Genomic DNA, 60,948 nt, shown 5'->3' with positions numbered 1-60,948 from the left:
CTGACTGGTGTACGATGAACTCATTGCAACGACCCGCCCTTTCCTGCGCACTGTATGTGCCGTAAATATTGCTTGGGTCACACCATTTTGGACAAAGTAAATAATCTAGATATCAAGAAGCTGAAGTAAAGCCAGTTTACGTAGGAACACCATTATAACTTATAAGTAGAAAATGTCTTGTTTCTAATTCAAGGTCGTCTATGAACATTGCGGAGATTGAACCTTTAACCTTTTATGCGGTGGCGGGATCGGTCGTATGGAAGAGCAACCGGAGGGAAATCTTTCCGGTTTGCCAAAGAGAGAGGATGTTGTTGTAGTAGTTCTAGATGATCGTGAGAGTATAATACAGGCAGCCAGGGAACGATTTCTTGCTCGTAAAGGAAGAAACGAGCTTATTCAGTAGTTGTGGGGGTTACTGAGTTTTAACACTGAACGAAAGAAATCCGATCTGAGATGTAACTGGTAACTACGTACGGAAACCAAACTAAGGCCGCCACACTCCCGAATTTCCAAATCAACATCATTTCATTGTCAGCCTCATCCATACTCTACCATAGTTGCAATCAACGACCGCCGGAAGACAAGAGTCCAGCACACACGCCTGTTGTATTTCTATTTTTCCAATTTGTTCTGGTCCGGCGGGCAACTTACATCCCGATGTGGTATGTTTGAGCATACTGGCTGCTTGTTGATACGTACACTTGTATAGATAACAATACCAAAATTCCTCAATTGAGGATCAAAGAGTGAGAAAAAAGAAAAGAAAATAGATTGTGTGTTACTAGTCTCATGAATTTACCGTATCTTTTACTTTTAATTTGGGGAGTAGTATTGTGGTTGTGGCATGGAGAAGGGGAGAATACTTTGTATTCTCAATTGAGCTTGCACTTACTCTTTGCTATATAGGTAAGGATGGTACGGGCTAGCTATCTAGTATCTATACACCTTTTTGCCTTCCACAGACTTTTGTTAATTTCTTTCCTTTGATATTCTATAATTCATTCCGATGACTAAAAATTGAGAGTAGTGTGTGAGAGGTGATAACAAAAAAAAAATTCTTCCCCCTTTGATCTCCACCGTCTTCAAGACCAGCAAATGGGAACTTCTTTGTTTTCTACAGTACGGCCAACAGATGAAGGATTTCCTTCACAGATAACACAAAAAAAAAAAAAAAAAAAAAAAAAAAAAAACACTAATAAGTATACACAATCACAAATCGGAGCATTCAAGTCAGCCATATAGCATTTGGTGTATATGTAAAAGGTTTCAACTTTCACGTCATATTTCTTTATTCCCAACCACAATATAAAGCGTCCCAACACTATATTTTTTATTGAATCTTCCCAACACAATATTTTGTTGTATATGTAAGGTGTGATTTGTTTAATTTTTTTTAAGGGGGTGTTGATGGTAGATTTTGTTGTGAGTGCCCAACACAATATAAAGCGTCCAAAACATTTGATTTATGAAAAATGTTAAGAAGATCATTTATGAAAAAAGATGGTTTATCCCTTGCATAAAATGACAGCTTCAAAAGGTGTATTCTTCTTAGATAAAATCTCAATTTGATTAATTGCTTAAATTAAATATCAACCTTATTGTTTATCAGTAATTTAAAGTCATAATAGTTAAGAAATAATTCATGCAATTCAATATCATATTTAATGCATACTCATAATTAAATACAATGAAAATGCAGTGAAATATGAGTTCGAAAAACCTAAATGAGTTCCTAATTAGAGTTTAAAGAGGATTAAAAAAAAATAAACTCCAATCATGCTCCTGTTAAAGAACGAGAATATCCGAGATAAAGTAATAGTGACTGCAATTGAAGATAAGATGAGAGAAAATCGGTTAAGGTGGTTTAATTGAACATGTAAACCGAAGACCTACAAATGCTCCTGTTAGAAAATGCGACTATGAGACGGAGGCTTACGGAAAAAGGGGTAGAGGAAGTTTAAAAAGAGAAATGCTAAGGAAACTCTCTCAAGGTGGGACTCTTCATGGACTCTATGCCACCTCATATTTTTGAAATAATGTTTTATAATATTGGTATAGGAATTGTGAATTGCTTTCTTGATGGAACAATTACGTACAAAACGGAACTTAGTGCATTTTGTAGCATTGAACCCTCAAGACTGTGCAGCAACTATAAATAAGTTGGTGTTATTTATTATTTATTCAAATAGTCCTCACATTTGTAACCTGTGTGGTTTAATAGGACCGCACAAATAGTTTATATGATGTGAGAATTAAAAACTTTTGATTCCGGAGTTTCCTTATGCTCTTCCGAGTATGGAGATGGGCTGCAGACGTTAGTTTCACCACTTCCTTGGGACAAACACAGAGACCAGCCGTGCTGTATTTACATTTGGCGGGGTTATCGCAATCTTTAGGTGTTGTGCAGAGATCAGGTTGCCAAAGATTCACTGCTTCGACTCCAAGTTGCACACCTACCACAAATATTTCCTTAATTATTAATTAGAAATATCATATGCATAATACAATATATGTGACAAGTTGCACAATTTTAAAGAGAAAAGTCGACCAGGGAAATATGATAAAAAAGTTAATGAGTGAAAAAAAATTATTCGAGCAAAGTATTTTACTAACAGATGCGACCAATAAAGCAACAAGGAAAACCAGCTTGATACTAGAGAAAAATGATTATAATTGTTGTGCGCTTGTGTAGTGCGGTGCAAAAGTTAATTTATGAATTGCTATGCTTCTCTAAATCTACGAGTATATATAGTTGAAATTGAGAATTGTTTTCAATAACTATAGGTCTTGGTAAGGTTGGATGAAGCTGAAAATATTTTTGTAATAATTGCATATCTGTATAAGGTTGGTTCAACGAATCGTCTCATGCATGAGTTTTGCAAGTTTTACAATTTGTCGAACATTAATAGTAAATTAGTTGGCCCGAATCAGATTCCAAACTATATTAGTTCTATTTCATGCCTTAAATAATATGGGGTCTAAAATTAGTTAGATCTTGAGTCAAGCTATAAATTTAATTTCTATGCCAATTGTGTTATAGGAGATCAAATCTTTTGCAATTAATATGGGTGTAGCCTCTCTGTAGTCCCAGTCATTGATTGATATGTGTCTAAAAAAATCTTAACTTTATTGTATAAATTTAATATGTCAAACAATAATTGGTGCCACCCAAATGCCACACACATTTTGGTGCAGAAGATTTGATCTCGCATTATACGCTATCCAAACTTATAACTATATGCAGTGTTTGAAATTTCTTTCCTGTCTATACACAGATAATATTTGTTTTGTGTCGTTGACAGAAAAGGCTTTAGATGGTTTATGGTGATTATATTTTTCAAGGTGCAAATCACTTCACAGTCTATGCAATTGGGTCGATTTGGCTTTCTGGAAAAGGGAGTCTAGGGTTTTTTCGGAAAGACCCTTTTCTCTAACTTTCTAATGTGCCGCTTCAGCTTTGTTTTCATGAATTTGTTCATACTATCATGTCAAGGTTAGGTTCATGCTACTTGGAAAGTCTAGTTTGTATCAGATGGGAATGATGAGTGGGTTCTTCTGATTGCTCCAGTGATCACCCTTAACATAGAATTGCAATTGAAATACATGTTTCGTCTTCTTTTTTGTGCTCTTCAAGGTTATTGATGAATGCAATATATTTTTATTTTACAGGTCTAAACATAGATACATCTTTTTGTTGCGTTAGTTTTTACCTCTCTCATGTTCTTTTTTTTTTTTTTTAATAGATCAATTCAAAACCTTTTAGCATCAAAATTTTGACGTTACAATTTTAAGAAATGAATAATTATTTGTAAATAGAGGCAACAAATTATGGCGTTACAATGCCTGCCTCCTAGCACACATCTAATGAGAGGCAACAGTCCAGAACACTGAGTTTCTTGCACTTGTGGATTGCTTTCTTGATGGAACAATAACAAAACGGAACTTAGTGCATTTTGTAGCATTGAACCCTCAAGACTCTGCATCGTCGACCATTTAGCGATTACTTGAGCATTATGTCAATATCACGGGGATTCTTTTTGTTTTGCGCCACAGTCATGGTTCCGATAATTGACTCTCCTTGACATACTGTTAGCACATCTTCCAGGTACAGGACTGTTTGCTTCCAGTGAGTAGACCGTGATCTTGGCCCTGTGGAGAAGCCCATCAATTTATTGACACTTCGTAAACGACAGACCAAAATAGGCTACAAGAGCCTGAATGAAATCATCACGTTCAGCGACAAGCTTGAAAGGGACTGTGAAGGAAGCATCTCCTGGAGTCATCTTAAGATATATCCATTGTCTTGAGTAGCTGACTGTTTGTAAAAATTTGGTTTTGGTCAACGGTGTCCGCAAGGGGCTCCATCATGGCTTGCTTCTTGATGCAGCTCATGTCAAAGCCATAAACATTGTTCCAAAGTTCTATCGTGTCCTCTCTGTAGTCTGCGTCTCTCTTTTCTCATGTTCTTTTGTTAACCTGCTCATTACTCTAATGATTTGTGTAATGGGTTTTTTTTCTTTCTCTAACTCGATAGGTTCAATATTAAGGAAATGATTTCAAACACGGAAGGGGCGAATTAAGATGACTTGGAAGAATGAACTGAAACAGAAAATTATAAGACAAGTACATGCTAAAGAAGAAGGCAATAGCAGCACTACTAAGTTGGGCCACAGGTGCCTGTGTATAATGCTTCAATTTTTGTATTTGAGTAATTTCAGTTTCACTTTCATTATGCTAATTTGCTATCTCGAAGAGGAGGATAGAAATCAAATCCCAAAGATTTCTATCTCAGTGCACATAACATAGAAGCTTGAATGCTGAAAGTTGTATAAATCACATATACAGATTGAACAAATGCATCAAGAGGAGCACAATCCCAGTTTTTAGCAGCTTGATTAGTGTGTCTCCTGATGAGCCACTGCTTCCACTTCGGTGTGCTGGATGAAAAGCCGTAGAGAAATTCACCGGAGATGCGCCTGAAAAGAAATATGACATTAGTGAGTGTTTAACCATAAACTCAACAAACAACTAAGTGTGTATGGGAAGGAAATTAGAAAAAAGAAAAGAGTAGTTTAATTAGACTTACAGTTGTAATTAGCCCATCCGAGTTGTTGACGGGCTAAATCATATACCACAATCTTATCCCTCAGAACAAGATCTGCAATACAAGTTACAAAACAACTACTTTAAGTATAGTAATTGTAAAATAATAATAGCATTAAATACTGTAATATTTTTCTGAAATTTTCACGGTAGTGTTAGAGGCCTAACCTCCTAACACTGTGAAGCCCTGGCTTGCTCCATGAGCTTTCTTGAAACCTAAGCACCACATGGCAGCACCAACCTGTAACCAATAGAATAGAACGAACCATTCAGTTTACACATTCCATACAATCATTAGTACGATAATATTCATTTGCTTTGAACAAATAGCTTTTTTTTTCTTTTGGTTAGTTAGGAAGCCTCACATGAGATACTGAATATAGCAGGTAGTCTTGTGGTTTCAAAGTCATTGACGCACCAGCTGCAAAGTTGAGTGTGACCGAAGGAAATGACTTTCCCAAACTGAAAGGTTAATGGAAATACATTATGTCTTGGTTTTTCTTTTAGAATGAGTGACTCTGTGTGAAAAAGAGAGAACTAACCTGGTGTAGATCATATAACATTGGGACTCTTCTGAAATGATCAGAGACACAAAATTGGAAGCCGAAGTTATCTGTACAAGCAACAAAAACAAAATCAGCTCCGAACAAAGAATAGAGATATTGCACAATCACACACTCAAGAACGGAAATGATTTAAAAGTTAAAAAAGAATAGCAATTGACAATGGCAATCAAACAAAGTAAACGAACATACTGCATGGACAAGAGGTTCATATGCCTCTTCTACAAAAAATGCCAACGTGGTTCCCGTGTCGACAAAAGTTGCACGCTCATCTGATGTTCTGAAAGTTGATGGATCAATGGGCAAAATTTGTCCATTGACTGCAATGCTTTCAAGGTTGATTGCATAATAAGACTTTCTGAAATAGTAGTCAAAACTAGTTATATTAACGCAAAAGATAAAATACTCATCAAATTTTCAATTAAACAAAAAAGTTCAAGGATATAGTGCTTACTTGGGGACAAGGGGAGTATACACAATACTCGGCTCCAAAATCTCTCCGAGTACGAGTATACCTCCACCATTTCCATCTCCCTTTAAACAGTGAGAGAAGACACTCGGAGTTATCCCTCGAGAAGATAACTGTGATATGACAGACAATGGGCCTTGGCTCAATCCCAATACCCCATTGAGTGAAACCTCAGTCCTAGCCAAAAGACTGGACACCGTGGTAGCACACCTGTTTCCAAAAATATCAAGGAAATAATGTACTCAGCATCATCATCTTTTGCCACTAGCTATGTGGCAACACTACCAGGCAAAGTACACTAAATATATATATATATATATATATATATATATATATATATATATATATATATCTCAATTTAGCATTAATTCCAACAATTAAGCTCTAATAAAGAGATGTTGAGAATTTTCAATTTGAACCAATTAATAATAAACAGATGCTTGAAATTTTACCATTTAGTTTACGCACCCAAAAATAATGGGTGTTGAAGATCCATGTGCAACTTGAGAGTGCACTGGAATCATATCAAAAGAAAACTCATTTGATACGAAATAACCGGTGGTTTCTGCTCCGCCCGTATACGGAATATTATACTCGCACTGGTTGCTATCGTCAGAGCAATGTTTGCACCTTCGGTCCGAACAAGGGAGCAGTCCCGCAGTCGAGGAATTGTCATAGTCATAGAGACTGTTGAATGTTTGATGTATTTTTCATATCTGAAACCATTACACGATGCAACATATATGGGAGAAGAAAAACGTGAAGAAGAAAGGAGGACCATGGCAGCTAAGCCAACATAATGATGACCTCCAATCCCACTAATCTTAATCTATTATCTAACTTTAGCTTTACAGTGAAGAAGGGTCGAAAGCAATGGATAAACAATAGATGATGGAGGACCGAAAGCAACAGCTAAACACCAACAGCAGCTGAGCTGTTATCCACCCTACTTTTAATAATGACACATCCAATACTCCCCCTCAAGCTGGATCCAAAAGGTTGATAGATCCAAGCTTGCCAAGAAGAAGCTGAAACTGATGAGAGGCCAATGATTTTGTGAATAGGTCCGCAAGTTGATCCGAGCTCCTTACAAAATGCGTTTGGATAACCTGAGATTGAACTTGTGTACGAACATAGTGACAATCGACTTCAATGTGCTTGGTTCTCTCATGAAAAACTGGGTTGGAAGCAATGTGCATTGCAGCCTGATTGTCACAGAAAAGGGACATGGATTGATGATTGAAAACACCTAAGTCACACAGTAAACCTTTGAGCCAGATTAGTTCACACGCAGTAGATGCCATTGCCCGATATTCTGCCTCAGCACTGGATCTTGCAACGACAGTTTGTTTTTTGCTTTTCCATGAGACAAGGTTGCCTCCCACAAACGTGCAAAATCCCGTTGTAGACTTACGATCAATGGAATTGCCAGCCCAATCTGCATCACAATAACCTGTAATCTGAGTGCTTGCATTTTTCTTCATGATTATACCACGTCCCACAGAACCTTTTAGATACCGAAGTATCCTTTTGACTAGGTTAAAGTGCTCCATCGTGGGAGAGTGCATAAATTGGCTAACAATACTGACAGCATAGGTAATGTCGGGCCTTATGATGGTCAGGTATATCAACTTACCAACCAACCGCTGATAATAACTTATGTTTGGAAGAGATTGACCCTCTAAGCTGACCTTAAGTTTAATGTCAAGAGGTGTAGGGACCGGTTTAGCATCACTCATGTTTGCTTCCTTAAGGAGATCCAGAACATATTTGCGCTGGTTAAGGAAGAAGCCCTTGTGAGATGTAGCCATTTCGATGCCAAGGAAGTATCTCAGAACACCAAGATCTTTTATTGCAAAGCGTTGCTGAAGGGAGTGCTTGAGTTCTTTGATTTCTTCAGGGTTATCTCCGGTGATGATCAAGTCATCAACATACACAAGAACAACCAATGTACCAGCGGTGCCTGAGCGTACAAATAAAGAGGAGTCCGCATTGCTTCTTCCAAAACCAACACTGATAAGGACTGAACTGAGCTTAGCATACCAGGCTCTCGGTGATTGTTTAAGACCATAAATTGATTTGTGCAGTTTACACACAACATCCTGTTTATGACTTTGAGAGTGACCCGGTGGTAATCTCATGTAGACGTCTTCTTCAAGCTCACCATGTAAGAAGGCGTTTTTTACATCCATTTGATACATAGGCGATCCTTTGTTGACAGCCACAGACAAGAGTACGCGCACTGTGTTCATCTTTGCAACGGGGGCAAAGGTTTCCTTGTAATCCACATCAAATGTTTGAGTGAAGCCACGGGCTACTAATCGTGCCTTGTGTCTTTCAATAGACCCATCCGAGTTGAATTTAATCTTGTATATCCACCTGCAGCCTACTATCTTCTTTCCTTTGGGCAGTGGCACAATGCTCCAGGTTTTATGTTGATCGAGTGCATGCAGTTCATCCTGCATTGCTTGCTGCCACACTTGGGATTGGTTAGCTTCTTGAAATGATTGAGGTTCTTCATGCGCAGATATATTACTCAAATAGGCAGTGTAATTAGGTGACAACTTTTGATAAGAACAGTAGTTGGATAAGGGGTGCTTGAGCTTGTACGTAACAAAGTCTTGCAGTCTTGCTGGTGGGTGCCTCTCACGAGTTGGATTTCGTCGAGGTATGGTAGGAAGAGACTCTTCTGAAGGTTCTTCAGGACCAATACTACGTAGAGTTTCATCTTCTACAGGCATGTTGCTGTCGTCATATGAATACGGTTGATTTGGAGCCACAAGATCCATTGTGTGAGTTTGATCACCCGCATTGTTAAGTATCTCAGTCCTTGGCAGTGGAAACATGTCCAAGATAATCTCCCCCTGACTTGTACTATCCAGAGACTTACTGTAATAAGAGTTAGTTTCATGAAATTGAACATCCTTTGAAACAATTAATCTCTTAAGTTGTGGATTATAACACTTATACCCTTTTTGTGTGGACGAGTAGCCAAGGAAAATGCATTTAGTTGCCCTAGGATCAAGTTTGTCTCGATGTAATGACTGAACATGAACAAAACAGATGCATCCAAAGACTTTAAGGTGAGACAAGTCCACCTTTCTGTTCTTGACTATCTCCATTGGGGATTTGAACCCCAAAACCCTACTAGTTAATCTGTTGATCAGGTAAGCTGCTGTCATGACGCTTTGAGACCAAAAACGTTTTGGTACATTCATTTGTAACATCAATGCCCTAGTTTTTTCAAGGAGATCTCGGTTTTTTCTCTCGGCAACACCATTTTGTTGGGGTGTGCCAACACAGCTAGTTTGATGTATGATGCCATTGTTGCTCAAATATTGAGTCATGACTTGGGACATGTATTCTGTGCCATTATCAGACCTTAGGGTTTTGATTTGAGAAGAAAAATGATTTTTGACAAGGTTGTGAAAGTCCTTAAACACTTCCATCACCTCACTTTTTGATTTTAACAAATATAACCAGGTGGCTCTTGAGTAATCATCAACAAAAGTTATGAAATATTTATAACCATCAAAAGATTCATTTGTTGGTCCCCATATATCAGAGTGTACAAGCTCAAAAAGATGAGAAACTCTAGACATCGAAGACCCTAGAGGTAGTCTTGTTGCCTTTGACAAATGACAAGTTTCACAGTGGGTTGATTCTTTGCCTAAGTCAGGAAATAAGGTGGATAAGATAGGTTGAGATGGATGAGCTAGTCGTTGGTGCCACAAGGTGGAAGCTTGAATGGAGGTATGGATGGATTTTGACTTGGCATGGAACCCACAGGAAGAGCTTTTTGATATGTAATAGAGACCATCAAGGTAAAACCCCTCACCAATCGTCCTCTTGGTTATACAATCCTGAAAAATGACAGTTTTTGGTGAAAAAATGGCCAAACAATTTAAGGAATTTGTGATTCTTCCCACTGAGAGAAGTTGAAATGGAAATGATGGGACATATAGGGCCATAGACTCTATTTGATCAGATATCAGGTGGATTTTTCCCTTTCCTACAATCCTAGCACCTTCACCATTAGCAACAGATACATGTGAAGGATTATGTAGTTTCTCAAATCTATGTAACTTTGACATTTGATTAGTCATATGGTCTGTGGCACCAGAATCTACAACCCAAAAATCATGTAACTCATTTATTTTAAGAGCAGTTTGGAAAGCAGTTACGATACCTTTCAAGTCTGTCTGAGGTACATAATCAGCATCAGCTAAAAAACCTGCAAATTTGCCCATTAATGCAGTAGTACTTCCATCTTCATGATCAACCGATCCATCCTCTTTTCCCTTCTTTTGTTGGAGATACGCTGCGAACTCATTTAAAAGGATGGCAGGATTTGCAGTGAACTGTTGATAGGTATCAACATTGTTGATAGATGAAGATGTTGCAGTGTTGGCACGAGGGTGTGCTCGACTTGTCTTTGGTGCGGATTTATCCTTCATGAAGTCAGGTTTGAGTTCTGGATGTAGGATCCAGCACTTGTCTCTCACATGCCCAATGTTGTCACAATGTAGGCACTTTAAATGAGGGTTTTTTCCTTTATATCTTTTTTCATTTGTCAGGTAAGCCCTAGCTTCTGTCACGTTGGTTTTTATACCATTGTTCATGACTTTTCTCCTTACTTCCTCACGTTGGATAGTTGCACAGATACTAGTGAAGGATGGTAGCTCCGAGTTCATGAGAATGTGACTTCTCAAATCCTCATATTCTGAGCTCAAGCTAGACAATAATTGAAAAATTTTATCTTCTTCAGTTCTTTTAAGGAGCACAGAGAGATCAGTTGTGTGAGGTCTGTACACATCTAACTCATTCCACATGCTTCTCAAAGAACCAAGATGTTGAACAAAGCTTTTACCTTCTTGCTGTATGTTGGAGATATCCTTCTTGAGTTGAAAGATGCGAGCTGCATTGTTTTGATTTCCATACATCTCCTTCACGGTGGTCCAAAGGATGAGAGACGACTCGGAATAGCTGAAGATTTCAGCAATATTCCTTTCCATAGAATTTAACAACCATGACATGACCAGTTGATCTTTACATAGCCACCCTCCATATTCTAGAGAAGAAGCATCTGGTGCACGTTGACTGCCATTGATGAAACCGAGTTTGGATCTTCCACCGAGAGCAAGACTAACAGCCCTTGCCCATGGCAAATAATTAAACTCATTCAATAATACTGAACTGAGTCGTTGGTTTGGATTGATATCCATTTCAGAAGCGCTTCCAGATGAAGAAGCAATGATACTTCCATCTGCCATTGTTTTTGAAAAGTAAACACAGCAGGTTCGATATACATAACTGGCTCAGGATGATGCCCGCTCTGATACCATGTTGAATGTTTGATGTATTTTTCATATCTGAAACCATTACATGATGCAACATATATGGGAGAAGAAAAACGTGAAGAAGAAAGGAGGACCATGGCAGCTAAGCCAACATAATGATGACCTCCAATCCCACTAATCTTAATCTATTATCTAACTTTAGCTTTACAGTGAAGAAGGGCCGAAAGCAATGGATAAACAATAGATGATGGAGGACCGAAAACAACAGCTAAACACCAACAGCAGCTGAGCTGTTATCCACCCTACTTTTAATAATGACACATCCAATAGAGACTAATGGGAGTCTGTTAAACATGTTAAAGTACACTTAGGAAAACGAAATAACAGATAGAAGATTAGTATTGAAACAAAACTCCGGTAAACATGTATATAGTCAGTCATGATCTCAATTCAAGAAATGAATTACACTTCAAAACTATTAGCTACGTTGAAGGATTTGAGAAAATGAAGAATAAAAGAGGAACAATGAAGCAAGAAAATGAAAGGCTCTGTATTCAGTAAAACGAAACCAGGAATCGTTACAAATCAAATGAGCTGCAGAGCTATTTATACAGCTATAATCTAAGCTTTACTAAGCTCGGAAGCTTTTAACTATGTAATCTCTCCTAACAAACATTTATAGCCACTCTAACAATAAGGCCATATACAACGAATCACTTATCACTATCCCCCACCCCCCAGATAAAACAAATCTCAAATGGGGAACCCCAGTTTTGAGATTAGCACAATGTCTCTCACAAACACAGGGCTATGCAATCCTTTGTTGGAATGTGACCTGTGGGCATGTACTGAACAATACTATCATCCTTCTGAACGTTGCGGCTGATCATGATGTGTGGACAGATCCATTTTTGAAGACAATGGACAGTTTGGAAGATCTCTTAATTGGTTCTGATTGTGGGAAGTGGATGTATCGAACAGCATATGAAAAACTACCTCTACTTTTAAACCCACAAAAGGTGGCTCTGCTAAACAGAGGACTATGAAGTTCCAACATCTCTGTAGACTTTTGGTGGACGTTCACCAAAACAGCTACTATATACAGGAGTTGTACACATTGAAATGGAGCCTGTTGATTTCTGGACTGAGAACTGGATGTGTTTGTGGACGGAGAAGGAAAGGGTCTCGTGGACTATCCGACAAAACTATAAGCATTAGGCATTGAAACTAGATCTTGTGGTTGAGGATAAACAGGAGCAGTAGGCATGTAGCTTGCAGGAGGTGGAATCATATTCATAGCAGAAAAGAATTCAAAGAGATCGTGTGCTCTCATTGCAAATTCGAATTGATAAGACCACTTAACCAAAATTAACATCATTGAGCAGCTTCAAGAAACTGTATTCCAGAGAAAACCAAAACCAAACAAATGAACGCTGGATTACCCTTCATGGGATTTACCTGCTCGTAACATGGGATTTAGCATTTGAGAAAATGAAAAGAATAAAAGAGGATTAGGAAGTAAGAGAATGAAAAGCTTTGTGTTCAGTAAAATGAAATCAGGAATCGTTCCAAATCAAATGAGATATTTATACAACTACAGTGTAAGCTTACTTAGCTAACAAGTCATAAGCCCTTAACCAATTTTTTGTAACCTCCTAGTAAACACTTGTAATCACTCTGATCACCTGGACCAATTACACAAGGGCATATACAACCAATCACTTAAGGACACTTGCCAATTAGTATACCAATATCTATGACAACAACCACCAAGGTTTAACCCACTAAATGGGGTCGGCTACACCAACATCTATGACAATAGACAATTAATTTTGTACCAGTCTCAAAATGTCTCTAAACTGTTTTAGCAGCGGTTTAAATTGGCAAAACGTTAAAAAATAGCATACAACGAAAGAAAAACAAAACAAAAAACTTACCCCGAGTCCAGTAAATCGAGGGCATACATTGCAGGAACTGCAGGAAACCCAAAACACCTCACTGCCGGTGTCAATCAGCACATAGAACTCTCTTGGTGGAGAGCCTATTTTCACCTTCGTCAAATAGACCCTAGATTCATAAATCATGCAAGAAAACTAGTCATTAACTTTCTATACAATTATAATTTTAATAAACCTAATTAGAGACTAAAATACAAGAGAAATATGATATAAGAACTTGCCATAGTTATGTCTCAGAAAAATTATGTATGGTACTACCTCAAATTGCTACCTTCTACAAATTTAAGCCAAAAGTTATATATGAGTAGAATATGATAAGGTAGTGCCATAAATTGCTATAATTATGTCTGTTCCTATACAACAGCTTCCAAGAAAAGAAAGAAAAAAAAAGAATAAATAAATAATGTCATGTAGTTTGAAGCAAGAAAACCCTAAAACTTGATTACCCGGCCGCTAAACCTTACCATACAAATTTTACATGTACGGATAAATAAATAATGAAAAGATTACCCGATGAGAGAGTGGAAATGCTTTGGGAAGGCGACCGACAAGTTTACAACACCACCCAAAAACTGGTGGTGCCTGACTGTGTCCTGAGCTTGGAGCTGCTCTAACTCGACACGGTGATTCATCGGAAATGCTCTATGTAGATGAAAAACATTTCCGGCGGAGACACCAAAGATAGAAATGACAACCACCAAGGCAAAAAGCAAGCAGGCTCCCATTCTGCTAAGCATATGAAAAATTAATCAATCTGAAATGTAGTTAAAGGTCTATGGATGCAGCTACTCAGTGATCATAAAGCTAGCTAATGAATTTAATATCGGGACAAAGATAGATTACGGTGGTTGTGTGCTTGTTCCTTCTTTCATATATAGGAAGGTTCTTATTTCTTCTTCCTCTGAGAGAGAGAGAGCATGAGAAAAGAAAAAGCCCCGGGAAAGTTTCTTATTTTGACTTCTCTTGTATTTTGTAGCTTTATGTTTGTGGGTGCACAAAGTGTAAAATTTTCTCCTGCGGGAAAGTGCAAGTCCTCAGCCTTGAAGAGCTTAATAAATGGATTGGATTGGGGAGCTACCTTTAAGCCCAAATTTGAGAAGGGTCACTACTTTTGGGGTCCATTATTTTCCAGAAGTGTCCATTGAAGCTTTTAAGCTTCTTTTGTTAACCCTGAACAGAAACAGGCCTCCTTCTCTCTTCCGGTAGCACTTGTGTAATAAAGGGAGAACATTCGAATGGGGGCCTGTTTGTATGTATTTGCCTCGTGTGCCGCTGTTGTGGTCCAGTACCTACTTTTTGAGCTTTTGTTTTTCTTTTCGGCTTTTAAGGATTGACGACATTTTCAGTATTCCCACTTCACTTCCCTTTCCTTCCAGTTAAAAACTGAAACCTTGCTTCTAGCATACCGTTTTACTCTTTCGCTGTTCACGTATGTATATAAACTACCAAACCGGAGGATCGCATTAGTTAATTCACATTTGATTTGTTAAGTATACGGATTATCCTTCATTAGTTTAACCACATGTTACTTGTACAGTGTTTTTCATGTTTACTCACCACCATGCGATTTTCCATCTCTTCTATTAATTTACACGACAAGTTGAAGCAGCTCAATTCTTGATAACATGAGAAAAGAAAAGCCCTGGAAAATAAGTGACTTTGTCTATGTGCTGAATTCGATCCCAGTTTCCACAACTGCTTCTCTGAGCTTTTGAGCTTCTTTAACTTCCTTCAGATGATGATAAAAAGAATGAACAGTTGGAATTATGATTGTACGATGAATATACTTTATTCATAGGTGCGGGGACAAGTAGTTCCCCATGGTAAATTAACGACAAATAGTTCTGCATGGTAAAATTACAAAAACTGAATCTGAACTGGCCTCTTTTATTGGACGAGCAATCACGTCTTCCTCACAACTCAGCTGTAAATCAATCGCAATTGTAAATCACAAAATAGAAATTTATACACTTTTTCTGAGATATAAGAGCATGGAGGGTGTGGACTCTGGAGGGGGTGAATCGTGTAGTTGACTTGCACGATGGAGAGCGTCCAAGTTTTCATACACTTGATAAAAACTGGAAATTAGGCATAAACAATCGAGAGAAATGGAAAAGCAATGAGGGAGAAGGGAAGCAATGGGAGAAGTTTTCACGTTTTTACGTTTTTCCTTTTCTTCTCCTCTTTGGTAATACTATTTTTCATATTTAAATGGGTTTATTTTTATCATAAATGGTAATTCACCCACACCATCATGATGCGACAGTGACACATAAGTAGTTTTTTTTTTTTTTTTTTTATCACAAAGGGTCTTCAAAATTTATTCACACTATATCTGAAATTGAAAATTTAATCAATCTAGTCCTAGTAATAGGTGTCTCAAATCAATATGTTTCTTCTATCAAAATTTAAAAAAAATGGAGTTTTAACAAAAAGCCCACGGTACTGTTTACTTTAACGAAAAACCATATTTTTACATTAAAAAGTCAAACATGGTACTATTCACTTTACCCTTTATTTTATCTTTATCGTTAAAACTCAAAGTTTTCAAGCCATTTTCATTAGTTTTCCTTTTAAAATAGTTATATGTGTTGATGTGACATATAATGGGTCTCGCAAGTCTTATTAACTTAAAAATAAATTAAAAATAAGTTAAAATTTTAATTTCCGTTTTCAATATTCATAAATATAAAAAAATCTTTAAAACAGAAACAAAATATTCACCCAAAGTAAGCAGAAAGAAAGTCACACCTTTCTGACCAAAAAAGAAAAAGAAAAAGAAAGTCCCACCTCGCTCAGCAAAAGTCCCAGGGACTCAGCTGTGTCCGTGATCATCGGACTGACAAAGTGACACCAATCTTCGTATCTATTGACGAGTAAGAACCTATTTCGTCACTAAGGTTTTTTGCATTTGCTTCGAAAAGCCTTAATCATAATCATTGCTGCTGAAAATTCCTCCTAACCCTGACATAACATACTGCCTAAAATCATTTTTTTACGAGTAAGATATAAATGCAGCAGTAAGGGAGGGACAGTTGGAGATATTGGAGGTGCTTACCAAAGGCGGTGCATCTCAGCCGGCATGCGAGGAGGCTCTGTTGGAGGCAAGCTACTTGGGCAGGGCTAGTTCCGCAGAGATGCTCATGGGGTCCGACATGATCCCCGCCCTCGGGTGGCTGTGCATGCTCGTCTTTCTGCTTGCTGCAGAGGCTTCGTTGATGTAGTTGACACACTCATCAAGGTAACAGTCTTTTAACATCATACATTAATCAAAATTCCTTTATGGTTTTAAATTTTAGCAAGCGCTTATGCTGAAAGCGCTTTTCTAAACCAGGACTTGTGCTGAGCCTACAATTGCCTTAAAGTATGCTTCAACATAAATAAGTGTGATCCACAATCAAGGTTGCCATCACCGAAATGTGTATGTGTTGTAATTGCTTGAACATTTAACCTTTGTTCCATGACAGTGATGCTATTTCTTGTTGGCAGTGTGGGGTGGATGCTGATGCAACTGACAGGGCGCTGCTTCAATCGTCTAAGCCATTCCTACACACTAATGTTTACTGTAATGTGCTTATTTCTGCCATTATTAGCCAGCAAATTTCTGTTGCCAGACTCCTCTTGCAGGTGTATCCCTAACTCATCGGCTAGTATGCATACCTTTATAGTTATACACTTCCTATCTAACGTTACGTACCTTTTGGAACGAAATAACAGGCTGGAGCCAGAACAGATACAAAAGTGAGCCTTGGAGGCTGGTCCTGGGATGTAAATACAGGAGAAGAGTTTCGGGTGGGTGCAGGACTAGCCGAGGCTTACAGCGTGACCTGGTGTGCTGTGGAGTATTTTGAAGCCACCAGTGTTATCTTGCGCATGCTCTTGCAACACCACTCTCCTAACATTCCTCACTTTGGGAGGACTCTCATTCACCAAGCCATCTTATGTAACAATGAAAGAGCGGTAGAGGTTCTGTTAAATTGCGGTGCAGATGTAGTAGTTCCAATTAAGACAACAAATTCAGAAACTGACTGCCCGTTCACATGGTGTCACGACTTGGATTAAATAAGATTCTTCAATGATTGAGTGGTGCCGGGTGCAATATCAACTCTCAGACAAAATCTGGACAAAACTGCACAAATGATCTGTGCTGGTCTGCTAGATATAAACACCAGGAATGCCTTAAAAATCTGGCTTCAGACAGTGCTGATTTTGGCCTGGTGAATTCTGCTGGCCAGAGTGCAAGAGTAATAGCAGGGTCAGCAAGGGGTGCTCTTGGCTTCCGACAAGCAGTTGTAGACGTGATTCGATCTGGTGAAATTGTTCAATCAAGCAATACATCAGTATTTTCTCCTCTAATGCTTGTGACTCAAGCAAATGGTATTGAGGCTTTGAAAAAACTGATTGAGGGGGCAGACATTGATCACAATGAGCAAGATGAAAAGGGATACTCTGCTGCCATGATAGCTGCAGAGGGCGGTTACCTGGAAACTTTCAAATTACTTATCGACGCTGGGGCTGACATAAACCTGCAGAATAAACGTGGTCAGACGGTAATGGACCTATTCGATACAAATCAAAACTGTGAAGAATTTGAAAGTTGTTGCTTAAGAATGCTGCACCTCAAAAGGTACTCGATAGTCCTGTTGAGTTTTATGGGACTCTACATCAGGCAGCACAACACGGCCCCACAGATTTTGTTCATACATTGATAAGCAGGGGCTCTGATGTGCTTCTGATGCTATCCGTTGATGTTAGCAGCAAGAGGAGGCCACTGTGCGAGCCCTTGATTTCTTTAGGAGCAAAATGCGACATTGCAAATGCTAGACACGAGACAGCACTCTTGCTTGCAAGGAAAAGTAGGATACACAAGAAATCGTAAGGAAAAGTAGGATAAACAAGCAACCGTTTAATAAGCAAAAATGCTACTCTTATCACGTATTTATACCGTTTGAGTTCAAATTTTTTGTACCCAAATAGATGTGGCCTCTTTATGGCTTTAATAGTTTTGTGACATCTGTCCACCATTTTAACAGTGTTAAATTGTTGTTAACTTGTTATCTCCTTCACTTTGTATAAAAAAAAACTCCAAGCGTCCAAAACGTGAGTGCTCCTCGAGCATCTCTCTCTCCTTGCATAAGGAACACCAACAACAACGATGGCGGATGCGAACCAAAAATCAAAGATCTTTACCACATAGGGCTCCACAAAATCAACTCCAAGAAGAACATCAGCCAATTTTCCTTCAAAAATTCACAAACCAACAATCCAAACAAACATCAGCAACATTTTTCAGATGATCAAAAAACACAAAACAAAGAAAAAATGATTGATTAAACAATTAATTGAAAATCCAAACGGGAGCTTTCTCGATCGAATTGCATAATTCACAGCACCTCATCCTGGGTTTCGGGCAACGGAGGGGGGGTTGAGCCTTCACTTTGCGGTTACCTGGCTGTTGAACCACCTCCAAGTGGCCTCTCCGTGGTTTACAAGAGTGCGAATGAAACAGATAGAATAAATTTACAAATTTGCAGAGGGTAATGATTCCGAACCCAATCATTCAATCAAAAGTTAAACAAATTTACAAGATTGGAAAAAAAAATCGATGAATTTGATTCAGCGAGTGCACCGTTTTCGAACCTGAACTTCTTGAATCAGGCATCGCGGCGGTGACCCACCGGAAAATGATGAAGGGATTGCTGCAAATCCTGGAAGAAATCGCTTGCAGTTGCAGACATTCGAGCGTTCAAAGAAGAAGTCATGGAGAACGCGAAGAATAAAAGGGAGGTGAAGGCTTCGAACTCGTGCTCGCGTTCGCCATCGGTTTCATCGAAATTTGGGAGAGGATTTAGTAGAACAGTCCTTTTTTAGTGCAGAGGATGTTGCAGAGTTATCTGTTCGCCGGAATTTGGAGGTGGTGGGATGGGAGTGTGGCTTTCCTTTTCTGGGTTTGAATCGCGGCAGTTTGGAGATGGAGATGGCAGCGTCGAGGTTGGTAACAGAGAGACGAGTTGACAATATTATATGTTGAGTTGGGTGAGCGGACGGTGTCACAATATTACAGAGGCCACATTTTTTTTAGGAATGAGGATCTCTTCAGATTCTCTTCGTAAAGATTTTGAGTATTTTTTAATCGTATTTGTTCATCATATATCGTGTAATTAGTTTTTATCAAATATTATTTTTATTTAATTTTAAATAAAATAATTTAAAATAATTTATAATCACACAATGTATAATAATCAAACACGATTAAAGAATTCCAAAATTCTCACAAAGAGAATTGAAAGAGGATTTTATTGGCTTTTTTAAGTGTAGAAAATTTGATAGAGAGAAACGCACAATAAGACCGTTTAAGTATGAGTGGATTATGATATATGATGATTTTTTTTTATACAACGATATTTTATATTCAACGAAAAAGAGGTAATCTACCGTAACACAAATATTAAAAACAAAAATACACAGATCCAAAATATTAAAACAAAAAATACACAAATCCAAAATATTAAAATTACAAACCATAAATATAACAAGCCTTACATGGAGAGATCCAAAATATTAAAATTACACACTTCACCAAATATAAAAACGTAGCTAGTAGGAAAAGACGACTATTGTTCTAATACATTCAAAACAAGAGGAATGGACCGGGAATTTTACTGATAACTATCTCTCTCTCCATCTTTGTACTCTGAAAATAACATTGGAAGAGAAAATAATTAATATATATATATATATAAAAGATATACTCATACAAAAAACAAAAGAAAGAAGTAACGTAACAAACATTTGTTTAGTTGTAGCTTGTCTAATTTTTTGTTGCCAATTGTAACATTTATAATTTTCAGTGTATTTTATATGGGAGTTTTAACGAAAACCCTACGGTACTATTCACTTTAACGAAAAACCACATTTTTACACTAAAATGTCAAACCTTGTACTATTCATTTTACCCTTTATTTTGTCTTTATTATTAAAACTCAAAATTTTCAAGCCATTTTAATTAGTTTTCCTATTTTATATCTGAGCAACATCAACAATTCGGATATTATATATATGCAACACTTGTGGTGCATAGGTATCATTTGAGAGCTTTTTTTTTTTTTTTTTTTTTTTTAAATGTGTGTATGCGTATAATATATGTATCAATCATTTCCAGGCCAGAAATATACCCTTAAAAAGATAAACATGAATTAATTAAATTGTTTTTTTTTTTATTTTGACAGAAAAAGAAGATTTTTTTTTTTTTTATAAAATAATTATAAGAAGAAGGCATAAATCACTTAGGTTTTAAATTAACCCTTGGGTTAAAACATAAAATTAGGTTTTAAACTAACCCAATCTTTTTTCAATAGTTGGGTCTAAAATAAGTTTTCGGTTAAAACATAAAATTTGGGTAATTTAAAATTTTTAAATACAATAAATCTAACGGTTGAGATTGAATATGATCAAATCTAACGGTAAAAAAAGAAATATCCAACGGCCAAAAATTAAATCCAACGACTAAAACAATTGAAAAAAAAATATTTAAATCAAAATTAGCACAGAAACTCTATAATACATGTTTAATAGGGTCCATTTAGTGAATTTTTAGCTTTTCTTGGAACCTAAATATTTGAATATTGAAATGTTTATAAAAATAAATACGATAATATACATAAAATATTTTTTGAAAAAATTACCAAAAAAAATTAACTTGAATTTATTCTTTAATAATTTGGGTTAAAATTTTAACTCAGAACAACTAGAGCACAAAAACTGTTTCTGAGTTAAAATTTTTAAGTTTTAACCAAAAGTTGAAATGGTCTGAGAATGATTCTTTCAGAAAAAGGTTAATATGTCCCACATATATTAATCAAGAAATGGTAATTTCGAACAAAAAAATATAAGAAAAAAAATACCAAAAAAGTATGAACAGACTTTAAATACCTAAATTTTAGTAGTTTCCTGTGATATAATTCCAAAACAGAATGCAGATGTCAGCTATGACATGTATCGCCTGGTCCCAGTTGTCAGACATGACATGGATAACCCGATTCCAGTTTTCAGATATGACATGGATCGCCCGGTCCCGAACATTTTGAAATTTTAGGTTAAGCAACAATAGGACTGCTAGAAAAGGATTGAAGGAATAAAGCATTGGATTATAAAATTGGGGTGGAAGGATGCCACGTAGCGCGAGCCAGTAGGTAACCCACACTAAGCCAAGCCCTACCCAGATAACGAAGCGGTATAGAAGTTGGGCGGAGAGGACAAAAAGTCCAAACCAAACAAGAGACAGCGCTGCTGTGGCCACGACAGAGAAAATGTAGAAAGGGGGAAGGCATGGGCAGTTATTCAGTTTGCAGTCGCAACTAGCCGCATCGGCGGAGGGAGGTTTGACAAAGTAGCTCGGATCCACCCCGAGGGGGAATATAATGGTAGCTAAGGCCAAGAGGATGGTCAAAGTCAGGTGTGTTTGCGGATTTGGAGGAGTGTTTTGATTTTCATCGTCCGCCATAGTGGTGGTCGAAAGAGGCACCTGGGAGCAGAAGGGGAGAAATTAGAAATGAGAATCGAGGTAGCGACGGTGGTGAGGCTGTGTTTAGTGGTGTTGGGAAGTGGGAGCGATGGTAATTTTATGCTCCTTTTTTTTCTTTCTGTTCGACCACCATAGTGGAGGGTCCTACTTTTTTATCAAGTTTGTCCAGGTAGTCCTACTCCTCTTTTATCAAGTTGTATCAAGTTTGTCCAGGTTTGTCCAGGTAGTCCTACTCCTCTTTTATCAAGTTGTATCAAGTTTGTCCAGGTGGAGGGTCAGCTTTATAGTCCTCTTTTGTTATGTGATTTGTCCGACAAAATCGGCCAACTAAAAATAGGATTTAGATCCTCTCCTGAGCCCAGGGGAGGATCCTTCTGACCAAATGATTTGGACTGTTTGATGAAAATTCAACAGTTATAATTATTATAACTTTAAAAAGACTCTCTGTTTGTAGCCGTTGAATTTCCATCCAACGGATTTGATCATAAGAATCCTCTTCTTGGGGTCAGGTGAGGATCCAACTGCCAAAAAATATAACAAAGTTAGCAAGTACTGGAGCGTTGATTTACAAGAAAGTCTCCGGTCCACGTAGCCTGGAGCGTTGATTTACAAGAAAATCTCCGGTCCACGTAGCTAGGATGAGCAAAGACGAATCTCTCGTCCACGTGGTAAGGGATATATGTATACTCACAACAAGTCTCAACAATGTGTATACCAGTCTTCCAAGCCCGCCCACTTTACCCATTCCTTCTCTTGCAAAACAGAGATGAATATCACATCAGGCAAGTTTAAGAATTAATCTACTTTTATCATGTCAAGTATTGAGGTTTATAATAAAATTGATCCTTTTTGTCATTAATATGCGAACTTAATAATACAGCATGTCATTGAATCTAAAGTATACAAAAAATAATATGCATCACATGTACTATATGAATTAATAAGTTACTTCAAAATTCAATTTTATATTGTCCACGAAGCATCAATAAAATGAGAAGTGATAGCCATAAACCCTCTCTTTTGATTACTTGAAGAGAATCGACTGTTTTGTCGTAGATGAGAGAGAGGGTAGCAAGGAGAGAGATGAGCAACGGGAGTTTGAGATTTGTCGAATAATTTTAAGGTTTTTTTAGTTTTTTTCTTCTTATTTTATATATATTAGAATAAACGGTTAAACGAGTACCTATTTATAACTGCAAGTAACACCCATAACTATTAATTTAAAATTCACGGTTAAACGGTTATACCCATAACCATTTATATATTTAAATAGTTACCCTTAACTGTAACCGTTAATTTTAAGTGGCCAGGTAACCGCAATTATCCATACCCATGAGAATTTTGCCCATCCCTACACGTGGCAAATATAATGGGTCAAAGTTATACCATGTTACCACTTACGGAAAACTTGACGGAAAGCCTAATAGAAGTACTAAAGTGTTAGAAAAATTAAAATTTAGGTATGAAATAGAGATAAAAAACTAAAATAGAAATGTGCGAATATCACGATACTTGAAGGTAATAAAATAAAAATTGTTAAAAAAATAAATTTCAAATTTATACTGGCTGCATCATGTCTAGGTAGAAGCAGAATGTCTCCCACACTAATCCAACATTCGATACTCAATAAACTTTTGTATGACTTTAACCATAACAAAAAAAAAAAAAAATATATCACTCTTCTATGAGTAGAAAAGCTAAAATGCTAATTTCGATCGAATACTCACCCAATCTTGCATTAACAACCCCAACCAAAAGGAATGAAAGCTCACCGAGAGCTGCATACAAAGAAAGCAGAACGATAGTCACATCTCACTTATCAAAAGTCCCAGGGTCCCAGCTGCGTCCATGAAGAAATTTTTCAGTGTGACTGGTATATGAGATCGTAAACCACGTGACACTATATAAATAATAAGATATATATGTTAAAATGTTAATAACTTAAAAAATAAGATTTTCATTACTTATATAAAAATACATAGTATTGTATTCATGTTTCGGTCATAATAAAAAATTTCTCGTGTTCGTGCGTCATCGGACTGACAAAGTGACACCAATCTTTGTACCTCTTGACAAATAAGAAGTAAGAACTCATCACTTTCAGTAGTTCCCACAATTACGATGCTCAACTTATCATCCATCTTCTTCAATTTCTCCGCCAGTAGATAAGAAATTGCACAAAATAAAAACAAGATGCTATTTCTTTGAAAGTTGCAGCAGGCATTGACTTTGAGACTAGGACTGCAAAAAATGAAGGTGGTTCCACGAGAAGCTGAGAAACTGAACGTAAATAATGCTGGGTTTTTTGGCACAGACGCGTCTTGCTCGCGGATTGAGGCTCAATCACCCTGAAGCTGCAGCTCTCATAGCCACACAGGTGTGTTCTTTGCTCCAAAACTTGACCTTTATCAAATTTACAAACTTGGAGCGGATTTCGGTAATGGGTTTTGTAAAGGAAACGTTTTTGTTTGATGTGTTTGTGTTTGTAGATTTTGGAGTTCGTTCTAAATGGCGATAAATCTGTCGCGGAATTGATGGACATTGGGAGGCAACTGTTGGTAGGTAATGGTGTGAACTGTTGGTAGGTAATGGTGTGAACTGTGAAATTTTATCATTTGCCCTGTTTTTGTAGATGGAATGTTAATTCTGGATTCTGATTGTTGAATAGCATCTGGGTTGCCTTCCTTTTTACCCAATCAACCAATTTTGTATCCCTAATTTCGCCTGGTTGCTCAAGATTGATCAGCACAGTACTTTTTCAAACAGGAAACAAGTTCTTCCCGGTGTTCAATATCTTTTGGATATGGTGCAGGTATTATGCTCATTGAGGTTGTTTGCATTTGCTTCGAAAAGCCTTAAAACATAACGATTGCTGCTGAAAACTTCTCATAACCCTGACAAAACATGCTGCCTAAAATCATTTTTCTCGAGTAAGATATAAATGCAGGTTGAAGGGACTTTTCCTGATGGGAACAAGTTAATCACCATTCACCATTCACCATTCACCATCCAATTTCTAGGGATAACGGAAATTTGGAACTAGCTTTGAAGGATTCTTTTCTTCCTGGTAAGGGCTTTCGGATATTCGAAGTTTCGGATGACTTCTTTTGGGACCTATTATGGGCACTGATGGAATAAGATTTTCTGCAGTACTTATTGCAGTACCTCACTAGACAAGTTTCCTGAAATGGAAGATGGTACTATTGTGCTTAATCATGGAAGGAATGTTGGCGTGAGTCAACCTTGGGTTTAAGGAATATAGATATATTTGGGTATGAAATCATGTAATCGATGTCCTCTTATATTTGGAATTCTTATTTCCTATTTCATAGGAGCTTGTAGCAGTATATATAATCCTCTACATGAGAAGAATAAAGTAATACACTTTAAGGTCTGTGTTTGTTAAGCGGAATGGAAATGTCGCGGCTCACGTTGTTGTCTCATATGTTGCTTCACATGGAGGTGCTTTTCGTTGAAATGCTCCTGGTCCAGAGTTTTTATTTAATATTCTTGCGAAATATGTAAACGTATCTATTAGAATATAATAAAGTTCACCTTTTGACAAAAAAAAAAAAAAAAAAAAGTTTATGTAATATTCTTGCAAAAGATGTAAACGTATCGATTAGAATCTAATAAAGTTCATCTTTGGAGGAAAGGAAAAAAAAAAAAAAAAAAAAAAAAAACCTATAGTTACAATTCTAATTTGGCATCAGAGCATGTTTTACCTTTCTTCCCAACTCAAAAGCCTAGAGTCGATTGAACCAAGGGAGGCATCAGATGTATCCAGTTTTTCTGGAAATTCTGAAACAAGACAAACCAACGAGAGAGAGAAAAAAAAAAAAAAAAGGTAAATCTCAATTTACTACCCTCAAGTTTTGTGGTTTTCAACATTTGCTACATGAAATTTTTTTCGTCTTAAAGTCATAACTAAAGTATTAATTTTGGAACAGTCTTGTACATCCGTTAGTCTGACTGTTAAGTCTTCCGTTAACTGATGATGTGGCGCCCCATGTGGACAATGACTGGGTGCCACATGTCATTAAGGGTCCAATTGGAAATTAAAAAAAAAATTAATAAATTAAAACAACATTAAATAAATAAAAAAGAAAAAGGTAGGGATAATTGCTTCTTCTCCCCTGTCCCATCTCTTCTGCAATTAGTTATTCTACGGATTTGGTTGGGATCTAGGCTAGTGGGTCTGGCTCTCTCTGCTGGTATCTTTCTTTCTCTTCTCTCCCTCAAATCTCATATCCCCAGCAACCCTTGCCTTCGCGACCTCGTAACCCTCAGCAGAGGTTTCCGAATCTCATAACCGTCACCCTTCGTCTCACTGCCACTGGCAATGGGTGGGTGGAGATCGATTCGGCCCTCGCGACCTCGTAACCCTCACCAGGACCGGCACATGTGGCTTTAATGATGGCTTGCTCGGCGTGTTCGAGGAGCCAACGAACTGTTTGTCCGTTGGACTTATGGCCGAGTTCTCGCATCAGCTGGAAAATGCTAGCAACGCAGGTAATGGGTATTCAGATCCGTCGTCGCGGCCCTCAACTTTCGTATGGCGGTCTTTGGTAGAGGATTGTCGTGTCGGGGCAGAGACGGATACCTGTACGGACATGGGCATTTGCATCATGACCAGGAACATTCTGATGGGCTGAGCCTGTGGCTGTTGTTGTGGGTCGGAGTCATAGGCTCCTCCTTCAGTGAATAGAACTCCATCGTTTCCTCAGAGTTGTGTTGCATCGAAAAGACATCGTCTCCGTTGGTATGGTCGTTGTTTCCTGGGTCTCCGGTGCTGGTACTGAGATCAGAGGCACCTTTGTCGTCGTCCTGATCCTCCTAATACGACGTCATTCTTGCAAACTAAAACAGAAGAAACGGAAAACATTTGTATTGAAGGAAACTTTGAGAGAGAATTAGAATGTTTGGTTGCCAAGAAATTGCGGGAAAATGATAAGGGTTTTGATCAGTTTCTTTTTGTAAGTTTTTTAATTTTTTTAGTTTTTTTTTAATTTCCACGTAGATCCCTTAATGACATGTGGCGCCCTGTCGTTGTCCACATAGGTGTCATGTCATCAGTTAGCGGAAGACTTAATGTGACATCCCACATCGCCCAGGGGAGTGATCCTTATATGTATATTTCCATCTCTACCTAGCACGAGGCCTTTTGGGAGCTCACTGACTTCAAGTTCCGTACGAACTCTGAAGTTAAGCGAGAAGGGGGCTAGAGCAATCTCATGATGGGTGACCCACTGGGAAGTTGCTCATGAGTTCCCAAAACAAAACCGTGAGGGAATGGTAGGCCCAAAGCGGACAATATCATGCTACGGTGGTGGAGTGGGCCCGGGAAGTGATACGCCCCAGGCCGGGATGTGACAATTTGGTATCAGAGCCTAACCTTGGCCGCTTGTGTGCCGACGAGGACGTCGGGCCCTTAAGGGGGGTGGATTGTGACATCCCACATCGCCAAGGGGAGTGATCCTTATATGTATATTCTCATCTCTACCTAGCACGAGGCCTTTTGATAGGTGACCCACTGGGAAGTTCTCGTGTGAGTTCCCAGAAACAAAACCGTGAAGGTGTGGTCAGGGCCCAAAGCGGACAATATCGTGTTACAGTGGTGGAGCGAGCCCGGGAAGTGATCCGCTTAGGGCCAGGATGTGACACTTAACAACTAGATTAACGAATGTACAAGACTGTTCCAAAATTAACACTTTAGGTATGACTTTGAGACGAAAAAAACTTTATGTACCAAATATTGAAAACCATAAAATTTAAGAGTAGTAAACTAATACTTATCCAAAAAAAAAAAAAAAAAAAAAAAAAAGAAGAATTAAAAAACAACAACGTAAACCCAGAAACAAAAACCCAACCCGCGTTCTTCAAAAAAAAAATCCAAAAAAAAAAAAGGCCCCAACCCGCTGCAATGGCCGATGAAAAGCAAACTCGTGTTGGTGCCTGGAACGGCTGCAGCTGCAGCGATTGGATCAGGACGAAAAAGCTGCTGTTGCAGCAGCCCAAGTTGAGCCCAAAATCATGCGGCACCCCTTGGTAATACTATTTTTCATATTTAAATGGGTTTATTTTTATCATAAATGGTAATTCACCCACTCCGTCGTGATGTAACAGTGACACATAAGTTTTTTTTTTTTTTTTTTTTTAATTTTAGTCACAATGGATCTTCAAAATTCATTCATCCTATATCTGAAATCGAAAATTTAATCAATCTAATTCTAAGAATAGGTGTCTCAAATCAATGTTTTTCTTCTATCACAATTCTGTAAAAATTACATTATGTGATGTGGGTCTTACAAGTCTAATTAACTTAAAAATAAATTAAAATTTTAATTTCTGTTTTCGGTATTCATAAAAATAAACTCTTAAAAACGAAAAAACAAAATATTCAGCCAAAGAAAGTCGCACCTTTCTGACCAAAAAAGAAAAAGAAAACGAAAGTCACACCTCACTTGGCAAAAGCCCCCGGGACCCAGCTGTGTCCGTGCATCATCGGACTGACGAAGTGACACCGATCTTCATATCTCTTGACAAGTATGAACCTATTTCATCATTTTCAGTAGTTCCCACAATTCCGATGCTCAACTCATTATCCACCTTCTTCTGTTTCGCCGCCAAAAGATAAGAAATTGCACAAAACAAAAACAAACAAAATACTATTTCTTTGAAAGTTGCAGGCATTGACTTGAGAGTAAGGACTGCAAAAAATGAAGGTGGTTCTACGAGAAGCCGAGAAACTGAACCTAAACAATGCTGGGTTCTTAGCACAGAAGCGTCTTGCGCGCAGGTTGAGGCTCAATCACCCTAAAGCTGCAGCTCTCATAGCCACGCACGCGTGTTTTTTGCTCCAAAACTTGATCTTTTGTTCAAATTTACAAACTTTGATCGGATTTCGGTAATGGATTTTGTTAAGGAAACGTTTTTGTTTAATGTGTTTAGGTTTGTAGATTTTGGAGTTCGTTCGAAATGGTGATAAATCTGTGGTGGAATTGACGGACATTGGGAGACAGCTGCTGGGAAGGTAATGGTGTGAACTGTGAAATATTCTCAATTTGCCCTCTTTTTATATATGGGATGTTAATTCTGGATTCTGACTGTTGAATAGCATCTGGGTTGCCTTCCTTTTTGCCCGATCAACCAATTTGTCTTCCTAATATCGTACCTCGGAATCATGCGTTCAATATCTTTTGGATATGGTGCAGGTATGATGCTCATTAAGGTTTTTTGAATTTGCTTCGAAAAGCCTTAATCATAGATTCATAATCACTGCTGCTGAAAATTCCTCGTAACCCTGACATAACATGCTGCCTAAAATCATTTTTTATGAGTAAGATATAAATGCAGCTGCAAGGGAGGGACAGTAGGAGATATTGGAGGTGCTTACCAAAGGCGGTGCATCTCAGCCGGCATGCGAGGAGGCTCTGTTGGAGGAAAGCTACTTGGGCAGGGCTAGGTCCGCAGAGATGCTCATGGGGTCCAACGTGATCCCCGCCTTGAGGCGGCTGTGCATGCTCTTGTTTCTGCTTGCTGCAGAGGCTTCGTTGATGTAGTTGACACACTCATCAAGGTAACAGTCTTAAGATCATACATTAATCAAAATTCCTTTATGGTTTTACATTTTAGCAAGCGCTTATGCTGAAAGCACTTTTCTAACCTAGGAGGACTTGTGCTGAGCCTACAATTGCGTTAAAGTATGCTTCAACGTAAATAAGTGTGATGTACAATTAAGGTAGCCATCACCGAAATGTGTATGTGTTGTAATTGCTTGAACATTTAGCTTTTGTTCCATGACAGTGATGCTATTTCTTGGTGGCAGTGTGGGGTGGATGCTGATGCAACTGACAGGGCGCTGCTTCAATCGTCCAAGCCATTCCTACATACTAATGTTTACTGTAATGTGCTTATTTCCGCCATTGTTAGCCAGCAAATTTCTGTTGCCAGACTCCTCTTGCAGGTGTATCCCTAACTCATCGGCTAGTATGCATACCTTTATAGTTATACACTGGTCCTGGGATGTAAATACAGGAGAAGAGTTTCGGGTGGGTGCAGGACTAGCCGTCGCTTACAGTGTGACCTGGTGTGCTGTGGAGTATTTTGAAGCCACCAGTGTTATCTTGCACATGCTCTGGCAACACCACTCTCCTAACATTCCTGACTTTGGAAGGACTCTCATTCACCAAGCCATCTTATGTAACAATGAAAGAGCGGTAGAGGTTCTGTTAAACTGCAGTGCAGATGTAGAAGTTCCAATTAAGACAACAAATTCAGAAACTGACTGCCACGTTCACATGGTGTCACGACTTGGATTAAATAAGATTCTTCAACGAATGATTGGTGCCTGGTGCAATATCAACTATCAACTCTCAGACAGATTCTGGAGAAACTGCACTAATGATCTGTGCTAGATATAAACCCCAGGAATGCCTTAAAAGCCTGGCTTCAGGCGCTGCTGATTTTGGCCTGGTCAATTCTGCTGGTCAGAGTGCAAGTGTAATAGCTGAGTCAGCAAGGTGGGCTCTTGGCTTCCAGCAAGCAGTTGTAGAGGTGATTCACTCTGGTGAAATTGCTCAATCAAGTGATGCATCAATATTTTCTCCTCTAATGTTTGTGACTCAAGCAAACAATGTTGAGGCTTTGAAGAAACTGATTGAGGGGGCAGACGTTGATCTCAATGAGCAAGATGAAAAGGGATGCTCAGCTGCCATGATAGCTGCAGCTATCAAATTGCTTATCTACGCTGGGGCTGACATAAACCTGCAAACGTGGTCAGACAGTAATGGAACTATTCGATACAAATCACAACGGTGAAGAATTTGAAAAGTTGTAGCTTAAGAATGCTGCACCTCAAAAGGTACTTTAAGGTCCTGTTGAGTTTTATAGGACTTAACATCAGGCAGTACAACACAATGTCACAGATTTCGTTCATACATTGATAGGCAGGGGTTCTGATGTGAATGCTTCTGATGCCGATGGATACACTCCGTTGATGTTAGCAGCAAGAGAAGGCCACGCTACGCTGTGCGAGCTTTTGACTTCTTTAGGGGAAAAATGCGACATTGTGCAGGACACGAGACAGCACTCTTGCTTGCAAGGAAAAGTGGGATTAAAAATGATGCAGAGAATTTGATATTGGAAGAGCTTGCAAAAAGGTGAAGTCAGGTAAAGAAGCACATAAAAATGCGGTAGAGGATCTCCACATCAAAAAAATGCTGAAAATGGTGGAGGCTGCCAGGATTTTGCAGTGGGGGAAGTCGAGCAAGAGAAATGTGATTTGTAGGAGGGCGGAAGTCGGGGCTAGTGACTCGTTCAGATGGAATCGCCGGAGGAAATTCGACACGGACGAGCCCGGGCTGTTCCATGCGGTAACTACAAAGCAGAAGGAGCTGCATTTTGTGTGTGAAGTTGGGATTGAAATAGCTGAGCTGTGGGTGAGAGGGATCAAGCTTTTATCATATTTTAGCGTTATTTTAGAAAAAAACCAGGGTTTAATAAAGAGTAAAGATCCAAAAACCAAAGATCTTCACCACTATTGCAAGTACCAGTAGGTTATTAGGGTTTCCTAGTCTAGGTTGTCAACTCACCAGTAGGTTATTAGGGTTTCCTAGTCTAGGTTGTCAACTCCCCTTAATCATGCCTTATTTTCAGCATTGTTGTTTCCCTTAATCATGCCCTGATTTCAGCATTGTTGTTTCCCGTAAATTAAGGAAGGCCGGCCTTGGCCTTCTCTCTATTTATGTGTGTTGTACATTGTAATTACTTTAAGAATGAAATACAAAAACACAACAAAGAAAATCAACATGGTATCAGAGCAGGGAATATAACCTGCTTCTGTTTTACTACTTGTTGAGCGTGTTCATCCTCCAACATGGCTGAAGAAAATCCATTAAGATCAGATGCTGAAAGTTCACCGGTGATTTCATCCGGGAATATGCCTGAGATGGATGTTAATCCAAATCAAAGGTTAAGCTCAGTTCTGTTGAATGAGTTTAACTATTTGCCTTGGTCGAGAGCTGTATCCCTCGCTCTAGGTGGAAGGTCCAGGTTAGGGTTCATAAATGGGAGCATCAAAGTACCTGATGCTTCCTCACCAAACTATGAATCCTGGCTTAGCAAAGATCAACTGGTTATGTCGTGGCTCATCAATTCCATGGATCGCAAGCTAGCTGAAATATTCAGCTATTCGGAATCCTCATTTCAGCTATGGGAGACTGTCAAGGAAATGTATGGCAGTCAGAATAATGCTGCACGAGTCTTCCAACTGAAAAGGGACATATCCAATCTCCAACAAGAAGGTAAACCATTTGTGCAACTCTTAGGGAGCATGAAAAGCATGTGGAATGAATTAGAAACATATCGTCCTCATACGATCGATGCTGCTGTGATTCGCAAACGAGCAGAAGAAGACAAGATATTTCAACTTCTGTCTAGTCTCGATTCGGAATATGAAGATCTACGAATTCACATACTCATGAACTCTGAACTCCCTTCCTTCACCAGTGTATGTGCAACAATCCAACGTGAAGAAGTGAGGAGGAAGGTCATGAACATGAGTACAAAGGCTAGTGTACCTGATGCCAGGGCGTACCTGACCAACGAGAGGAAGTACAACGGAAAGTACCCACATTTGAAATGTCAACACTGTAACTATACCGGTCATGTCAAGGAAATGTGCTGGATTTTACATCCAGAATTAAAACCGGACTTCATGAAGGACAACAAGGATGAACCGTACTGTACATCGTGCCAATCATGCTTCTGCCTCCACTTCTAAGGGGTCTGACACATTAAAAACCTTCACAGCAAATCCTGCTGAACTCATGAATGAGTTTGCATTGTACCTTCAAGGCAGGAAAGGAAGTGCTGGAAGCAACCGAGGAGACAACTTGGAAGAAGAAAACTCGACGGCTTTACTAGGCAAGTTTGCTGGTTTCCTGGAGGACTCCAAAGCCATACCCCAAGAAGACATGCAAGGTATCATGAAAGCTTTTAAAACTGCTCTTAATATAAATATGTTGCATGATTTTTGGGTTGTGGATTCGGGTGCCACAGATCATATGACCAACCATATATCTAAGCCTAATAAGTTTGAAAAATTATCAAATTCCTCTCAAGTTTCAACTGCAAATGGGGAGAATGCGAGGGTTTTAGGAAAGGAAAAAATAAACCTAATGTCTGATGTTATTGAGTCAGTGGCCCTATATGTTCCTTCCTTTCCATTTCAACTCCTTTCTGTGGGTAAAATCACAAAAACCTTGAACTGTTTGGCCATATTCTCCCCTCACAATGTCATTTTTCAGGATTGTGCCACCAAGAAGACGATTGGTGAAGGGTTTTTCCTAGATGGTCTCTATTACATGTTAAAGAACAATCCCAGGGGGTTCCAAGTCAAGTTCAATCCCATTCAAGAGAACCAATTGTGGCATCAACGTTTAGCTCACCCGGCCCCAACCATTTTGTCGACCTTGTTTCCAAATCTAGGAAAGGATGTAACCTCATGTGAAACCTGCCATTTGTCTAAGGCCACTCGGTTACCTTTCAAATCTTCATTGTCCAGAACTAGTAGATGTTTTGAACTAGTCCATTCTGATGTATGGGGACCTATTAATGAATCTTTTGATGGTTATAAGTACTTTGTGATCTTTGTGGATGACTTCTCTCGAGTCACATGGTTATATCTTTTAAAGTATAAGCATGAAGTAATGGAAGTGTTCAAAGACTTCCATAACCTTGTTAAAAACCATTTCTCCTCTCAAATCCAAACTCTCAGATCTGATAATGGTACCGAATACACATCTCATATCATGAAACATTATTTAAGCACTCATGGTATCATGCACCAAACAAGTTGCGTTGGTACACCTCAGCAAAACGGTGTTGCTGAACGAAAAAACCGTGACTTGCTTGAAAAAACTAGAGCTCTAATGTTACAAATGAATGTACCAAAGAGATTTTGGTCTCAAGGGGTTATGGCAGCTGCCTACATCATCAATAGACTCCCCAGCTGAGTCTTGGAGTTCAAATCCCCTCTTGAAGTTATGAAAGGCAGCAAGATCGACCTCTCACATCTTAGGGTTTTTGGCTGCGTATGTTTTGTCCACATTCAATCTCATCACCGAGACAAACTAGATCCCAGAGCTGCTAAATGTATATTTCTTGGTTACTCTTCTTCACAAAAGGGGTACAAGTGTTATAATCCCCAACTGAGGAGATTACTTGTGTCCAAAGATGTTCAATTTCATGAAACTAACCCTTTTTTTGGCAAACAATGTGAAATGACAAGCCAAGGGGATAGTGGTATTTTAGATGTGTTCCCACTGCCAAACGTCGAGCTTGAAGCCTCATCAGAACAAGGTCACAATCATGAAGTCACAGATGGTGACATTGACGGCTGCACCTCAGGAGATACACTGCACGAAGGTGGGGACAACCAAGATGATACTCACACTGAAATTCAAGGTGTCAATGAATGTGAGACACCTACTCCTGCTCCACGCCAAAATCCAATGCGTGCGAGATAACTTCCCACAAGGTTTCAAGACTTTGTCACCTACAAACCCGCACATCCCATCTCCAACTATGTGACGTACAGAAGAGTGACACAGAAACATGCATCCTACCTAAGTAGCATTTCACGATATAGTGAACCTCAGAGCTTTGATGATGCCAACAGCCAAGGAGTGTGGAAGAAAGCAATGAATGAAGAACTTCAAGCCCTAGACCAACACAAAACCTGGACCATCACCAAACTTCCAAAAGGCAAGAAAGCCGTGGGCTGTAAATGGATCTACAAGTTCAAATTCAATTCAGATGGATCGATTGAGAGACACAAAGCAAGGTTGGTGGCTCGGGGATTCACTCAAACGTTCGATGTGGACTACAAAGAAACATTTGCACCGGTGGCAAAAATGAACTCAGTCAGGGTTCTATTGTCTGTGGCTGTAAACAAGGGGTGGTCCATGTACCAAATGGACGTAAAAAATGCATTCTTGCACGGTGATCTCCAAGAAGAAGTCTACATGAAGTTGCCACCAGGGCATCCCCAAAGCAATGAACCTGACTTAGTGTGCAAATTGCACAAATCTATCTATGGGCTGAAGCAATCTCCCGGAGCTTGGTACGCCAAGTTAAGCTCAGTACTCATCAGCGTTGGTTTCAAAAGTAGCAATGCAGATTCCTCTCTCTTTGTTCGAACTGGAGCAGTGGGCAAACTGGTTGTACTGATCTATGTCGATGACTTGATAATCACGGGGGATAATCCTGACGAGATCTGCAACCTGAAACAATCTCTCAGACAAAGGTTTGCAATCAAAGACCTTGGAATCCTGAAGTACTTTCTTGGTATAGAAATGGCAACCTCTCACAAAGGACTATTCCTTAACCAACGGAAGTATGTCCTGGACTTACTCAAGGAAGCCAACATGATCGATGCAAAACCTGCCATCACCCCCCTCGACAGCAAAATGAAACCTACCTTGGATGGCACGCCACTCACGGATATCAGCTATTATCAGAGGCTGGTGGGTAAATTGATTTATCTAACCATCACCAGACCCGACATCACCCATTCTGTGAGTGTCGTGAGCCAATTCATGCAATCCCCAACACTCGAACATCTGAATCTTGTTAAAAGGATTCTACGTTACTTGAAAGGTTCTGTGGGACGAGGTATCTTCATGAAGAAGAATGAAAATACCCAAATCATGGGATATTGCGATGCTGATTGGGCAGGCAACGCCATCGATTGTAAATCCACTACTGGTTACTGCACATTTGTAGGTGGAAACTTGGTCACCTGGAAGAGTAAAAAGCAAACAGTCATCGCCAGGTCAAGTGCAGAAGCCGAGTATCGTGCCATGGCTTCAACTGCATGTGAATTGATATGGCTGAAGGGTCTTCTGTGGGATTTGGGTGAACCAACCACACTTCCTATATCCTTATTTTGTGATAACCAGGCTGCTATGCATATTGCATCCAACCCAGTGTTTCACGAGAGGACGAAACACATTGAAGTTGATTCCCACTACATTTGGGAACAAGTTCAGTCACAGGTGATTCAGACACACTACACCCGCAGCATTGACCAACTGGCCGACATCTTCACCAAGCCTTTGGCCTCGCATCAGTTTCAACGTCTTATGTCCAAGCTTGGCTCCATAAATCTCCTAGATCCAGCTTGAGGGGGAGTATTGCAAGTACCAGTAGGTTATTAGGGTTTCCTAGTCTAGGTTGTCAACTCACCAGTAGGTTATTAGGGTTTCCTAGTCTAGGTTGTCAACTCCCTTTAATCATGCCTTATTTTCAGCATTGTTGTTTCCCTTAATCATGCCCTGATTTCAGCATTGTTGTTTCCCGTAAATTAAGGAAGGCCGGCCTTGGCCTTCTCTCTATTTATGTGTGTTGTACATTGTAATTACTTTAAGAATGAAATACAAAAACACAACAAAGAAAATCAACAACCACATAGGGCTCCACAAAGACAAATCCAAGAACAACATCAGCCAATTTTCCTTCAAAAATTCACAAACCAACAATCCAAACAAACATCAGCAACATATTTTAGATGATCAAAAAACACAAAAACAAAAAGAAGGATTGATTAAACAATTATATGAAAATCCAAACGGAAGCTTTCTCGATCTGCATAATTCACCTCCAAGTGGCTTCTCCGTGGTTTACAAAAGTGCGAATGTAATAGATAAAATAAATTTACAAATTTGCAGAGGGTAATGATTCCGAACCCAATCATTCAATGACAGCGAGAGCACCGTTTTCGAACCTGAACTTCTTGAATCAAGCATCGCGGCGGTGACCAACCTGAAAATGATGAAGGGATTGCTGCAAATCCTTGTAGAAATCGCTAAAAGTTGCAGACCTTCGAGCGTTCAAAGAAGAAACCATGGAGCACGCGAAGAATAAAAGGGAGGTGAAGGCTTCGAACTCGCATTCGCGTTCGCCATTCATGGGAATTTGGGAGAGGATTTGGTAGAATAGTCTTTTTTAGTGCAGAGGATTTTGCAGAGTTATCTGTTCGCCGGAATTTGGAGATGGTGGTGGTGGGATGGGAGCGTGGCTTTTCTTTTCTTGGCTTGAATTGCGGCGGTCTGGAGATGGAGATGGCAGCGTTGAGTCGTCGAGGGTGATAAATGAGTGACAGAGAGACTTGACAGTGTTAAGTTGGGTAAAGTGAGTGGACAAGTGTGACAAGATTGGAGAGGGCACATTATTTTTATTCTTATTAGAAAAGGGGTATAAATGCGTAACATATTATTTTTTAATAAGATGAAAGACCGTTTAAGTAGGAGTGAATTTTGACATATGGTGATTTTTATTTATAGAACGATATTTTTTTATTTTTTTAAGTAAGGGGGTTAATCTATAGTAATACAAATATTCAATAAATATATTAAAAACAAAATTAAACACTTGACCAAATAAATATAACAGCTCATACATGGAGATAAAAAAATATTAAAATTCCATGCCACCGAAAAAATATAACAAGTCTTACATGGAGAGATCCAAATATTAAAGTTATACACCATTGAATAAATATAACAAGTCTTGCATGGAGAGATACAAATATAAAAAAGTAGCTAGTAGGAAAAGACGACTATTGTTCTAATACATTCAAAACAAGAGGAATGGACCAGACATTTTGCGGATAACTAGCTCTGTCTCCATCTTTCTACCGATCTGAAAATAACATTGGAAGAGAAAATAATTAAAAATAATTATTAATAAGATACTCATACGAAAAACAAAAGAAAGAAGTGACTAAAAAACTTTGGTTTAGAGTTTGATTAATTTTTTGTTGCCAATTGTAGCATTTGTAATTTTTTCAGTGTATTTTGTATTTGAGTAACATCAACCACTCCTATATTATATATACGCAAATCATAGTAAAATATGGAACACATGTAGTGTACAGGTATTATTTGGGTTTTTTTTTTTTTTGAAGTTTGTATACAGTATAATATTTGTATAAATAATTTTGGGGCCAGAGATATACTCTAAAAAAGATGAACATGAATTAATTAAAATGATTTTCCTATAAAATAATTATAAGAAGAAAGCATAAATCACTTAGGTTTTAAACTTGGGTCAAAACTTAAAATTTAGGTTTTAAAATAAGGAAAACTAAAGAAAATGGTTTGAAAACTTTGAGTTTTAACAAAAAAGGACACAAAGGTGTTGTAATGAATAGCACCATGATTGATTTTTTTAGAGTAAAAATGTGGTTTTTCATTAAAGTGAACAGTACCGGGGGTATTTCGTTAAAACTCTCAAAAAATGATAAACTTGAATTAGTTAAAATGATTTTTCTATAAAATAACTATAAGGAAAAAGCATAAATCACTTAGGTTTTAAACTAACTCTTGGGTTAAAACCTAAATTTAGGTTTCAAACTAACCTGATCATTTTTCTAATGGTTGGGTTTAAATAAGTTTTGGGTTACAAACCAAAATTTGAGTATTTTTTAAATTTTAAATACAATAAATCCAACAGCTAAAGTAGGATATGGTCAAATCTAACGATAAAAAAAAGATATAACGGCTCAAAATTAATTTAACGGCTAAAACATTAAGAATCTATAATATATGTTTCACAAGCTTTGTTTAGTGAATTTTTAACTTTTCTTGAAATCTAAATATTTTTAGGTTAAAATGTTTATAAAAATAAATTATGATAATCTACATAATTTTTATTTTGAAAAAAGTTACCGTAAAAAAATTAATCTAAATTCGTTATTTAATAATATCGGACTAAAATTTTAACTCAAAATTATTGAACCACAAAAGCTATTTTTAAGTTAAAAATTTTAAGTTTTAACATAAGAGTAGGTGATGATCTTAATATAATTCTTTAAAAAGAGGTTAATATGTCCCACACACATAACATAAATCAACAAATGGTAATTTCAAGAAATTAAAAAATTAAAAAAAACGCAAAAAAGGACGAAGAGATTTTTTTTTTTTGGGTAAACTGGCAATATATTAACCAGGGCAAACAAGCCAACACTACAAAGAAAGTCCACGACAGGACTAACAGAGGAGAGAAAAATCAACCACTCCTCAAAGTACAAGGGGTGAAAATGGATTACAAGGACAAAGACGATGCAACAAAGCAAAACCCTCTCCCATAAACACCCACCAAAAAACACTATATAGAGGGAGGTCATGGCAAACCATCTTTGTCAAGGATATGCACCAGCGAAGATGGGGGTCTGTTCACCCAAGTACCAATGCTCATCTCTGCAAGACTAGGCGACGTCATAAAATCAGTCGCCATATTTGCTGATCCAGGAACCTAAGACCAGCGGCACAAGTTGAAAGACTCTGCAATATTCCTGATTTTTTTCTAAGAGCAGGTAAGGCTTCACAACTTCCATTTTCAATGGAGCATTGCAGCCATGATAGTTTCCTTTGAGTCAGATTCTATCCCAACATCATTAATACCCAGCTGCTTTGCCATCATACACCCTTCAATTACAGCTATGGTTTCGGCAACTGAGACTTTTGGAGCTTTAAGAGGAGATTTTCTTGCTGCCACAAACTTTCCACTAGCATCCCTTATCACAATACCAACATAACCAAGTTTAGTGCTTGAATTCCAACTTGCATCAACATTTATTTTGAAAAAAGGTTGCTCAGGAGGATACCAACTATTTTGCTGCATCGAAGACGTTGAAGAGTTTTGTTGGTGATGGTTTTCATCTTGATTTCGTTTAGTAGCCTCTCTATAGCATCCATAAGCACAAGAGATTGCATGAATAACCTGCATAGGAGATATGTTTATGATTGAAAATTATATTACATCTTGCCTTCCAAATATGCCAACAAGTGAAAGCAACTTGGGCCATAGTGGTCGCTTTTTCCCGTTTATTCCCCATTTCTGTATTAATCAACGTATTTAACCATTCACTAAAAGTAGTGATTTCACTCTTATTCACCTTATAATTCAGTTGACCTCCAAACCAAATCCGATCCACCCATGTACACAGGAGGATCATGTGTTCTAAAGATTCCTCATGTTCCTTGCAGATGGGGCAAATTGGAGAGTTTGAAAGGTGTTTTTTAAATACCCAAACGTTAGTAGTTTCCTGTGATATAGTTCCAAATCAAGGGTGATATAGTTCCAAATCTTAAAGCATAGAAACTTCTTGGAAGCAGACTCATATTGAGTTCAAATCTTCTACACCAAAATTCATCAAGCTAAAAGCAAATACTTTTTCTTTGTTAAAAATAAAAAATTTAAATAAATAAATAAATAAATAAAAAGCACTTCTGATAAGTAGACTCAAATTATGGCTGCATCCGATTTCACATTTTCGAACAGGTGTCAAAATCCCATCAAAATTTGTCTCAATTCTAATCATTTTATTTTCTCCGCACCTTAGACCATTTCGCTTTGAGGCTATGTGGTTGTATCACGGCAATTTCAATGATTTTGTAGAGAGTATTTGAAGATGCTTTTGCGAAGAGTATTTGGAGGTGTTGGTGGCTCTGCTTTTGATAAAACTTTCGCTCTCGTTGAACCTCTAAAAAAGTGGACCATCCAAGTTTTTGGTCATCTCAAACAGAAGAAGAATAGGCTGTTAGCTTGAAAATCTCTGGAATTCAGAAAGCTTTATGCCATGGCCTAAATGCTTTTCTTTCGGATTTGGAGGAGAAGCTGGTTTCTGAGTATAATAAAGTTTTACATCAACAGTCATTTTTTGGCATCAAAAGTCTCGGTTAAAATGGCTTCAAGATGGTGATCGTAATACTAAATTCTTCCATCTTACGACTATTACAAGGAGGAGGAGAAACAAAATTGAGGGACTGTTTAATATTCAAGGTGAGTGGATTGTGGAGCCGGCTATACTTCAAAAATATTGCTGTGGATTATTTTCAAACTCTTTTCTTTCATGGGAAAAGCCTAGGCAAATGTCTTCCCTCCCTAATATGTTTTCTAGTGTAAATTCCACTGACCTTGCTGCTCTTAATAAAGAGGTGGATGTAAGTGAGGTTAAAAACAGTCTTTTTTGATATTGGAGGTGTTAAGGCTCCAGGTTATGATGGGTTTCCTGCTTGTTTATACCAAAATCAGTGGAGTAGATGTGCTAGTGATATTTTCGATTTGGTGAGGACTGCTTTTCATTCAATGAGTTTGCCTTGGGGACAAAATTGAGAATCCTCAGAAAATGTTGAAATTTTCGGCCTATGAGTCTTTGTTTTTTACAGAGTTATCTCGAAGATTATTGTTGCTAGACTTGGGCCTCTTTTGCCTAATATAGTACTGGTTTGGTACTGAGATGCTTTTATAAAAAGTGGGTATAAAAAAAAAAGCTGAGCTAAAAAAAGTATTTGGTAAACACTTAAAAACAACTTATTTTCATAGTTTTGAGTGAAAAAAAAACTGAAAACGTGAAGCAACAAAAATGAGCTTATTCTCACAGCACAGCAGAATCAGTTTTTTTTTTTCAAAGCATAGCAATACCAAACCAGTCCCTAATCAGCCCAAATCAAGCTAGCTATGGTATCAGGCAAGGGGATCATCTTTCTGCTTATTTGTTTGTTCTATGTATTGAGAAGCTCTCGCATATCATTACTAATGTTGTGAATAGGGGAAGATAGAAACATGTGAAAGCCTCTGAATCTGGACCTGGGGTTTCTCATTTGTTTTTTGCGGATGATTTAATGTTGTTTGCTAATGCTACTCCTAGAGCAGGCTAGAGTTATGAAAGGTTGTCTTGAAAGTTTTTGCAAAGCCTCTGGTCAAGCTGTCAACTTTGATATATCAAAAGGGTGCGTCGAAGGTAAGCTCGTTAAATTTTTCCCAGAAGAAGGTCCCCTTATGTATGTTGTGAAAGTTAATAGCATGCGTTGTGTTCTGAGAATCTGAAAAATACTCAAATATCATATGTCGAACTAAATGCACACGGATCTGCACACATACATTACCACACATATGGTTAAAGTTGCGTACCTCTAAAACATTAGAAAGCTATTTGTGGACCTCTGCATTTTCTGTTGGAGAACCATTTAGAAACAATAAAATAATAGATGTACAGAATCAAAATACTTATATTTTATTATTCACAAATACTTACAATACAGAATGCAATAACACAATAATTACAAAAAGTTAATATGATACTAACTTGAATGAATTGAAGGTAGAGGCTAGCGCAAACGCTATGTCCTTCGAACAGTATTTCCGTCCCACTCGTGTGCTTGTGGTTCTACAACGTCTGCTCGACCAGGATACAACTACCTAATTCTACAACCCGCACTGGATTATAGAACTCTAGCGAATTGCTTTGTGTGTTTACTCTCTGGAAAGTTTGTACGAAAGATAAGGAGGAAGAAGAAAAGATAAAGATTGATGGAACTGAGGACTCCAGTTATATAGGCTCTTTCATACCTCTTCAAACACCTTTTGGATTAATTAAAAATTTAATTCGAAATTAAAACTAATTGATCAGATTAATTTTAATTCCTTGGTCTTGATTAATTAATATTAATATTATAGTATAATCATCAAGCCTAATCCACACAACCATAAAGTCCAAACCTTCGATCCATTTCTAAATGGTCCAAGTTCTAATTACTAAGAAAAAGGAATAAGCCTACATAAAGGCTAGTGAAAAAATACTGTTAACCAATGTGGGACAAGAGGGTCTCAAACTCCAATACTTTCCACGAGGCCCTTGAAGTATGAATATTTCGTTTGAGATGATTATTGTTGAGTATGCCTCCTTTTGTAGCAAGAGTACGGAGAAGAAGAGGAAGCATGAATATTTGGACCTTCCTGTTGGTTCTGGCTGGGATGATCATATCCAGTTGCTGCAGATATATGATTGCTGGCATCAAACAGACTATGACATTGATTGGTGCAAGGATTATCAGTTGTAGGTACCTTTTTAATATTCTGTATAAGAGAAACCTGATATATTCAGGGCATTGGCGACACGATTCTAGTATTTGCTTGTTATGTTTCTGGAACTCATTGATTGTAGGTGAGGAGGATGACGTTTGTCAAGGCGAGAATTGACACACAAATTATTTCAGGTGTATCCATCCTCTTTGCTAAAACCAGATGATGAAGTGACTATGTACTTGATAGTCCTGTTGACACGATTCTAGGATACACAAGAAATCGTTTAATAAGGAAAAATGCTATTTTTACCGCGTATTTGTACAATTTGAGTTCAAATTTTCTGCACCTGCCTTTCCATGGTTTTAATAGTTTTGTGAAATCTGTGCACCCATTTAACAGTGTTAAATTGTTGTTATCTCCTTCACTTTGTAAATAAATTAAAAATAAAAATAAAATTCCCAAGCGTCCAAAACGTGAGTGCTCCTCGAGAGTGACTCTCCTTGGATCAGGAACACCAACAACAACAATGGCGGATGCGAACCAAAAACCAAAGATCTTTACCACATTGGGCTTCGCAAAGTCAAATCCAAGAACAACTCCAGCCAAGTTTCCTTCAAAAAATCACAAACCACCAATACATCAGCAACATTTTTCAGATGATTAAAAAAAAAAAAAAAAGATTAAATAATTATTTGAAAATCCAAACGGGAGCTTTCTCGATCGAATTGCATAATTCACAGCACCTCATCCTGGGGTTCAGGCAACGGAGGGGGCTGAGCCTTCATTTGGCGGTTACCTGGCTGTTGAAACAACTCCTAGTGGCCTCTCCGTGGTTTACAAGAGTGCGAATGTAATAGATAAAATATATTTACAAATTTGCAGAGGATAATGATTCCGAACCCAATCATTCAATCACAAATAAACAAATTTACAAGATTGGAAACAAAATCGATGAAATTGATTCAGCGAGTGCACCGTTTTCGAACCTCAACTTCTTGAATCAGGCATCGCGGGGGTGCCAACCTGAAAATGATGATGGGATTGCTACAAATCCTTGTAGAAACCGCTTGCATCGCAGACATTTGAGCGTTCAAAGAAGAAACCATGGAGAACGCAAAGAATAAAAGGGAGGTCAAGACTTCGAACTCGCGTTCGCCATCGGTTTCATGGGAATTTGGGAGAGGATTTAGTAGAACAATCCTTTGTTAGTGCAGAGGATTTTGCAGAGTTATCTGTTCGCCGGAATTTGGAGATGGTGGTGGTGGAATGGGAGCGTGGCTTTTCTTTTCTGGGTTTGAATTGCGGCGGTTTGGAGATGGAGATGGCATCGTCTAGGTGAAAACAGAGAGAATTGACAGTGTTAAGTTGGAGAAATTTTTAGTTGTGACAGGAATACGGATGATACACCACGTGTTTTTATGTAAGTGGTGAAAAATTTTAAATTTTAATTTTTAACATACATATATCACCATTTATACGGGGACAAGTGGTATACGATCTTGTGTGACGGTTACACTGAAACGTCTCTAGTTAAGTTGGGTTAAGTGAGCGGACAAGTGTCACAAGATTGGAGCGGCACATTCTTTTTTAGCCGCATAAGATTAGAATTACTTTACTGTCACGTTTACGTAATCGTAATGAAAATATGAGGAATTGAATTAAGGATGAATTGAATTGAGAAGAAGTAGGAACGAGGAAAAGTCGATTTCGAATTCCTGTTGAAATTGTTTATTTAAATATTTTGGATTTGGAATCGAAATGACACTAATTCCATAAAGTTGTTTACTAATTCAGTAGAATCGGAATATAGATCAGTATGATTACTAAAATGTTATTGTCCCAAATCAAATATTTTATATACTTTTTATAATAAAATTTGATATAATATGTAATAGTAAGAAAAAAAAATTTTAATTGCTTTTTTATTTCTTAGACACACTAAAATGCTTTTGTTTAAATTTTTTTTTTTTTATAAATTTAAGTATTTACTTTAATATTTAAATTTTCTCGCTTAAATTGTAGTTTCTTCTCTTCGACATTTGCATGGAGTTGTGCATAATGTGAATGAGCATGAAGTTGTGCATAATGTGATGAGGGCGTAATTGGAAGAAAAAATGCGTTCTTGATTCTCTCACCCTCATAGAATTCAAATACCTCATTTATCCAAGGATTCCCACTGCTCCAATTTCAGGAATTGCATTTCTTGTTTCGGGTGGGGTCCACCACACTATTGATTGCCTAGTATTTAGTAAACACCAGAGTAATCCATAATTGGAATTCAATGCCCTTTTTTTATTCCCATTACCCTTACGTAAACAAACTCTAAGAGAAATAGATTTACTTGTGTTGGTCGACTTTATTTTTAGGGTAAATCTCAATTTACCTCAAGTTTCGTGGTTTTCAAAATTTAGTACATGAAATTTTTTTCGTCCCAGAATCATACCTAAAATGTTAATTTTGGGACAGTCTCGTACATCCGTTAGTCTGGCTATTAAGTTTTCCGTTAACTGATGATGTGGCGCCCATGTGGACAATGACTGGGTGCCACATGTCATTAAGGGGGTCCACGTGGAAATTAAAATTAAAAAAAAAAACCTCATCTTCCCCAGAATCCCCACCCGTGCCCACCATCCCACCACCTGATTTGCCTTTCTAGACCAATCCATTTTCGTCCTCCACCTTAAAAATGGGTAAGTCGACGTCCTCTAGAAGCTTGAAAGGTAAGACCTTGTTGTCCACCTCCACGTCGAACTCGTACGCCACTGAATGCCCCACATGCGCGTCCCTCAAATCGAACCCCGACACCTTCAGATCCTCCGCTTGAACCCCTAATCCCGTCACAATCACGCTCCTTCAAATCCTACAAATCAACCAACCAAATCTTAATCAAACAACCAATCAATCAATCTGAATCCAAAAATTCAAATTGTAGAGAGAGAAAAAGAGAGGGGCGCACAGAGGTGGCTCTAGGGGTGGCGTAGGGAGGGCAGAGCTCTAGCACGGAAATCCGAGAAAGAGAGGACGGGACTGTGAAATTCTGGTTGTTGGGGTTTTGCAAGCTGGCGCCGTGGACGAATTCGTAAACGAGGAATGTATGGTCGGTGGAGATGTACGCGCCGAAGAGCTTGATGATGGAGGTATGGTGGATGTAGCAAAGGGTGGAGCTTTGATTTTCTAGTTCGACGGCGAAGAGCTTAACGCGAAACTTGCATTGGAAAACGACGACGCCTTTTCCGGGTAGTTTGCAGCGCTAGGAGGGGGTGGAGGTGGAAGGCTGTTCGAAAGAGGCGGAGGAGGTGGTGGAAGTTGGGTGGGTGGATTGAGCGGATTGTTGGGTGCGTGGGGTGCGGCGAGAGGTGAAGACTGGATGGGCGGCTGACACACCCCGACCTAGAAAGTCCACTTGGACCCTGAATCGAGCTATGCTAGCCGACACCTGGAAGGTGACGAAACCATAAAATGTGATAGTGTATAAAAAGTGAATAAATTTGAACCTAAAAATTATTAATACCAGAGTGCGCTACGAGTGGGAGCGAACCCATTTCACACGCGATGTCAGAGCATAAGTAAGGTACAGTAGTGTGGGTAAGAATCATACCCTCAGAAATATCCAACAATACTAAGATTCGCCACAGATTCTTGTCGATACAAACTCAGCAGCTAAAACTTGGAGGGCACCAAACAGAAAGTGTGAGTAAGCAATAAAACCAAGCTTCCCAAAGTTATTACCTCTCTAAAAGTAATGCCCCTAAATGTAAAACCCGTATCGTTTCTATAAGACAGTACAACATATATACATATATCCAAACCATACTCAGAAATGACCAAAACCACGGTTTGCCATCAACTCCACCATACATTAATAAGTAGGCCAAATGAACTAAATCAATACAAAGTGATATATCAGTCAGAGTCATCTAAAATGACATGTACAACTTATCCATATCTCATCAATCATGGCTAGCATAAGTCGGAGTCACATATAGTGACATGTACGACTTATCCATATCTCATCAATCCTGGCTAGCATATAAGTCGGAGTCACCTATAGTGACCTGTACGACTTATCTATATCTCATCAATCATGGCTAGCCAATAGCTCAATAAGTATACTTGCACACGAGTCGGAACCACCTAAAGTGGTCTGTACGACAGGACTGTGTGTAAATAAATACGCTCAAGTGCTACGATCACGTGAAGACTGGGCGAATAATCGCGAGTCACTTACGAGTCGGAACCACCTAAAGTGGTCTGTATGACAGAACTGTGCACCTACCTTGGATCCAAGGTGAGCGTAAGGTGCGGGAGGTGAACATCACATGAAGGACTGTGCCCTGGCCACGGGAGGGAGCACTAACACCGGGGTGCAGTTTTATGAGCTCTCAATGCATCTCAATATAACATGTGCAACTCATGGCAACCAGTACGACAGTATCGAAGTTGCCTAACACATAACTGTAGTCATGCTATAACGCAATCGATTCAACTAGTACCATAAACTCACCTGAACTTACCTGGGTGTCCTGAGTTCACCTTTGCACTTGAAAGCATTCCCAATAATTATATGCAGGTAATATACATATTGATATACCATGATGCAATCTAATACTCAACCATGTCGTAGCATTCTCAATTATAAACAATACGGTGTGAAGTGTACAATCAATAACGCCCTACTCCTGAATTACTTATTTTCAGGGATAATTATCCATGACAACCCAATTAACACTAATTTAATTAACTAATTCACAAAACTAAAACTTGCCTTTACCAATTTCCTTCGCATTACTCAATTTCCCAAGCAAGGCTTTTGTCTCAAATATTTTATGGCTGCATATAACGTCTCGTTAGACTGCTTACGTACCCTAAACAGGGATCAAGCCATTCGTAGTTCATATAGGTACTTCAAGCATTCATAATAATTATATGAAGGTAATATACCTAATCAATTTAAAAGTGTCGTTAGAACTCTCAATAATATGTACAATAAAAAGGAAAAGATCCACTTACCTGGAGTCCACGCTATACTTCTCTAGCGCACGCATCGAGGTGTCTTGAATGATCGGTCCCTGTGGCCAATTATCAAATCACATCTCAGAACTCTTATCCGTAGAATACATAATTCACATAAAACACAACCTCAACGACATTCTAAAATAGTTTGAGACCCATTGACCACAAATCAACCGTCGATCTTTGATCGACGGTAGGGTTTACAACCCTGTATAACTTGACCCGGAAGATCCGCATATCAGATTTCCAATCTGCAACTCCCAACGATCCACAATATGTTTCTAGAATAACATATTAAAATTTCATTACGATCCAACGGTCAAATCTCCGCCAATTGCCTAAAACAAATGGCCGTGAACATTTATTTTACTAACTTACAAATCCAATTCAGGAAGATCCGTAAGTCAGATTCTCGATCCATAAATTCCTATGATCTTTAAATATTACGTATTATAATGTATCCAATTTTGGTGACGATCCAACGGTCGGATCATCGATTCCCATTTTTATCAAGTAACGTATCGTAACGAATTTAGGTTCCAACGATCAACCTACGTCATTCAAATGACAAAACTGAATTCAAGACATTCGACATAGCCTAAAACTAGCATTGGCGGCCCACTGGCCACGCGCCGCCGCGGGTGGCGGTCGGCCGCCCCGACTCGCCGGAAAATCCAACTATTTCCAAAAATTACCAAAATTTACAGAAATAAAGATCTCAGTGAGTAGAGTAAACTTTATACCTGTGGCCAAGGCCAAATTGGCTTGGAAGTACCTCAATTTCACCAAAACCGTGCGGAACCCTAGGTTGTAGGTGTGTTCAATCCGATTCCAAAACAACTCCGTCGTCCAAACCATTGCTTGGGCTTTGTTCTAGGCCTCAATAGGATGCTATGGATGGTGGAAATTGAAAGAAATTGCTTCGGGATTGGGTGATTCGAAGCCAAAGCCGCCGCTCCCCTTTTTGCGAATTTCTCTATTTTCAAGGTCAAATCTCTCCAAATTTGAGATGGAATGGATAGAGGGAAGGTTATGGAGGAGTTCTCAAGAGGTTTATGAAAGCAATTCGTCGGAAAAATGGGTGAAAATCGTCGAAAATGGAGGTGTTGCCGACCGGGTTGAAAACGGGTTGCGGGTCAAGGGAACCCGACTTCCCCTCCTTCTCCTTCTCCCTCCTTTCCCTCCTATTCTCTCCTCTGGTTGGTAAGTGTCATCATCTCTCTTCTCTCATCTTTCCCGATTGGGCAACTCGCCCAATCTTTTTTTTTTTTTTTTTCTTTTCTTTCTATCCTCCATTTCTGATTGGGCTTCACCTTGAACAACCAATTTCTGATTGGGGATTTAATTTAATTAACACTAAACCTTGAATAACCAATTTCGAACGTCCGTAACTATACCGTTATAATCCGGACTCGCAAATGGCTTTCGCCTATACGTTCGTACCAACGAGTACTACGAGGATATGCTAAAAGAATAAGTCCCACATTTCTCAAGTTGATGGTCAATGGAAGTCAAAGTCCTTGCCTCTAGGGCAATTTCGTAAATTCACGCTTTTAAAAATAAAATAAAAATGTAAAATTTGGAACGGGTTGTCACAGCGGCGTCGACTGACATTTTGGATTTGCACGTTTGGGTGGAGGCCGAGAAGGGAGAGAGGGTCTGGGGTTGAGGAAGAAGACACTTATTTTTTGTTTTTTGTTTTTTCTAAATGTTTAATTTTTAATATCCACGTGGGACCCTTATTGACACGTGGCACCCAGTCATTGTCCATGTGGGCGCCACATCATCAGTTAACAGAAAATTTAACAGCTAAACTAACAAATGTATGAGACTGTCCTAATTAATTAACACTTTCGATATGATTCTGAGATGAAAAAAATTTCATATATTAAATGTTAAAAACCACGAAATTCGAGGGTAGTAAACTGAGATTTTTATTAAAAATTGGTATAAATTATAGTACAAATATGTAACACATCATTCTTTAATAAGACATAAGGCCGTTTAAGTATCAGCGGATTACGATATATGATGATTTTTTTTTTATATAACGATATATATTTAACGAGAAGGGATAATTTAATGAACACAAATATTCAATAAACATTACACTTACACAAATATTAAAATCAAATTTCACACTTATAAGCATAGCAACTCATACGTAGAGTTCAAAAATATTAAAATTACAAGCCATTGAATAAATATAACAAGTCTTACATGTAAAGATCCAAAATATTAAAATTACACGCCTTGAACAAATATGACAAGTCTTGCATGGAGAGATACGAATATAAAAACGTAACTAGTAGGAAAAGACAACTGTTGTTCTAATACATTCAAAAGAATAGGAATGGACCAAGCATTTTGCTGATAACTAGCTCTCTCTCTCCATCGTTCTACTGATCTGAAAATAACAATGGAAGTGAAAATAATTAAAAATAATTATTAATAAGATACTCAGACAAAAAACAAAAGAAATAAGCAACTTAATAAACATTGGTTTAGTTGTAGTTTGCCTAATTTTTTGTTGCCAATTGTCGCATTTGTAATTTTTCAGTGTATTTTGTATTTGAGCAACATCAACAACTCGTATATTATATATACGCAAATCATAGTTTAGTAAAATATGGAACGCGTGTGGTGTATAGGTATTGTTTGAGAGTTTTTTAAAAAAAAAATGTATACTCATAAAATATATGTATTAATAATTTTGAGGCCAGAAATATACTCTAAAAAACATAAACATGAATTAATTAAAACGATTTTTCCATAAAGTAACTATAAGAAGAAAGGAAAACTAATGAAAATGACTTGAAAACTTTGAGTTTTAATGATAAGGACAAAATAAAGGGTAAAGTGAATAGTACCATAATTGACTTTTTAATGTAAAAATGTGGTTTTTCGTTAAAGTAAACAGTACCATGAATTTTTCGTTAAAACTCTCGAAGAAGAAAGCACCAATCACTTGGGTTTTAAACTAACTATTGAGTTAAAACCTAAAAAGTTTAGTATGTCCCAACACACATAAATCAAGAAATGGTAATTCTGAGAAGGAAAAAAATTATAAGAAAAAAGCAAAAAAGTATGAAGAGACTTTAAATACCCAAATTTTAATAGTTTTCTGTGATATAGTTCCAAAACAGAACACAGATGTCAGCTATGACATGCGTCGTGCGGTCCCAATTGTGAGATATGACGTGGATCACGCAGATCCAGTTGTAAGATAGGACATGGATAGCGCGGTCTTGGACATTTCGAAATCTTAGGTTAAGCAATAATAGGACCGCCAGAAGAGGATTGAAGGAATAAAGCATTGGATTATAAAATTGGGGTGCGAGGATGCCATGCAACGCAAGCCAGTAGGTAGCCCACACTAAGCCAAGCCCTACCCAGATAACGAAGCGGTATAGAAGTTGGGCGGAGAGAACAAAAAGTCCAAACCAAACAACAGACAGTGCTGCCGTGGTCACAACAGAGAAAATGTAGAAAGGGGGAAGGCATGGGCAGTTATTCAGCTTGCACTCGCAACTAGCCCGATCGACGGAGGGAGGTATGACAAAGTAGGTCGGATCCACCCCGAGGGGAAACAGAATGGTAGCTAAGGCCAAGAGGATGGTCAGAGTCAGATGTGTTTGCGAATTTGGATGAGGGTTTTGATCTTCATCGTCCGCCATAGTGGTGGTCAGTTGGGAGCAGAAGGGGAGAAATAAGAAACGAGAGCTGAGTTGAAACAACTCTGCAAAATCGAAACCAACAATTAAGATCAATACCTATGATGATTGTAGAGAGACAAAGTAAAGTCTAGAGAGAGAGGCAGATAGTTTCAACTCAGCAAAATCGAAACCAACAATTAAGATCAATACCCATGATGATTGTAAACAGACAAAGTAAAGTCTAGAGAGAGAAGCAGATAGGAAGGTAGTGTGGGAGAGAGTGAGTTATGAGAGAGTATATATAAAGGGAAGAGCTGCTAAGTGGGATGACTAATAGCCTGTACATACTCTCTTTGACAAAAAGAAAGTCCCTTTGAATAATAGCCACTATGAAAAGAACTGTTTTTGAAAAGACCTGCCTCCCAAAGAGCTGCTAAGTGGGATGACTGAATCGCCTCGAAAGTTTGTTTTTTTATGTTGAGAGTTGGTCTCAAGTTATGTGCCCACAACGAGATGGCGACACGACAAAGGATAAAAAAGGAGAAAATGTTTTGGCTCGCCTCGTAAGTTTTGTTTTTTTTTATTGTTCTGCCTTTGTCGCTATTATATATTATTCTGATCAAACTCTAGCAAGGATGTCACGTCATCCTTCATCATCTTTTAAATCAATAATTTGGGTGCTACTTCTGTGATAGAAGTCAGGGTGCTACTTACTTGCTTTTGTAAATTAGGCCCTACTTTGTCATTTTGAATGCTGGTACAGTACCTGGTACAGTACACTTTTTTAACCGCTTATTCTACTATAAGCATTCTAAGTATGTTATTGGTGCTTGTTTTCTTGTGCCAGCCGGGGGAAAAGCAAACATGTCGCACTTGTAATTATTGGAGGTAATAGAGTAATCAGAGGAGGAAGTGACATTGGGGATGGTTCAGTAGATGATGGCAATACTAAGGGAAGTCATGGAAGCTATACAGGCTAGAGAATCTGAACATGAGGAAGAACCAAAAGCTAGGTCGAGGCGTTCTTCTTGAGAAATGTTTATTTGCCTCTTAGCTTCTACTTTGTTAGGTCAATAAAGTTGCATGATTTTTAACTAGTTCACTAAGATGATTAAGGAAAATTGGAGATGCCTTACCTCATTGCTAATTTTGCAGTGAAGGTGTTGCAGGAAGCGTTCCAGCTTTCACCACTGTATCGTGAGGCATATGCAAACACAATTAAAATTCTGCTTGGTGAACCAACTTGTTTGCTGAAATTGAAAAGGATTTTACTGCTTATGGGATTGTTTGGGCCCAAAATAATATTGTTGGGCCGAGTGTAGGTTTATGCTCGGCCCAAAGCCGTTTCAAAAATACTATGGATTGTCTGGTGATCCCGGGCTATTCAGCAGGGATGGTCGAGTCCTATCACAAAAAGGAGTAGTTCAGATAAGCAAAGGGGTCGAGGAAGTCCTAGTGCAATTAGGATTCTCGACCAACAATGAATAAAGCCTCAAAAAGGGGTAAGTTCAAAGTCCTAATGGGGGTAGGGTTGGTCGAAGCAAAGTTGGAACGGAACAAGAAGTCTCAATCCAGATATGATTTTAACTCGATTTCAAGAAGGAGTTGGTGCTATAAATACAAGACATCATGCAATAATTCGGGACCTTCAATTCAACACACAATTGCCCTGCGCAAAACCTCTCAAACATCTTGAGATTTTTTTTTTTTTTTTTTTCTTTTTCTCGCCGACACATCTTCAATTTGGATAAACAGCACTGTGAAGGCAACCGGCAAACACCTTCAGTTTGGATAAACAACACTGTTGCCGTAGAATCAGCCGACCGAAGAGCACATTCAGTTTGGATAAACAGCACTGCGTCGAGGCCGAATCTATCCAAGTCTCGGTTGAGAAGGGTTTTCGAATCCTTATTGGCAGAGGTCATCTTATTAGCCTTTTTGGAGAAATTAGGTGTTACGAGTTACGACATTCGTCGTATTGGACGCCGAGTGATTTTATGATTGGATACTCACAAGTGAGTTTCAGAGTTCGGCATTCTAATAGCCGAACCACATTCACCATCAAGACATACATCACCTTTGAATACTTGTGTTCGTATAGTTTGGTGTCGATTCGACGTGCTTATACTCTTATGAATATAATCACTGTGACCGAATCGGGCGCTGACGATTTGTGAACTTCGCAGAACTAGCAGCCTTGTCTTCAGGCTCGAAAATCCAAAGGCCGAGATTTGTTCCTTCCTCGGCCGCAGTCGCAATATAAAGAAGTCAACAACACGCTCAACGCAACATCAACAAATTTTACTCCTCGGCCGAGCTCGGCCGACGAGTTGGCACGCCCCTCATTCAACCAAAGGACGTAGTTAGCTTATTAGTTACTCGATCTGCGCACCACGTAGGTTTTGTAATTTTTAGGGTCAACAGGGATGAATCGGTATTTGGAGGTGGCAAAGTCATTAGAGGAGGGATGGGCCAGTCATCTGGGAACGCCCAGCTGATTGGATATGGTTATAACTAATGCTGTGATTCATCGGAAATGCTCTATGTAGATGAAAAACATTTCCGGCGGAGACACCAAAGATAGAAATGACAACCACCAAGGCAAAAAGCACGCAGGCTCCCATTCTGCTAAGCATATGAAAAATTAATCAATCTGAAATGTAGTTAAAGGGTCTATGGATGCAGTTACTCAGTGATCATAAAGCTAGTTAATGAATTTAATATCTGGACAAAGATAGATTCCGGTGGTTGTGTGCTTGTTCTTTTTTTAGATATGAGAAGATTCTTAATTCTTCTTCCTCTTAAAGAGAGAGAGAGAGAGAGAGAGAGAGAGAGCATGAGAAAAGAAAAAGCCCGGGAAAGTTTCTTATTTTAACTTCTCTTGTATTTTGTAGCTTTATGTTTGTGGGTGCACAAAGTGGAAAATTTTCTCCTGCAGCAAGTGCAAGTCCTCAGCCTTGAGGAGCTTAACAAATGGATTGGATTGGAGAGCTACCTTTAAGCCCAAATTTGAGAAGGGTCGCTGCTTTTGGGGTCCATTATTTTCCAGAAATGTCAATTGAAGCTCTTAAGCTTCTTTTGTTAACCCTAAACAGAAACAGGCCTCCTCTCTTCTAGTAGTACTTGTGTATTATATATAAAGGGAGAACTCATTCGAATGGGGGCCTGTATGTATGTATTTGCCTCGTGTGCTGCTGTTGTGGTCCTGTACCTACTTTTTGAGCTTTTGTTTTCCTTTTCGGCTTTTAAGGATTGACGACATTTTCCGTATTCCTACTTCACTCCCCTTTCCTTCCAGTTCAAAACTGAAACCTTGCTTCTAGCGTAGCTTTTTACTCTTTGGCTGTTCACGTATCATAGCGTTTTACTCTTTTTCTGTTCACGTATGTATATAAACTACCAAACCGGAAGATCGCATTAGTTAACTTAAAACTCTCTCCTCACTGTGATTTTTCCTTTGGTCTTTTAAGGAGCCTATGAAGATCCTGGGCAAAACTAAGTTGTGGTCATTTCTCTCCGTTTCAACTTTGATGCATGCAGTAGCATTCTTTGTTAGACTAGGACAAACTTGTATAATAATTTGTGAATGGTTGAAAGTATGAATCTTACATCGGATAAATAATGGAGTAGTTGTTGGACTATCATGTTAATAATGAAGTAGTTGTTGGACTATCTGCTTAAAACATCATTAAAACAACATTAACTTGCTTTCCAAATATAACAAAAGTATTACCGACAAGTTAAGAAGATTGAACCTTAAATTTAACAAGATGCAAAATTTGTTCCCTCACCTATAATTAATGTATTTTCACTATACGAACATCATAATTCAAAATATTTATATAATTCAAAACGTTCATTCTCTTTATATCATTATCCAAAGAATAAAACTTTTATTTTTTTCACACAGATGGATGACTAAATGATCTTCATATTGAATGATTTTTCTAATGTATAATCTTTAGATGATGGTAAAAAGAATGAACAGTTCGAATTATGATTGTACAGTGAATATTCTTTATTCATAGGTGCGGGGACAAGTAGTTCCCCACGGTAAAATTACAAAAAATGAATCTGAATTGGCCTCTTTTATTGGACAAACAATCACATGTCTTCCTCACAACTCAGCTGTAAATCAATCGCAATTGTAAATCACAAAATAGAAATTTATACACTTTTTCTAAGATATAAGTGCATGGAAGGGTGTGGACTGTGGAGGGGGTGAAACGTGTAGTTGAATTGCACGATGGATAGCGACCAAGTTTTCTTAAGCTTGATAGAAACTGGAAATTAGGCTTAAACAATCGAGATAAATGAAAAAGCAAAGAGGGAGAAGGGGAAGCGATGGGAGAAGTTTTCACGTTTTTACGTTTTTCCTTTTCTTCTCTTTGGTAATACTATTTTTCATATTTAAATGGGTTTATTTTTTTATCATAAATGGTAATTCTCCCACACCATCATTATGTGACAGTGACACATAAGTATTATTATTTTATTTTTTTTTATCATTACAAATGGTCTTCGAAATTTATTTATACTATATCTAAAATTGAAAATTTAATCAATCTAGTTCTAAGAATAGGTGTTTCAAACTAATGTGCTTCTTCTATCACAATTTTGTAAACGTTATATTATATGCTGATGTGACATATAATAAGTCTCACAAGTCTAATTAACTTAAAAATAAATTAAAATTAAGTTAAAATTTTAATTTCTGTTTTAAATATTCATAAAAAAAAAATCTTAAAAACAGAAACAAAATATTCACCCAAAGAAGGCAGAAAGAAAGTCGCACCTTTCTGACCCAAAAAGAAAAAGAAAAAGAAAGTCCCACCTCACTCATCAAAAGTCCCAGGGACCCAGCTGTGTCCGTGCATCATCCGACTGACAAAGTGACGCCAATGTTCGTATCTATTGACCGGTAAGAACCAATTTCGTCACCTCCAGCAGTTCCCACAATTCCGATGCTCAGCTCATTATCCACCTTCTTCAATTTCGCCGCCAAAAGATAAGAAATTGCTCAAAACAAAATACTCTTTTCTTTGAAAGTTGCAGGCATTGACTTGAGAGTAAGGACTGCAAAAAATGAAGGTGGTTCCACGAGAAGCTGAGAAACAGAACCTAAACAATGCTGGGTTCTTAGCACAGAAACGTCTTGTGCGCGGGTTGACGCTCAATCACCCTAAAGCTGCAGCAATCATAGCCACACAGGTGTGTTTTTTGCTCCGAAACTTGATCTTTTGTTCAAATTTACAAAATTTGATCGGATTTCGGTAATGGATTTTGTAAAGGAAACGTTTTTCTTTAATGTGTTTGGGTTTGTAGATTTTGGAGTTCGTTCGAAATGGTGATAAATCTCTGGTGGAATTGATGGTCATTGGGAGACGGCTGCGGGAAACGTAATGGTGTGAACTGTGAAATCTTATCAATTTGCCCTGTTTTTATACATGGGATGTTAATTCTGGATTCTGATTGTTGAATAGCATCTGGGTTGCCTTCCTTTTTGCCCAATCAACCAATTTGTTTTCCTAATTTCGTACCCCGGAATCATGTGTCTAGTTGCTCGAGATTGGTCTGCATATTTCTTTTTCAAACAGGAAACAAATTCTTCCTGGTGTTCAATATCTTTTGGTTCTTTGCATTTGCTTCGAAAAGCCTTAATCATAATCACTGCTGCAGAAAATTCCTCATAACCCTGACATAACATGCTGCCTAAAATCATTTTTTTATGAGTAAGATATAAATGCAGCAGTAAGGGAGGGACAGTTGGAGATATTGGAAGTGCTTACCAAAGGTGCATCTCAGCCGGCATGTGAGGAGGCTCTGTTGGAGGCAAGCTACTTGGCAGGGCTAGGTCCGCAGAGATGCTCATGGGGTCCGACGTGATCCCCGCCCTCAGGCGGCTGTGCATGCTCTTTTTTCTGCTTGCTCCAGAGGCTTCGTTGATGTAGTTGACACATTCATCAAGGTAACAGTCTTTTATCATCATACATTAATCAAAATTCCTTTATGGTTTTAAATTTTAGCAAGCGCTTATGCTGAAAGTGCTTTTCTAACCTAGGAGGACTTGTGCTGAGCCTACAATTGCCTTAAAAGTATGCTTCAACATAAATAAGTGTGATGTACAATTAAGTTAGCCATCACCGAAATGTGTATCTGTTGTAATTGCTTGAACATTTAACTTTTGTTCCATGACAGTGATGCTATTTCCTGGTGGCAGTGTGGGGTGGATGCCAACGCAACTGACAGGGCGCTGCTTCAATCGTCCAAGCCATTCCTACATACTAATGTTTACTGTAATGTGCTTATTTCCGCCATTGTTAGCCAGCAAATTTCTGTTGCCAGACTCCTCTTGCAGGTGTATCCCTAACTCATGGGCTGGTATGCATACCTTTATAGTTATACACTGCTGGCCCTGGGATGTAAATACAGGAGAAGAGTTTTGGGCGGGTGCAGGACTAGCCGTGGTTTACAGCGTGACCTGGTGTGCTGTGGAGTATTTTGAAGCCAGCGGTGCTATCTTGCACAAAGCTCTTGCAACACCACTCTCCTAACATTCCTCACTTTGGGAGGACTCTCATTCACCACGCCATCTTATGTAACAATGAAAGAGCGGTAGAGGTTCTGTTAAATTGCAGTGCAGATGTAGAAGTTCCAATTAAGACAACAAATTCAGAAACTGACTGCCCCGTTCACATGGTGTCACGACTTGGATTAAATAAGATTCTTCAACTATTGATTGGTGCCTGGTGCAATATCAACTATCAACTCTCAGACAGAATCCGGAGAAACTGCACTAATGATCTGTGCCAGATAATAACCCCAGGAATGCCTCAAAAGCCTGGCTTCAGGCGCTGCTGATTTTGGCCTGGTCAATTCTGCTGGTCAGAGTGCAAGCATGATAGCTGAGTCGGCAAGGTGGGCTCTTGGCTTCCAGCACGCAGTTGTAGAGGTGAAATTGCTCAATCAAGTGATGCATCAATATTTTCTCCTCTAATGTTTGTGACTCAAGCAAACAATGTTGAGGCTTTGAAGAAACTGATTGAGGGGGCAGACGTTGATTTCAATGAGCAAGATGAAAAGGGATGCTCAGCTGCCATGATAGCTGCAGCTATCAAATTGCTTATCGACGCTGGGGCTGACATAAACCTGCATAATAAACGTGGTCAGACGGTAATGGAACTATTCGATACAAATCACAACGGTGAAGAATTTGAAAAGTTGTAGCTTAAGAATGCTGCACCTCAAAAGGTACTTGATAGTCCTGTTGAGTTTTATAGGACTCAACATCAGGCAGTACAACACAACGCCACAGATTTCGTTCATACATTGATAGGCAGGGGTTCTGATGTGAATTCTTCTGATGCCGATGGATACACTCTGTTGATGTTAGCAGCAAGAGAAGGCCACGCTACGCTGTGCAAGCTTTTGACTTCTTTAGAGGAAAAATGCGACATTGTGCAGGACACGAGACAGCACTCTTGCTTGCAAGGAAAAGTGGGATTAAAAATTATGCAGAGAATTTGATATTGGAAGAACTTGCAAGAAGGTGAAGTCAGGTAAAGAAGCACATAAAAATGCGGTAGAGGATCTCCACATCAAAAAAATGCTGAAAATGGTGGGGGCTGCCGGGATTTTGCAGTGGGGGAAGTCGAGCAAGAGAAATGTGATTTGTAGGAGGGCGGAAGTCGAGGCTAGTGACTCGTTCAGATGGAACCGCCGGAGGAAATTTGACACTGACGAGCCCGGGCTGTTCCATGCGGTAACTAAAAAGAAGAAGGAGCTGCATTTTGTGTGTGAAGTTGGGATTGAAATGGCTGACCTTTGGGTGAGAGGGATCAAGCTTTTATCATATTTTAGCGTTATTTTAGAAAAAACCGGGGTTTAATAAAGAGTAAAGATCCAAAAACCAAAGATCTTTACCACATAGGGCTCCACAAAGACAAATCCAAGAACAACATCAGCCAATTTTCCTTCAAAAATTCACAAACCAACAATCCAAACAAACATCAGCAACATTTGTTTGATGATCAAAAAACACAAAAACGAAAAGAAAGATTGATTAAACAATTATATGAAAATCTAAACGGGAGCTTTCTCGATCGATCTGCATAATTCACCTGTTGAAGCACCTCCGAGTGCCTTCTCCGTGGTTTACAAGAGTGCGAATGTAATAGATAAAATAAATTTACAAATTTGCAGAGGGTAATGATTCCGAACCCAATCATTCAATCACAAATTAAACAAATTTACAAGATTGGGAACAAAATCGATGAAATTGATACAGCGAGAGTACCGTTTTCGAACCTGAACTTCGCGAATCATGCAACGCGGCGGTGACCAACCTGAAAATGATGAAGGGATTGCTGCAAATCCTTGTAGAAATCGCTAGAAGCTGCAGACATTCGAGCGTTCAAAGAAGAAACCATGGAGGACGCGAAGAATAAAAGGGAGGTGAAGGCTTCGAACTCGCGTTCGCGTTCGCCATCGGTTTCATGGGAATTTGGGAGAGGATTTGGTAGAACAGTCTTTTTTAGTGCAGAGGATTTTGCAGAGTTATCTGTTCGCCGGAATTTGGAGATGGGGGTGGTGGGGTGGGAGCGTGGCTTTCCTTTTCTGGGTTTGAATTGCGGCAGTTCGGAGATGGAGATGGCAGCGTTGAGTCGTCGAGGGTGATAGCAGAGAGACTTTGACTTGACAGTGTTAAGTTGGGTTAAGTGAGTGGACAGGTGTCGCAAGATTGGAGAAGGCACATTCTTTCATAGGTGCATAAGGTATTAAGGTTAGAATTACTCTCAGATTGTGAGAGAATTTAGATGCGTTGGTAGGTTTTATCTTATTAGAAAGGGGTACAAATGTGTAACATATTGTTCTTTAATAAAACACAAGGACGTTTAAGTATGAGCGAATTATGACATATGGTGACTTTTTTTATACAATGATATTTTATATTTAACGAAAAGGGATTAATCTATAGTAACACAAATATTCAATAAACAAATTAAAATCAAAATTGCACGCTTGACCAAATAAATATAGCAGCTCATACATAAAAATAAAAAATACTAAAATTACATGCCACCGAAAAAATATAACAAGTCTTACATGATGAGATCCAAATATTAAAGTTATACACCATTGAATAAAGATAATAAATCTTGCATGGAGAGATACAAATATAAAAACGTAGCTAGTAGGAAAAGACGACTATTGTTCTAATACATTCAAAATAAGAGGAATGGACCAGGCATTTTGCGGATAACTAGCTCTCTTTCCATCTATCTACTGATCTGAAAATAACATTAGAAGAGAAAATAATTAAAAATAATTATTAATATGATACTCATACGAACAACAAAAGAGAGAAGTAACAAAAAAAATATTGGTTTAGCCGTAGTTTGTCTAATGTTTTCTTGCCAATTGTAGCATTTGTAACATTTTCATTGTATTTTGTGTTTGAGCAACATCAACCGCTCCTATATTACATA

The 60,948-nt window shown here is 38.4% G+C and overlaps 1 protein-coding gene, 1 long non-coding RNA gene and 3 pseudogenes across 2 annotated transcripts; 3 read left to right on the top strand and 2 right to left on the bottom strand.

Moving 5' to 3' along the window:
* Nucleotides 1-4,674: 4,674 nt before the first annotated feature.
* On the bottom strand, nt 4,675-17,162 carry LOC137730569 (aspartic proteinase 36-like). Its single transcript, XM_088687621.1, has 12 exons — nt 16,452-17,162; nt 14,951-15,122; nt 13,904-14,119; nt 13,362-13,502; nt 6,604-6,822; nt 6,121-6,345; nt 5,859-6,024; nt 5,646-5,716; nt 5,469-5,565; nt 5,272-5,344; nt 5,087-5,158; nt 4,675-4,976 (listed from the first exon to the last, which is right to left on the bottom strand). Exons 3-12 carry the CDS (start codon nt 14,116-14,118, stop codon nt 4,834-4,836), a joined length of 1,422 nt encoding a protein of 473 aa, XP_088543747.1. The 5' UTR covers nt 14,119; nt 14,951-15,122; nt 16,452-17,162; the 3' UTR covers nt 4,675-4,833.
* Nucleotides 16,000-31,383, top strand: LOC137732587 (uncharacterized; annotated as a pseudogene).
* Nucleotides 24,211-31,474, top strand: LOC137732586 (uncharacterized; annotated as a pseudogene).
* An 18,408-nt stretch (nt 31,475-49,882) lies between these two features.
* On the bottom strand, nt 49,883-51,766 carry LOC148689883 (uncharacterized). The gene is made up of 3 exons (XR_015957745.1): nt 51,578-51,766; nt 50,911-51,543; nt 49,883-50,211 (listed from the first exon to the last, which is right to left on the bottom strand). It is a non-coding gene; the product is annotated as an uncharacterized LOC148689883 (long non-coding RNA).
* Nucleotides 51,767-56,545: 4,779 nt separating this feature from the next.
* On the top strand, nt 56,546-59,478 carry LOC137731169 (uncharacterized; annotated as a pseudogene).
* Nucleotides 59,479-60,948: the final 1,470 nt, after the last annotated feature.

This window comes from Pyrus communis, chromosome 16, assembly GCF_041283825.1.
Source record: "Pyrus communis isolate YQ-2024b chromosome 16, ASM4128382v1, whole genome shotgun sequence".
Lineage (NCBI taxonomy): Eukaryota > Viridiplantae > Streptophyta > Magnoliopsida > Rosales > Rosaceae > Pyrus > Pyrus communis.
This window is presented reverse-complemented; position numbering and strand designations above follow the sequence as displayed.

Excerpts from the sequence above, each read along its gene's own strand:
- LOC137730569 (XM_088687621.1), bottom strand. The coding sequence starts at position 14,118 with ATGGGAGCCTGCTTGCTTTTTGCCTTGGTGGTTGTCATTTCTATCTTT. Across the intron at positions 6,823-13,361 it reads GGACTCGGGGTAAGTTTTTT|TCTCTATGACTATGACAATT; the intron begins GTTTTGTTTTTC and ends AACATTCAACAG. Across the intron at positions 5,345-5,468 it reads TGCTATATTCAGTATCTCAT|GTTGGTGCTGCCATGTGGTG; the intron begins GTGAGGCTTCCT and ends TATTGGTTACAG.